This window comes from Cibotium barometz, chromosome 10 (assembly GCF_041138505.1).
Source record: "Cibotium barometz isolate CiBa-2024 chromosome 10, ASM4113850v1, whole genome shotgun sequence".
Classification (NCBI taxonomy): Eukaryota; Viridiplantae; Streptophyta; class Polypodiopsida; order Cyatheales; family Cibotiaceae; genus Cibotium; species Cibotium barometz.
The window spans coordinates 8,109,757-8,181,845 of NC_141055.1; the positions used below are offsets into that span (position 1 = coordinate 8,109,757).

General features: G+C 42.8%; 2 protein-coding genes across 2 annotated transcripts; both read right to left on the minus strand.

Moving 5' to 3' along the window:
* Window positions 1–331: 331 nt before the first annotated feature.
* On the minus strand, window positions 332–2,167 carry LOC147634514 (tetraspanin-19-like). Its single transcript, XM_086804466.1, has 5 exons — window positions 2,137–2,167; window positions 1,104–1,258; window positions 866–946; window positions 656–760; window positions 332–549 (listed from the first exon to the last, which is right to left on the minus strand). Exons 1-5 carry the CDS (start codon window positions 2,165–2,167, stop codon window positions 355–357), a joined length of 567 nt encoding a protein of 188 aa, XP_086660592.1. The 3' UTR covers window positions 332–354.
* Window positions 2,168–15,955: 13,788 nt separating this feature from the next.
* Window positions 15,956–24,643, minus strand: LOC147634515 (tetraspanin-19-like). Its single transcript, XM_086803579.1, has 6 exons — window positions 24,521–24,643; window positions 24,213–24,445; window positions 16,728–16,827; window positions 16,490–16,570; window positions 16,280–16,384; window positions 15,956–16,173 (listed from the first exon to the last, which is right to left on the minus strand). The coding sequence occupies exons 2-6, from the start codon at window positions 24,410–24,412 to the stop codon at window positions 15,979–15,981; spliced, it is 681 nt and encodes a 226-aa protein (XP_086659705.1). The 5' UTR covers window positions 24,413–24,445; window positions 24,521–24,643; the 3' UTR covers window positions 15,956–15,978.
* Window positions 24,644–72,089: the final 47,446 nt, after the last annotated feature.

Consider the following 72,089-nt stretch of genomic DNA (forward strand, 5'->3'; position numbering starts at 1 on the left):
CCCAAAAAAACCAAAAAGAAAAGGGAAAAAAACTAAATAGTGACATGCTTGAGTAAAAAGCTTGGAATGCTCGTCACAAAACCTCATAGAATTCAAATGACATGGTTCTACTCTTTAAGGGCCTTCTAGAAATACCCCAAGTTGTGTGTCTCACAAGGTAACAGGTTGAAACGAGGAGCCTGGACACAACGGGTTCCACTTACTCTTCCACTCACACACACACATACACATGGTGAGTGTGACATGCATGTGATGAATACACCTCGCCATATGCTTCGTGCACAACTTGCTACAGAAACGTGTATCACGAGAAAACCACCTTTTTTCCCCCCCCCCATCTGGGTACTGCACACATCATCGGTTGATCGGCCAACCCTCCACAGTGCCCGTATTTGTTGGTAATGTGCCGTCCATTGCATGTCTGGGAAACAGAAGAGGTTGATGAAGTCGTGTTCTTGCAAGCAAATACTCGTCATCACTATCATAGGATACCCGGCCAGGACTGTGCGTTACTGCCCGCACGCATGCTGCCAGCAACACAGCAAGAGCCTGTCAAGAAGAACATATTAATGAGTTAACCTTCATACGCAATCATTGTTATGAAAATGAATAGAGATGTGTGTTAAACGTGTATGAGCAGCTCACTGTGCTTTACCTCAGTAATCACAATGCTCAATCCTACCCATTTCAAAACGTCAATGTTCTCCTCCACAAAGTCCTTGATGGACTCAAACAGACCTGTCGGATCAGCCGGGATATCCTGCGATCAGCTGCGTGTATTAAACCCAAGCTACAAATATTTTATAATTGCAAGTTTAACTGACAAGGCATGTGATTGCATGTAATGCCCTGTAGGATGTCTTACCTCCTCCCAATGCTCATTGAGTAAGATATCTGCTACAAAAGCTCCTTGCAGGAGTACAAGCAAGATGAGAAAAAATATGTACTGTGATAGCTAAGGAAGGCTGTGTGGAAAAAATGTATCATAACATGCACATGTGCACATGCACGTCGCACACAAACCTAATACACACGTGCACACACGGTGTGCTCTTATTGCAGACAAATCTTCTATGTAGCATAAGTCAATTAGGTTAGGATACAGAAGAAAGGCAGCATCCATTTGATATCTCGGTGGCAATATGACCAAGTAAGGTTATCAAACATATGGCAACACCCAAACCCAATAGAAAATAAACAAACCTGCAAAAAAGGCACAAAAATAATGGAAAATGCTGTAAAGTAATACCCACATACCATTAATATGTATAGGACACGTTGATACCTATTAATACAGCCAGGCTCTCCATGTTGGAGAAAGGATTCACATTATGAGGGAACATATGCCCTAGTTTTCTAACACTTACACATCAATTTCAACAAAATATGATCATGGGGAGATGACCAATTATGAGGGCCCTACCCTACTTTTTAATTGGATACCCATACCCCATCTTTCATCAAATGATGGCCTCTCCCTGGCTAAGAAAAACACACATATAATCAAAGACTCTGTGTGCGCGCGCGCGCGCACGCGTGCATGTGGAGAGCTGATGCAATGATTTGCACATCAGGCTCTGTATGTAGAGATGCCAGGTTCCCCCCGTGGACTGACTCATGGATCATATATGGTCCGCTATCTAGTGCCATGACGTTAAAACCCCCATCATCATCATCTCTCTCTTTCTCTGTCTCTCTCTCTAAACCATGGCCTGTGTTACCTACTGCCGTAGGCCTTTAGCAATGGCATGAGGCTGCTGCTGCTGCTGCTCTCTCTCTCTCTCTCTCTCTCCCTCAACCATGGCCTACATTACCTACTGCCGCCGTAGGCCTTTGGCAATGGTATGCGGCTGCTGCTGCTCTCTCTCTCGTTCATGATCCACCCGAGTTCAAGTCCCACCGTTGGTCGTATATGCCCTCGCATTGCATTCTACTGACGTTAATACCTCTCTCTCTCTCTCTCTCTGGAAATTGACATGGTCATGCTGCTGCTGCACCCTGCCATGGCCTGAGCCGCCCGTCAATATTCTGCACACAAGCGGCTTCCCTTCCTAGCTTGTGCTGCGTGCTCTCTTGCCTGCAGTTCATGTCACTTGCTTGCGATGCGCGCCTTCTTGCCTGCAGTTCGCATGTTACCTGCTGCGGCACCCACGACCCACTCTGCCATTGCCGCTTGCACCACACCATTTTTCCCCCAAATTATTGATTTGCCCCCTTCTGTGCTCTCCCAACTTTGATTTCATTTCTCTTCTTGGATGACTGTCATCATCCCTTTGTATTTTCCCTTGACTCCCAAACGTGTCATCCTTCCCTTCTTGGGACCCTTTTCCAGATTTGCTCCTATTTGACTTTCTTCACAAGTGCAAGGCTCAGAGGAACTTCCACATATACCACAGTATTTTCAACAGGGAGTTCACTATGAGCTCTGTTTTGGAGCATCACAGAGATTTTCTTTCAGACCATTGGGATACCTTCAAACAACTGACAGAGGCAAGAAGAATTTTAGAAGGTGAAAAGGTTTTTGTGCATATAAATCATATTGTCTCCATTGACAGGCTGAGGTACCATGTGAATAGAAGATTTGACAGCCTGCCTGAGGAATATAAATTCAGCTATAACTTGCACACCAGAAAGTGTAGAGTGCTTGAGGAAACCATGGCATTCCTTATGTACATTGTCTTCCATCAGCAATCTCTAGAAGAGCAAGGGCAGGAGGCTGAAGAAGAAGATATATCTGTAGCAGAGGTAAAAGAGGATATTCCTGTGGCAACAGATATGGCAGAGCAGGAAGAAGATATCAACCTCGAGGATGAGGGGCTGCAAGTGGCTGCTCTTGACCTTATTCAACTGAGGACTGAAACTCTTAGGGCAGCACAGCCAGTTGAAGATTTTGATGTTCAGAGCAGCAACTATGCAGTGCCCATGCTTCCAGGTGTCTTGATTGGTGGTAAAGATTATGTTTTCCTCCATGATATAGAGTGTATGTTCAATTTGAGGGAGGACTATGCCATTTCCCTTATTGCCCAGGCTTCAAGGCTTGACAAGGAGGTTGGCATAGAGGATGACCATTCACTACTAGCTTTGGAAACAACTTTTGATCCTGCGGAGGCCCTTACTATTTGTTTCAAAGAGGCTGAAAATTTCCAAGAGCCAGATGAAGCTGCCTTCCAGCAGCTCACCCAGGAAGCTATGAATCTCTCAGCACTTCATAAGGAAAAGCTTAAAGAAGAGGCTGGACTGGAGGGGAGAGGAATAAATCTTTGGAAAGATGAACTTCTTGTTGCTTGATGAAAATGAGAAGGTATGATATTATTACTTCAAATCAAATACTTTATCTTGTGTTTAAATGTTTTGTAGTTATGTATTATTGTCTCACTCCAATCTTTTGATACGTGGCAACTACAAATTGAGGATGACACATTCCTCCAGAGAACAAGTGGAAGCAGGCCGGCTGGGTTTGGCAAAATGTCAAGCCTAGCTCATTATATTCATGATCTAGGCAGTGCTAAGATCTTGATTTACCATAGGCAGTTGAGCAACAATGGAAAAGCCATTGTTTACTTCTTTAAATAATTGTCTAGGGTTTTAGGTGGACATGATCTTCCATGGCAAAAGGAAAAGATCATTTTAATAGAGAGGTTGTCCGCCATAGATATATTTGGGGATTATGTGAATAAGCAGGCCTCTAGGGCCTCTTACTTTTTGTCTTACACTTCTTATGCATTAGCATGTGGTGTTAAGGAGCCCAAATGTCTGGAGGGCTATGGAAAGCACAAGCTCATAAGGTTTCGAGAGCCACCCATGATTGCATCAGGCCACACAATCTAAGAAGAAGAACACGTGGAGATAGCTGAAGACAAGGATACCCCTCTCAGACAAGCAACAGAGGCAAGCATTGATAAACAGACAGTCGACATCAAGCCAACAAAAGGAAGAAAAAGAGTCCAATCAAGTTCAAAAAGAGAGTTCCGACTGGCAGGCCTTGGGAGTAATAGGATTTAGTCATCAAATATAGCACAAACATTATGTTGAAGTTGAACTGATTTGTACAAAGTCTTTGATCCTCATCAGTTCCTTGTCCGTACGGACGATCAGTACCCTTTTGCATTTGTCCCATCACCATACGACACTTCAGTACTCTTCCCACACTCAGTAGCTTCTAAAAGCGTTTGACACTCGGTACCTTATTGGTAAGGATCAATAGTGTGTCTAGCATAATTAAGTAGTATTGATTGAATTTTTTGTGTAGCTCATGGATGTATTGATGCTTGTCAATATAGATCACATGTTTCACAAAAGAAATACTTTTGATGGAGTCTCAAAACATATAGGCATAACACCAAGAGTCACTTGTTCCACAGAATAAAAATCTATTGATTGAGTTTGAAAACATGTGGACATAACACCAATAAGTTACAAACTACTATTCATGTTTACTTGCCCATTTATGGTTTCTAAATATCTTCGAATCCCTCCATTGTCTATGTCTCTCTGCTACCATTGAATTGTCCAAAGTTTGTCTTCATCTTTGCTTTTGGGCTAGAATAAAAGCAAGCTTGACTTTGGAACTAGCAACTTTTCTTTTAGCATGCATTTGTAGAATGCCTCGGTAAAACCATTGGAAGACTTCCTTCAGACTATTTGCCTTTTGACTCCCTCCATAGTGTTGTGTGTGTCTGAAAAATGCATTACGTGCCATGTAGTGAGACGTCTCCATGCCTTGGGTAGACCAAATTGCTGGGCATCCATACTTTTTGACAAAATAGGGAAGGTGGTTGTAGATGATATGCTGTTTTCACAGAGACATAAGAATGCATAGTAAGTTATAAAAGAAAAGAGGATCACACTTAAGTAAAAGAAGAAGACATCACTTTACCATGTAGTATTGCAGGCTGTCCACGCGTCTTTCATTGACTTCCCAAAATGTTTAATTGCCTCTTCAAAGTTCTTGTAATCACTCTTTGTCCATGTTACATTGTCACAGAACATGAAGAGTTGATCAAGAGACCTCCACACCTCTGCCTTCACATTTCGTGCTTCCCCATCTGCCTCATGATCTTTCACGGCATTATGGACTTGCTTCCACAATCCATATAACTAATCCTTGAAACTGTTCTACCTTGCCTTACTTGCTTACTACTGTGTTTGGGTCGAGACAGATGGGACTGGTGGATGCAAGCGAAGAATTCAAGAAGCAAGGCTAGTTTGTAATTTTTCATTTTTTATACTAAAAAATGCTCTCAAATGACTATATCTATTTTGTCCATTAACGCAAAACAGGATTGAAAGTGTTGAATAATATAGGCATATTGTGTTGTTACTATAGGAAACTATTGGAGCCTGCAAAAGAAAATATGGATCCCAACCTTCTTCCATGAAAGGATTGCTTTCTTGTGGTGTAGCAAAAGGTTTGATTGAAGAAAAAAAATACAAAACAATCAAACGCAATGTTGTAGAGGACTTTATATCCAATAATCAAGTTGATGGTACTATAATCCAAGAGGCTCTTGATGTTAGTGAAGTTAGCAGGAAGGGATATAGTTCGATTTTCCATGCGATATCCTCAACTTTGAGAGATCAAAGGATTAAACGAGTTTTACTGCCAAATCCAGCAATCATGTGGAAGATAAGAGGTCATTTGAATGAAAGTATAGATGAGTTTATTGGACAATATATCCATATTGAAGAAATATTTCATGGTGGTAAAGGAACCACTGTGTATGACCCTTGGAACAATATATTTGTAGATCTACAACAACTTCAAAGAAGAATGGTCGAGTTTTATGGAATAACATTTGAAGAGTGCAAAGGCATTTGAAAATTTGTTATCAAACTGGATGAGTGTGAGGTTGTAAAGGAAAAGAAAATGGAAAGGATTACTATTACATTGATGAATGGAGCACTTGATACATCATTGAGACTGAAGCGAGTTCGAAGTATTTTAGTGTGCAGTCAGAGAAACACATATGGTGGTTAGGCTCGTTCCAGGTATGATCATTTTTTGTTTCGTACTTGATTTTAGTCAATGTTTTCAAATCTTTTATAGTAAGACTTTTGTTTTGTATAATCACATGTGAAGACAGAAGACCATGAAACACTAGATTGGGTGTTTCACCACACGAAAATACCAAGAATAATTAAAAGACAAGTGCAAGGAGAGAATCTCCATGTTGCAGGAAAAGGTGATTTTCAAGTAGAGTGGCACATGCAGGAAAAGGTGATTTTCAAGTAGAGTGGCGAGGGATCTTAAAACACTTAAGTGCATGTATAACGTTAGTAAAGGAGGTAACTCAAAGTCTCCTTGTCTTTACTGCAAAGAATCAGCTCAAGTAATGGATTCCAAATGGTGGAAGAGAGCACCTAATAGAGATAAAGTTGACCCTGACTTCAAGGCTATTCTTGACATTCCACTTTGTAATGTTCACATATGCACATTGCATGCTCTATGTCGAATTATTGAGAAATTGGTATTTTTGTATATTGGATTTGCTTGGAAACTCCGTCCCGAAAGAAATAGAAAGGATGCTCTTCATGCATTGGAAAAAGTGTTATCCGATATAGGTCTGCATGGAGGTGATGTTCATATCACAAAGGATTTTAAAAAGTCTACCAATGGCAAGGAGGTACCAATCAAGCCCTCTATTGGTGGTGTTAAGGCAAGATTAACTCTTTTTTACTCTTTGAATGCTCCTCAATTTCATTCTGCAACTGCTGCTCCAATTTTGCACGAATAGCTATCTCTTGAATCCTGGCCCCCTTTTCTTGTAGGTACATTGTTTTATATGTTTCTGCAAATGCAGACTGTGCTGAAATATAACCAAGAAGTCCATTTTGTCCATCACCCGCAAACCTCAGTAGTGTGGTTGGATTGACAAATGGAGGTGTAGAGTTTTTTACTAGACATTTTGGATATATGCTTCCATCACACCATAAGTCAATATGTTGGAGCCCTTCTCTTCTCATATTTTCCCGTTGTTGAGCATTCAGCACCATATCCTTTCGTCTTTTTTGTGCTGGAGCATATTGTTCTTCTAAGTCGATGTGAAGATGGTGTAATCGCTTCTTCTGAGATTGTGACTCACTAGTATCGGCCATTTTTTGTGCTTCTGAGGTTGCAAAGTTTGCTTGTCAATCTCATAGTCTTTTTGTAACATGAATCGTGGAAGTGTGGCGGTATCCATACAATCATTAAGTTCAGTGATGATGGATTCTTTATGAGAGGCCTGCACACGTCGTCAAGAGAGATGCGGAATCTTCGGGAAACAAAAAAAACTAAGGAGATATTTAATGCAAAATCGTGTTAGTTAGACAAAAGATTATCTTATTCTTTTCTGAACTGACAGTTCGGTAGTCCTTACTGACAGTTTTGGGCCCCAATTGTGAAATGGGTGGCCGGCCATTGTAAAAAGAGAGCTCGTGTATATAAGTGACTTATGAAATATGAAAAGGGATAATCCCATTCTCACAGTTGAGTTTTCCTTCTCTCTCACTCTCACTCTCTTGTGGCTATGGTGGTGGGGGTGTGTGTAGGTTTATGCTTGCTTACTTGATTTTGGTTGTGTGCATGTAGGTGATGGCTTCTTGTCGTACTTCTTATTATCCCTCTTCTTGTCTTCTCCCTCATATCTCTCTTGCACACATGAAGGCATAGAGTAGAGATTGAACTCTCCATAGCTCCCTTCCTCTTTTCTCACTACCTAGCTTATGGAGTGACACAAGTGGAGGTGGAGTGAGTCCCTAGCGGCCTCACATAGGGCAGTTAACTCTCATTAGGGTTGGCTAAGTGCTAGTTCCCAAACCGACCCTTACATGGTCTTCTTTCTCTTCTTCTCTCCTTTTCTTTGTGCAAGGTAGCATGTTCGATTAGGTAAACAAAGTGTAGCTAGGTTGCTAGATCTCATCATTGCTAGGGTACTAATCTAGGATTTATATATTCTTAGTTCATAATTAACCTTGGGGGAAGCAATGAGTTGTCACTTCTAATAGGATTAGGGTGCCATTAAATGTAGCTAGGTGCTAGATCTCATCAAATAATTGTATATAAGGAAATGATTGTGTATTACTTTTATACAAGTGACTAGTTTTCACACGAGTCACTTGTATATAAGGAAATGATTGTGTATTACTTAGCAAAAATGACTTATATACAAGTGGCTAGTTTTCACACTAAGTCAGCTAAACATAAAAATGGTTCAACTAGTATTATGTCTTATGCAAGTATGTACACAAAGTCCTTAGACTTTTATTATTTGACATTAAGCCTTAGGTAAGGACGCTTTATATATTCCAGCACCTTCTTATAAAAAGATAATAGCCCATTCGTGTGGGTACGATGGCAAAGCACCTTGATGTAGGTCAGATGAGTGAAGCTATGTTGACTAATAAAGTGGTTAACTTACCCCCTTCCTAATCATGGACACATCCTCGAGTCATCCAAGTCGTTGATGGTGAAGCTATTGTGCCGAGGTGGAAATGTGTGAGGAAATGCAATAAAGTTGGCATGTGAGGTTAATTAGTTTGGGACCAATCTATAGCCTGGATGTAAGCCATATTAGTGATAAGATTTGGGTAGCCTTGGTTGTAGGCAGTTTATTGAGGTAGTGTGAAAGGTGTAGGCATTGTAGAAGTGAGATGTGAAAAAAAATATGATGCCCTTAGTGAAATATTTAGGTGACATGCATGAGCAATGGGCGGAAGTGTGCCCTTGTGATTATAAAAAGTCTAGAGATCTCAAAACTTTTTACCCCAAAAAACATCTTCTCACATGTTACCATCAGAATCTTCACCTTTTGTTTGTTTGTTAGTGGCTTTACAGGTGTCCAACTCATTACAAGTGTGTCTATATGATCCCATCAAATGATCCCATCGAGATGGATCACTTTTATTACATCGCTAATACTTATTCCAACAACCTTTTTACTTGGTTACATCATTACATCGTCCTCTTGCAATAGGAGCCCAATACTATACCTTGGCTTGTTTATAAGTATTGGATTGGGATCTCAAGTTTAACATCAGACAATACATGATTCTTGTGATTGCTTTCACCAAAATCTATTAGTTTAGCAACGTCATCCATGTAATCATCATTTCCTTTCAGTGGCTTGCTTTCATATGCTCTTGTAATGTTAACTTTGTTCCATCCTTAAATGTAAGTTGATCCACACACCACTTTGTCAAGCATACCTCAACCTCATCATGACATTGATTATTTCTTGGTAGACCAAATCCCTCTTCCACTTTACCATTTGTGGATATTCTAATATGATCATCACCTAGTTCCTTAAATCCAATAGTATCAAAGGAATGCATTAGTAAGATTCGACCTTCATCAGCCTTTGTTTCCATGTTTGATGACCATAAAAAGACCTTTTTTCCAATCCAATCCTCTTTTTCCAGGCCCTAATGAGGAGAATATTTAAGCCTTCAAGGCCGAATTACATGTGTCATTTTAGATAATAGATTTGGGCTCATTGCATTATTATATGAACATACAATTTATGCAGCATGATGATGGTATTGTGATGTTGCAATCAAAGTATATACAAAGGCTACTTACATGGTTTGGTCTTGAATATTGTAAGCATGTTACTACACCAGTAGAGATAGGTGCTAGGCTTAGTCTCCAAGATATAGGTGAACCATTTAATGCATCACTTTATCAGCAGGCTATTGGGTGCCTTATCTACCTATGTAATACGAGGCTAAAAATTCATTTTGGAGTCTCCCAGATGAGCAGGTTTATGCACAGTCCCAAAAGTAAGCATTTGGCATGCTGCCGAATGAGTATTTAGATATTTATAGGGCACTCAGTCCCTTGGCTTATTCCATGCTAAGGGGGGTGATGTTCAACTGCATGCTTTTAGTGATCCTGGTTGCGCTGGATGTTATGACGTGCCAAGTGTAGTGGCTTTTGCTTTCACCTTGGTGATTCATATATATCATGGCTCCGCAAGAAGTACACAATGGTCACTTCGAGCTGTAAAGCTCATTACAAGGCATGTTTACAAACGATTATGGAGTGTGTATAGCTCAAACGCCTTTTGACTGATCTTGGTGTTGGATAATAGTCTCCTACCTCTATCTCAAAGTGGATTAGCCGTTGTGAGAAACTTAGTATTTCATGCTCACACAAAGCACATTGAGATGCATTATCACTATGTCAGCAGGAAGAGGCTCATTGCAAGAGAGATTAGCGTGGCTTATATCTCTACACATGACAATATGGCATATGTGGTCACACGAAGACTCATTTGAAACATAATTCAATCCTAAAATACACATAAAAAGTTTAGAAAATCAAGAAATCACAAAAAAAAAATACAAAGTAGGTCCAATGATGCATGATTCCTCATATCGAATTGTGTGTGCAATTCAAGACCTCCAAAAATAGTTGAATTTCTCATCATCGTTAGCTACTTCTCACAAGGATCATGAAAAATGGGTTGTTGAAATGCACGTGGTTCCTTCCTCCCCCACAAAAGCACACCATTCCTTCTCAAATCGTATGCCATTCCCACCTCGATTTCTGCTCATCGAATATAATATCATTGGCCAGTCAGTCAAGTTATGTGTCGAGTTACATAGTATTCCTCATGAAATAATGTGTTATTTCTCCTCGAATCATGTGTTCCCCTGACTGGTTCAAAACTACAAAATTTTAGAATTGGACATAACCTAATTCTCTGAGACTCAAACCTAGCCCAATTGGATTGAAGCCAGCTATCTTTTCATGTACACACGTCCAGGAGGTTTGTAAGATACAATCCCCTAGAGGAGGAGAGTGCCTTGATTGATGTAAAATCTAGAGTACCCTCTAGGAAGTATTGTTGAGAGGCTAAGAGAGCTCATCTACATAATTATCAGTCCTTACTACTACTACCCAACATCTTTCATTTTTAGCCAGTGACTCAGATGGCTAGGAGAATGTCTCTAGAGCCACCTATCCTAGGAGTTGATCCAAGTGCATCAGGATCAAGGGATGAAAGTGCTATGAAAATTCACAGCGGGCCGAGCCCCCAAGCATTGGACTATCTTGAAATCAAGCATTTTTTGATTTGGGATGTCTTACATTGCATTTTTTGATTTGGGATGTCTTACATTGTTCCATCTGAGCCCCCAAGCATTGGGATGTCTTGAAATCAAACAAAGCCCCCAAGCATTGGGGGTTTAAAATCAAACATTGTTCGATCTTAGCCCCCAAGAATTGGGATGTCTTGAAATCAAACATTGTCTAGCTTGAGTCCTCAACATTGGATGTCGTGAAATCAAACATTGTCTAGTTTGAGCCCTGAAGCATTGGGTTATCCTCAAAATTGAACATTGTTCGATTTAAGTCCTCAAATCAAACATTGTTCACTCACGATTCGAGCTCTCGAGTAGTGGGATGCCATTGGGGTGTCCCTACATCGTACATTGTTCAATTTTAGCATGCAAGCATTGGAATTTCATTAGGGTATCTAGAAATCGAATATTGTTGTCTTCAAGATTTTAAAAAATGTTCATTTTGATGATAGATTAGTTGTGTAATGATATGATGGATTAGTTGTGTAATGAGAGAGATATATAGAGAGAGAGATTTTAATGAGTTGAAACATTGAGAAATTGATGATGTTGCCAAACTTGTACGATTTGGATGTTTTTAGGAAGTTACATTACTTGCCAATGGGTTGTGTGCTAATGGCCGTGAGAGCTGGGTGTTGGAAGCATTCTTTGTACATATATCCAATGGAATTGTGCCAAGCAATTATGCTCTCGGAGAGGTGGTGGTTTTTGTTACAATTCATGAATGCTATGATCATGGTGTACAACTACCTTATCCCACCATGGGCTCCATAAACCTTGTAGAAACATGTGGAAGTACTACATGATGTCATTTATCTAGCATGAAGATTCGGTCTAATTTGAATTTAGAGTGCATTCACCAAAAAAAAAGAAAGATTCAGTCTAATTTGAATTTAAAGTGCATTCAAACAAAAAAGATACGTACCTAAACATCTTGGTTTAGCACATAAATTTTAAGTGATGTCTTCACATGATTTGTCATCCATCAACTTTTAGAATTTCGCAAATGAATTTGCTTAGAACTCAAAAACGATTCAAACACGAATCAATGTATCCCCTTGATATAGAGGAATGTGGTTCATCATGATACATATAAAACGGTGACCAAAAAGTAATATTTACTCCTCTTTTCATCGAGGGTACTCACAATTGGATTGTTGCAAAAACCATTTACAACCAAGTATGCATTTATCTCCTCATACCATACCCTAGGAGCCAACTTAAGGCCATATAAAGTTTTTCTTAACATGCATACTTTAGATTCTTGTCGCTTCTCAATGAAACCATGAGGCTGAGATACATAAACCTCCTCATGCAAGTCACATTTAAGAACGTAATCTTGATAGCTAACTGATGTACATTCTAACCATGATTCACTGCCAATGCAATAATACACCCGATTGTAGTCATACGAGATATGGGTGTAAAGGTCTCATCATAATCTATACCATTGTCTTGAGCATAACCTTGCAACAAGCCTTACCTTGTAGCGATCATCAACGTACCATTAGCTTTATGCTTAAGCTTATAAACCCACCTCGTACCAACGGTCTTTTACCTTAAGAAAAATCTGATAAATACCGTGTCATTTTTAAGGATGGAGTCGTGCTTATCCTACATTGCCTATATCTAATGATGATTTTTATGTGCTTCCTCAAAGAAAACAAGTTTCTCTTCATTGCATATACTGAAAATAATGAGAGCATGATCCACAAAAGATGTCCTACTAGGTAAAGGAGTAGCTAATTTGCTATCCTACAATGTCGCACCAACCATTTTGGCATACTCTTAGATGCATGTACGGCTGGGCTGAAGTTTGAGCTAATTTTCAACCAATATCGGATGATTTGCAGCTCCTTTTGAGCAATCATTTGCTCCACATATGGCTGCTTGGCATTGTACAAAGGTAGAAGCGAATCAAAGATATCTCATGAGCATACACTTTGCTATTTTTTTTTGCATAAAAACATGGAATGAACTGAGTTCTTAACGAAGACAATATCTCTACTCACTAAGATCTGCTTTGTGGCCGGATGGTAGAGTCTATATCCTTTGCTTTTTGAGTTGTATTCCACAAAAATGCATTTTGCTGCCTTATGATCTAGCTTATTGCGTTGTTACTCAGGCACAAGAGCATAAGTAAGACAACCAAAAACATGCAAATGAGCTACATAGAGATTCCTGCTACCATTCCAAGCTTCACCAAATGTTGCTTCTGCTATAAAGAATACCCAAATTTGAATAAGAACAATTTGAACTAACACTCCCTTGGGTTGCCTGCAAAAACCTTACAACATGTGAACGAGCCTTGAAACGCTCCGAAACATAATAACGGACTATATGGTATATCTTCTCCACCTAAGAGGATAGCTCAATCTAAGATAATCAAAAGAACAACTCGAGGAGAAGATGACAAGGGGGTGAGAGCCAAGAGAGAACCTATCTGGTACCAATTGTTGGACTGAAGATCAATGTAATAACATACACATAGATGCAACAAGCAAGAAGAGATAGATAGAAGCACAACACTCAAAGTGAATTGATGAGAATGAGTGAAGTATAAGTGAAGTGACATAATAAGATCACTTACACAATCATAAGAGTGCATACATATGCTCAGAAAAAAAAACCTCCTAAAGAGGAAAAAGTGTCCTAAGCCATTATTAGCCTATGTCCATACATCACTACTGTATAAATGGCTACAAATTCTTGGGGAGGAATAGCACGTGGTTTGGTGAGTGGAATGGCATGTAATTCGATAACGAATCATGCTTGATTCATCAATTGGGAAGGAATGGTGCATACTTCGATAATGACAAATGAAACGTGATTCAACTCTAACAAGTCAATGTCAGACCCGTTTTGCACACATTTTTTTGCAACTGTTTTTGGCATTTATTTAGAGAGTGTTGTGTTAGTTCTTTAATATCCTTAATTTCTCTTTAAGGTAAATATTCCCTCCAAGGTTTGATAAGGACAATAATGTAGGTGGATTTCAAGAATGATGCATCATTCGACGCGAGCCAACGCGAGCTTTCTCTCTAGGTAGATGGGTAAATAAAAAATCGACTAAATCTCTTAATTTTTTTATGTTTTGTATTTTTTAAACATTTTAATGCAAACATAAAAGTTGAAGAGTAAGCCCTATGGTATATAATGGACTACTCTATGTAGTTAATTACTAATAAACAAAGATTAATGATTTATTTAAGTTTTAATGTAAAACATCTTGAAAAACAAAATTGAACAAATCAAGCCCTATGGTATATAATGGACTACTCTATGTAGTTAATTACTAATAAACAAAGATTAATGATTTATTTAAGTTTTAATGTAAAAAATCTTGAAAAACAAAATTGAACAAATCAACACCAATGGAGATTTGACTACCTACTTGTAGCTTGAACCTTGATGCTCCAAGTGTGCTCAACACTTCTAATGCTCCAAAGAAAACAAAAAAAAAAACAACAAAAATAACAATGTTAGCTTTTAAGAAATCGAGGGATTTGCATTCCCACCAAATGCCAAGTATAACAAGGGAGTTCTAAGCTAGGACGTCTTTTTGATACCGGTACCAGAGATGTTGACCAAAATGGAAACTCTTGTGCCTTGCAAACAAGGGAGAAGAAATGAGAAATGCAAGGATAATAGCCAATTTGCACCCTTTGCCGTTCTTGGTTGAACAACCCTCTCTTGTGTGAAGAAGCTAGGATCCTCAAATCGTGCCTCCTTTGGTATCACAAAGGAGCTATGCACTTGGATAGAGAGCAAAGAGGAAGAAAGCTCTATCTCAACCGCAATACTAATGTGCGTGCACGAATGAGAGAGAGATGGAGATGGAGAAAGAGAGGGAGAAGAGAAGAGCAAGCATACGTTAAAGAGAGAGCATACAAACACACATCAACATAAGAACACAAAGCTAGACACAATTATTATGTCCTTTTTCATTAGTTGAGAATGACTTATATACAAGCCTCATATTTACAATGCTCAAGCACCCAAGGAATGTCCGAGGACTCAAAAAGCTAGAGTAAGCTTATTTCCTAGGCTAAGTAAATTCTACCAACATTACATAAATCGTAAGCTCAACATTTGACTATCGTACAACTTCATAGCTACAATACTTGAGGGTAAAAATGTTACAATGGTTGGTTTTATTCAATCATTGATATAACGGCATATCATAGTATCAAGTCATAAGCTCAAAGATTTTCCAAAATCTATTACATTTGTACGACACATAAAGATATGTCAAAAAAAGGTGGTGCCACGCATCCGTCCGAAGTAATGTTAACCAATGTAGTTAACAATGACTCAATGTAAAGGAACTCTAGTTTTACTAGTAAATTTAAACGAAAAGAAAAAATTACACAAAATTCTGCAAAACTATGCATATAGCTCTTGTTAGTAACAACCATCATTACGTGTAACATGCAAGAAAAGAACATTCTTATTTCCTAGCGCACCAGTTTTTTGCCTGGTTTGCAGGCCCCAATTGAATTGTCTGCAATCCCACGATGGAGTTTGCAACATTATCTTTTTTTCAAGAGGATATTCCACCCCCAAAAAAACCAAAAAGAAAAGGGAAAAAAACTAAATAGTGACATGCTTGAGTAAAAAGCTTGGAATGCTCGTCACAAAACCTCATAGAATTCAAATGACATGGTTCTACTCTTTAAGGGCCTTCTAGAAATACCCCAAGTTGTGTGTCTCACAAGGTAACAGGTTGAAACGAGGAGCCTGGACACAACGGGTTCCACTTACTCTTCCACTCACACACACACATACACATGGTGAGTGTGACATGCATGTGATGAATACACCTCGCCATATGCTTCGTGCACAACTTGCTACAGAAACGTGTATCACGAGAAAACCACCTTTTTTCCCCCCCCCATCTGGGTACTGCACACATCATCGGTTGATCGGCCAACCCTCCACAGTGCCCGTATTTGTTGGTAATGTGCCGTCCATTGCATGTCTGGGAAACAGAAGAGGTTGATGAAGTCGTGTTCTTGCAAGCAAATACTCGTCATCACTATCATAGGATACCCGGCCAGGACTGTGCGTTACTGCCCGCACGCATGCTGCCAGCAACACAGCAAGAGCCTGTCAAGAAGAACATATTAATGAGTTAACCTTCATACGCAATCATTGTTATGAAAATGAATAGAGATGTGTGTTAAACGTGTATGAGCAGCTCACTGTGCTTTACCTCAGTAATCACAATGCTCAATCCTACCCATTTCAAAACGTCAATGTTCTCCTCCACAAAGTCCTTGATGGACTCAAACAGACCTGTCGGATCAGCCGGGATATCCTGCGATCAGCTGCGTGTATTAAACCCAAGCTACAAATATTTTATAATTGCAAGTTTAACTGACAAGGCATGTGATTGCATGTAATGCCCTGTAGGATGTCTTACCTCCTCCCAATGCTCATTGAGTAAGATATCTGCTACAAAAGCTCCTTGCAGGAGTACAAGCAAGATGAGAAAAAATATGTACTGTGATAGCTAAGGAAGGCTGTGTGGAAAAAATGTATCATAACATGCACATGTGCACATGCACGTCGCACACAAACCTAATACACACGTGCACACACGGTGTGCTCTTATTGCAGACAAATCTTCTATGTAGCATAAGTCAATTAGGTTAGGATACAGAAGAAAGGCAGCATCCATTTGATATCTCGGTGGCAATATGACCAAGTAAGGTTATCAAACATATGGCAACACCCAAACCCAATAGAAAATAAACAAACCTGCAAAAAAGGCACAAAAATAATGGAAAATGCTGTAAAGTAATACCCACATACCATTAATATGTATAGGACACGTTGATACCTATTAATACAGCCAGGCTCTCCATGTTGGAGAAAGGATTCACATTATGAGGGAACATATGCCCTAGTTTTCTAACACTTACACATCAATTTCAACAAAATATGATCATGGGGAGATGACCAATTATGAGGGCCCTACCCTACTTTTTAATTGGATACCCATACCCCATCTTTCATCAAATGATGGCCTCTCCCTGGCTAAGAAAAACACACATATAATCAAAGACTCTGTGTGCGCGCGCGCGCGCGCACGCGTGCATGTGGAGAGCTGATGCAATGATTTGCACATCAGGCTCTGTATGTAGAGATGCCAGGTTCCCCCCGTGGACTGACTCATGGATCATATATGGTCCGCTATCTAGTGCCATGACGTTAAAACCCCCATCATCATCATCTCTCTCTTTCTCTGTCTCTCTCTCTAAACCATGGCCTGTGTTACCTACTGCCGTAGGCCTTTAGCAATGGCATGAGGCTGCTGCTGCTGCTGCTCTCTCTCTCTCTCTCTCTCTCCCTCAACCATGGCCTACATTACCTACTGCCGTAGGCCTTTGGCAATGGTATGCGGCTGCTGCTGCTCTCTCTCTCGTTCATGATCCACCCGAGTTCAAGTCCCACCATTGGTCGTATATGCCCTCGCATTGCATTCTACTGACGTTAATACCTCTCTCTCTCTCTCTCTCTGGAAATTGACATGGTCGTGCTGCTGCTGCACCCTGCCATGGCCTGAGCCGCCCGTCAATATTCTGCACACAAGCGGCTTCCCTTCCTAGCTTGTGCTGCGTGCTCTCTTGCCTGCAGTTCATGTCACTTGCTTGCGATGCGCGCCTTCTTGCCTGCAGTTCGCATGTTACCTGCTGCGGCACCCACGACCCACTCTGCCATTGCCGCTTGCACCACACCATTTTTCCCCCAAATTATTGATTTGCCCCCTTCTGTGCTCTCCCAACTTTGATTTCATTTCTCTTCTTGGATGACTGTCATCATCCCTTTGTATTTTCCCTTGACTCCCAAACCTGTCATCCTTCCCTTCTTGGGACCCTTTTCACTGAAAACCCTGCCCAGTCAACAGATCCACTCCAAACCTAAAGATCTATGCATATGTTCCATCTTGTCTCCTAGCCCTTCATGCCTGTCCCTAAACATTTTGTGGTCTTCTATTCTTGAGTATTGAGTCTAGCACTCTCACTCCACCCCTTCGAGGATCATCCTCCCTTGGAACCATTGCCTGAAAGCATTTCCTGGTATGCCCCAAGTGGCATCCAACTCACATGACTGCCATTCCCCTTGGGTCTTGTGGAACTGGAACACCACCAACCAACCTCCTAGGAACTTCTTCCATGTCTTGTGTTACTCTCCTTGAACAGGGCAGCCTTGAGCACGCATCTGGCTGTTCCATGTTCATGGCTTCAAACTCAGCCAAAGTACAAATCCACTGTCCAACTCTGTTTCCACCCTTCAAACTGCCATACCCCTCCTCTCACAAAGGGCCAGAAGAAACAACTCTGTAGCAGACATGAGCCAGTGGAAAGAAAGAGAGAAAGATATGTTCAGAGTATACCAACTGCTCTACCAATTGTTATGCACAAGTCGACTTGACAAGTCGACTTGACCGTACCAGACTGTACTTGCAACCGCCAACGTCAGCAAATCTGCAGCAACCACCTGTACCTGTCCGTACCAGTATGTACCTGCAACTGCCTACGTTAGCCAGTCTGCAGCAGTCGGACTGAACCTGTCTGTACCCGTATGCACCTGGCAACCGCCTTTGTGATGTGCCGCCTGTACCAGCTGGACTGGACTTAACAGTACTCGCCTGTACCTGCTGGACAGGACTGTCTGTACCCGCATGTACTTGTCCATACAGGTCTGCACCTGAAGCACACGTGTGTATGGTTTGCTGCAGGCGACCAATTCCAGTCCCCCTCCATGCAGCGCAGCCAGCCAGTACTCTCCACACAGCCAGCCGACTCCTCTTCAAAAAGCAAGAGAGAGAGAGAGACGGAGCGGGAGGTGTGTACTCCAAAAGTAGAGTAGCCCCCCCTCCATAAATATCCTAGTGGCCCTTTAAAGTTTATCAAACTTTCTAAGGGCCACCTAAGATTTATAAACCTTAGAAAGTTAAATACCTTGGTCCCCCTTCACACCTGGGGTTGTCCACACATATTACTTTTTGTCCAGACACCCAAGTATGCATCTTTTTAAAAAAAAAAATTATTTGCTCACCAACCACCATGCTCACACTTGTGCTGTTCCACTTTCACAGGGTCATGACAGATGCCTTGGACGGAGCACAACAAATGAAAGATGGGAGATCTTCTGGTGGAAGATGGACCAACGGGTTGTTCCAAGCTTGATTGTTTTGGAAGCCAGTGTTCCTGCCACAAAAAGAATGAAGTTTCGGAGGAGATTTAGACACTATTTTGAGTGTTGTGAATTTTTTGGTTTTCTCCTCGATATTTATGGGATTTCGTCTCATAAATTTTGATTATACATAAATATATTGGCGACAGGCTTTTTATCCAGATAAGTATTTATGTTTAATGCTTTTCTTTTGCCAATATTTGGAATTTTGTACATGTTGAACTCCCTTGCTGATGCAAGTGGAGAGTGTTTCTCATGTCTATTTTGAGATGTGTTTCAAGAAAGTTCTTTTCTGAAAGGCGTTTTCGTTGGAAAACATTCTGATTCTAGAAAGAGCTTCTCTTGTGTATTGGAGGCATGGTCACCATAAAACGAGTTTCGGTAGCCTTGAAACCTCGAAACTCTGAAACACATTTCGCATTTCGTGAAACTTTGAAACGCCATTCTTGAAATGTCGTTTCGTATTCTCAGTTTCAAGTCTCTCTCTCTCTCTCTCTCTCTCTCTCTCTCTCTCTCTCTCACGCTATATAAATGTGTATATATAGCTGTTTCGGTCCAGCGTTTCAGTAAGCACTTTTCAAGGGGTGAAACGTTTTGACGTTTCTTGCCCCGTTTCGAGGTAAAACGTTTCAAGATTGAAACGTTTTGCGGTGATGCTGATTGGAGACTCCTAGCAGAATGGGATGCTAGAATTGTCGCCTACACAAGGATCTCATATGGGGAGCATTCTAGTGATATGGGACACTAGAATATGTCGCATATGCGGTTACAAAACTATGAGTTATTTATCAGTATCATGGATTGGCTGATTCTAGTCTATGAGCTGTTTTAAAGCCAACATGGCAGGTATTCTGTGCTTATATAGTTGGTCAAAGATATGCAGGGCTGTCCTAGACAACAGTGTGCTGGTAGCCTGGTTGAGCTTCCCTAGCTTGTGTGAACATGTGCCTGTTTTGGCAGTTTTGTAGAGAAGGATTTCTCACATCAAGCATGCCATGGCACATCCCTTTTGCATACATGTGGATGGATCCCCAAGAAAGACTCTTGTGTGAGCCCACTAACATGTCAACAGGAGTTTATGTCTTTTGCAAGTATGTGGATGGATCCCCAAGAAGGACTCTGGTGTGAACCCACTGACATGGCAAAATAACATGTGTGGCTTGTGAAGCCTGACATGACAAAATATGTGTGGCTTATGAAGCTTGACATGACAGGACATGTGTGGCTTATGAAGCGTGACATGACAGAACATGTGTGGCTTATGAGGCTTGACATGAAAGAACATGTGTGGCTTATGCAACCTGACATGGTGTGCTTTTCTTACAGTACATGTATGGCACATGCAACCTGACATGTTGTGATTTTTCTCAGGACTAGCAACCCTGGTGCTCACTTTGTACCTATGTTTTGGGAAGTTTTCGGAAGGATTCAAGATCCCTGAACATTCAAAAAAAGCAGCAACTCTGCCAAGTATTCTATGGTTACAGTGGATATGGAATTATGGTTTTAATAATCAGATTATGGCAATCCATCTGCAATACTTGAAGGGTATTTTTCCACTCGTACCAGGTTTATACGGTTGCGGACAACTGTTTTATAAGACGGAGGGGATGTCACCAATTTGGTCCCTTCACTAGTCTTGACCAGTGTTTCACACACTGACTAGAACCAAGGTGTGAACGGGGATTCTCCATACAAGAAAGCTGGAGCATTTACTGGCAAAGTTTGGCCTGAAAGATGGCTTCTAAGCGAAAGCAACATGGTATTTTTGGCATATAAAGTGACTTATAACGTTTATAAGTTGGTGTGTTCACACATCATTAAAGACGGGCTGGACTTATTATTATTTTGGGCATGTATATGTGGACAGAAGGAGGCGCCTAAAGCAAACTTCGCCAACAAGCTTGGGAAAAGCATAAAATTGGTATTTTTGGCCCATCGGCTACTTTTGGCCAAAAAGGGCAAGAAAAGCACAACTATTCTTAGTTGGTCAATTCCTTTAAAAGCAAAGGAAGGATGAGCATGATGACACAAGTAGCAGGAAGCAGATCTATCTCCTTTGTGGCGGGCATCAGCACTCTTTTCCTCTCAGGTGCACTGGCCGTACAGCATCAGCATGCTCGTTTTCCCCTGAGCGCTGGCCGTACAGCAATGTTTTCAAGCGCTTCTTCTTTCTCTGATTCGCTGGCCGTACAGCAGGGCAGCAGTGAGCATTTTCCCTCTCTGAGAGGCTGGCCATACAGGTGGGCACCAGCCTCTTCACCCCCTTCTGTTCGCTGACCGTACAGGTGGACAGCAGCTTGTTCTTCTCTCCTCAGCACTGGCCGTACATAGCAGCAGCACGCGACTGGTGTTCTCCGTCTCCTGAGTGCTGACCGTACAGCAGCCCAACAGCGCACCCTCTCTCTCTTCTGATTTGCTAACCGTACAGCAGCTCTCCTGAGAGCTAGTCGTACAGCAGGACATCAGTTCTCCTTCTCCGAAGAGCTGGTCGTACAGCAAGTCTCTCTCTCTTCAACGCTCCCTCCTGGCCACTCTTTCTAGGGTTGCTTTTGGGAGGAATCTGGAACAGTTTTGAGAGCTTTTCTCGGGCTGTTTTTGGCAGAAATCTGGGACAGTTTTGAGAGCTTTTCTGGGGCTTTTTTTGAAGGAATCAGGGACTGATTTGAGAGCTCCTCGGGGGCAGATTTGAGGCTCCGTTCTGGGGGCTATTTTGGCACGGAATTCGGGGCTGGATTTGGCACCGTACCGGGCTCTTGTTCGAGGCTGATTTGCACTGGTTTACGGTGCTGATTGGTACCTAGGTCTTTGAGCAAGTGTTTGCTGAGTTTTTTGGAAAATCTAGTGCAGGACTGCACCCGCACCTTGGTCTGTTTGTATCAGTTTATTCATTGGAATAAAGCAGTTCCTAGGGGGGGCAGCCGTTCCGGCCTAGTGTTGTTTATGGTTCTTCCGTTGCATCCTAAGGATTGTTTCGGTGTTTGTATTATCTATCGGTGTCCCAAGTGTTCCGGGGTTTGTTTTCATAGGTTTGGATTGGTTTCAACGTACTGTTGCTGCGTGACTTTGACATGGTATCAAAGCTCGGCCTGTGTGGTCCTGGGCAGTCCTACTCTCTGTTGATCGAGGTGCTCGAATCAAAGGAGGGTGTTGGAGGTGGCAATTCTCGTAGCTACTCTCGGGTTATCGCATGACTGGACGTGGTGGTGGATTATCCCATATGCAAGAGCATGGGAAGTCGAAGAGCCATATATAGGGTGTGGTGGCACCTTGTATAGATATCTTCTCCGGCAGGGTTTTTGGGGAGAGCAATGGCTGGGAGATGGGAGCCCAGCCACCGACGTTGCTCAATGCCCTGGGGTGGTGTGCGTGCTGTTGCTATGTGAGTTTGACATGGTATCAGAGCTTAGCCTGGGTGGTCCTGGGCGGTCCTAACCTCTAGTGATTGAGGTGCTCGAATTGAATGAGGGTGTTGGAGGTGGCGATTCTCGTAGCTACTCTCAGGTTATCGCATGACTTGAAGTGGTGGATTATCCCATATGCAAGAGCATGGGAAGTCGAAGAGCCATATATAGGGTGTGGTGGCACCTCGTCATAGATATCTCCTCTAGCAGGGTTTTTGGGAGAAGCAACGAAACGGTTGGGAGATGGGAGCCCAGCCACCGACGTTGCTCAGTGCATTGGGGTGGTGTGTGTTGCTGCTACGTGACTTTGACACAAACAACACATAGGGAGTCACAGCCAGTGAGATGCCCAAGACATCCATTACAGACTTCTTCAAAAGCGAATGAGAGTACCATCTTGGCTACATGCTACGTGACTTTGACACAAACAACACCTAGGGAGTCACAGCCAATGAGATGCCTCTCAAGACATCCATTACAGACTTCTTCAAAAGTGAATGCGAGCACTTGCTCGAAGGATCTTTTGGCCCCACGCACCCATGGCGCCACTACTGAGAGAGCATGATCCCTCCCGAGAGACAAACATCCCACACCTGGGTATCTAGAACTACAGCCTATCAGCTGCAGATCCATGACTTAATCCGCCCCATCGAGAGGCCACTCCACGGGCAGGGGATGCCACTCGCAACTCTACAATTGCTTATGGAGGGCCATGGTACTATCATTGGATGAGGAGATCCAGGTATCTCTAGCCATCTTTCTCCAAGATTTTCAGTACCGTACATGGGAGGCTTGCATAGTACGCAGTTTCTCTTTTCATTTCATTTTCAATACTTTTGGTTTCCATGTTCACAATCTACACATGGAACTTTTGTAACACATGTTTGTCTCATCAACTCATTGGGTCTTTTGTAGATGTTCATAAAATCCCTCTCTCTCTCTCTCTCGTTTGTGTGGAGAGAGAGAGGGAGCAAGGGAAAGATACATACATGTGTACATGAATATATGTATGTATGTATGTATAAAAAACGGGCCAATCATTTACATCCATATCCAATCTTTCAACAAATGTGGATATCTTTTCTAAATACAAGAGTATATACTCCGATTTATGCTGCACATCCACATCCAAAATTTTATTTCCCCCAAATAGAGATCCTGCTAATCATTGACCATGCTCGCCCGTAGGCAAAGAAGGACCGGGTGTCCATCAGCTGAGGTGAGAAGGATTAGAACTCGAGACCCCCCCTCGAGTTTGAATCGCCTACGAAGACACTGACATCCACATCCAATATTTGACGACACATCCTTTCTAAAGCATGGGATTATAAATAGTATTACCATTTTTTCAACTGCACATGATAAGGGATTATACATCCAACTGAAACCATACTCTAGTTTTAAATTCCAATCAAGGTGTAAACAAGGCAGGCGGAAAGTCTCCGATAATTCCAGATGGGTGTCTATTGTCTTCTTCAGCTACAGTTGAAGAGAGAAAAATACACAGAGAGGGCAAAAAATTGTTATAGAGCGGCTTACCAGGCAGAGGGCAGCTGCCAGTCGCCCAAGATGATGTGTAGGTCATGCCGGCCAAGGTGAGGCTTATGCAGGTTGTAATCAGGAAGCTTGTAGAGGGACCAGAGAGAGTAAAGGACCAGGGCCAGCCCCACAAAGGCTAGCAGGAAATTGAAGAGCTTCAGCAGGCCCCTCAGACAGGTACTGCAGCCTTCCCTCCTCATTTTTACTAACCTTGTAATTGGAGATGCCAACACCTGATTTAGAGAGATTAACAGCCCATCTCAACATTGATTAGCATTGATTAAAGAGACCAAACAGCCTATCCTGACCTTGCTTGGATTAGAGGGATCGTAAATGCAGCCTTTCGCTTGTATTAGATACGGGGCATCACCTGCAGAGGAAATCGGGTAGGAAAGGAAAGCAAGCAAGGCCCAGCCAACGTTGAATAGTATATGTATATGTGTATATATACATCTTGGTATTTATAAACTCGGAGACCGCCCCTTTATTCGGACTTAAATTTGATTCGCCAAACCTTTCACAAAAACGCTGAACTTTTCAACTTAGTTGGGGAAAAAAATTTTGTATTTATATAGTTTATTGTGAAAAAAAATGTGTGTTGAACTTTAATTGGATGTTTTTTAAGGGTACATGCACGTGCTGTACAGGGGCTATGAGGGGAGAAGGTGTGCTTGTGTGTTCTTCTCTCCAAATGAAAGCTCCAACTCTTCGACTCTTAGTTTTGCTTTCATCCATAATTTTTTCACTTTTGGAAAAATGAAGGGCTTTTTCATGCCAAGGTTTGTCTTTTGAGGGTTGTCCAAAAGAATGGTATAACAACCACTTGTGCATGCACCATTCAAGGGAATTCAAGCAAGGTAGTGTACATGCATTCCTTGTGCAGGGGTTATGTCCTTAGTTTGAGGTGAGTGTTGTGTGAAAATACTTCAGCCCAAAAATTTTTTGGCATTTATTTGTCTATGTTGATGGCCGACAGCTCTCCCTGGCCGACCAGCAACCCTACAGCATATATATAAGAAACTCATCATAATTCATATCTGCTCTGCAGGTGCTTCTTCATCTATAGGCAGCGCATCACTCCATATCTGCTGCTACTGGTATTTCTTCATTTGCAAGTTGCACATCACTTAATACCTTCTATTGTTGCCGCGGTGCTCCATCCTCTACATGCTACGTTTCACTCCATACCTACAAACTTCTAACGGCCATACTTGTAGCTATTGTCTACCATACCTGCAGCTATTACCGGCCTCCCTCTCTAAATGAGTAGTGCTTGTGCTTCTTATCCTCAAGAGTTGTACTTCACCTCTGCAATAGCCTTCGTCTACAGTACATTAGCGTTTTATATCTACATCATATCATTGGGACAACAACCCTCTCTGCTACAGTCGTTTTTACCTCAGCTCCTACTACCTCGGGATCGCGGCCCTCTCTGCCCTCATCCCCTACCATCACTGGGACACCAGCTCTCTGCTCCTTTACCTCAACGTCAAGACACCAGCTCTCTGCTTCTACAGTCGTTTTTACCTCAGCTCCTACTACCTCGGGATCGCGGCCCTCTCTGCCCTCATCCCCCCCATCACTGGGACACCAGCTCTCTGCTCCTTTACCTCAACATCAAGACAACAACCCTCTCTGCTTACTTCTTCGGAACACAGCCTACCATCTGCTTTGGATTGTGGCCTTCTCTGCCCTCAGCATCAGCACGGGACATCAACCATCTTTCCTCCTTCAGAATCTCACACCGAGCTCTTATACGAGATTTCATCATATATACACTCATTCATTCGTGCTGTGTTGATTTGCTTTAATCTCTCATACATTTGGTCCTTTCGTCCTTTTGCCTTCACATGATATCAGAGCTATCGTGAGCAAAGGGATTGAAGACCTTGAGAGCACATAGCATGGATCGTCTACCCATGATCATCTACACAGCATGCAATACCTCGTGAGCTATCACACGGTATCATAGATATCGTGAGCAAAGGGATTGAAGACCTTGAGAGCACACAGCATGGATCGTCTACCCATGATTCTAGAGGAACAGCCTTTCTTACCAGATGTTGATTCTCCTTATTCAAATATAGACCACACGGAGGATGGGACTTCTTATTCACTGGAGAGCCCCGTTCGAGGTCTTTCATTGGGAGGCAACCAGCCCATTTACACCTACTCACCTTCTACACCCTTAGCATCTTGTCTTTCTTCTGTGAGCTTATTAGACTTCACTTCCAGAGGAGGATACATACTTATAGCCAGTGTGCCAGTACTGAACCCGGGTATCCAGCCTCATCTAGAGAGCCCTACTACTCAGTCTAGCAGACAGCCTAGACTTTAGTATAGGAACTTTTCTCAGGAAGGATAGGTACCTCCTCGGTCGACAGTAGGTTGCTTCTTGCTCAACCAAGATATGCATGAGCTACCAAGCATGAAACAAAAACCACTTGTGGACACTCTTGTGTCATAGCAACCAGCCCAATCTGAGTCTGAAAAAGCATGTAAATTTGGCCTTGATGGTACTCGCATGATTTGGCTATGTGCTTCATACAGTCCTAAATATGAGGGCAGTGTCTTGAAGGTGGGTTATACCACACTAAAAACTCCATAAGAGAGAGAGAGAATAGCACACTCAACACTCAATTCTATTGCATATTACAAATGAACCATACAATAATATATAGGCTTTCTAGACTTATCCCACTTTACACATCATCATCCATGTGCCACTCCCTTTTCCACTCTTTTGGTCAACACTCACACACCATACAATATTACATGTGGCATTCTTATCTTACCACAATATCTTGCACCTCTAGGATGGGTGCTTTCCCACATACACAACATCGCGATTATATCTCTCAACACACCCTCTTAATCGAGGTGCTGCATGACTCATCCATCACCCATCAATGTAACAATGCACAACTGCACTCAGTATCTCTCAACACTCCCCCGCAATGATACATTGGAGTGTCCATCATGTGTGCATGTCTACCATCTTAGACACACCAAGTCCATTTTGAGCCGACTCACTCACAGTGGAACCATTGAGTCCGATTTAAACATAAAAGTTTGGGTGGGAACCAACCCATGCACATGAACCTCACACGTGCATCATTCATGCACACATCATGAACAACCATTTTGAGCTTCTCGGTGAGCTTGCGCAAGGCAACCCTCATCCCAATGGGTGGTACCAAAAAATACATATCTCGTTTTGAGCTTTTAACTGCTCGGGTACGGTTGCCCATCATCAACTGTGGGTGAGAATCCAACTACATAACATTTTGGGCAAAGCCGATGGTGGTGGGCAGCAAACCTTGTGTGTGAACAACCTATTCATTTGAGATTTTTCAAAGGATCAACCTCTTATATGGAGTCTTTTACACCAAAAAATAAGATTTTTCAAAAGAAATTTATTGAGGCTTATCTCAATACTATCTACTAGCACCGACGACTCCATGCTTAGCTACTAATCTTTTGCCAAAAAATGTGTGGTCTGTTCCTTCTCTTATCCTTTCTCTACTGGCTTTGGAGGCTTCCGGTCTCTTTATCATCATTGTGTGAAGCATGCGATTGGATCCACCGCTTGCTCTGTTTGTTTGCACGGCTACTAACTGCCATTGTAGCATTTTCTCTTTTGTGTTGTGGGCAGTTGAGTCCGCCACCACAGCAACCCTCGCTGCCTTCTGCTCTTTCAATCTCTCCGCCATAGCCAAACCTTGTTGTCATGTGCAAGTTTCATATTATCTTTGTCTTCTCTCTGGCTAGTTCTCTCCAGGCATCCCCGTTTGCTACTGCCTATGCTTGTCAGACTTTTCATACTCTGGTTTTGCTTCTCTGCCTTGTGGGTGATGACCACAGTGGCATGTTGAGCCTGATCAACCTACATGTCCATGATTGTGTGGGTAGAAGCTCTTTTGCTACTCACTGCCTACTGCTCTCTTCTCTGGCTTCATCTCGCCTATGTATTTGCTTTAAAACTCCCACTACACTACTTTCGTTAGATCACTGCTGCGTGGTAGAAATTTCCTTGTTGCAACCATTAATTCCTTGGAATCCTTGATGCCTTGCTACACATATCGCTTCACAGGCTACTCTTATTGTCATCGCCTCCTCTCAACTTCTTTACATCATGCAACTTGTCTGAGCTTCTCTGACTGTAAGATTTGTGATTCTTCTTCCAACCATTTCTTAGACTACCATGAATTTGGTTCATTAATGGTACTTCATCTTGGGCTTCATGATCCCTCACAAGCATCTCCTCTTGAGATGTTTCCATAGCTCCTATCTTTACATGCTCACTTTCCTACACTCCCATTTGAGCCCATATCTCACTTGTCACTTTACAATACAACTTGCTTACTTGTTTTGCTAATTTCTTTGCCCCGTGAACCCCTTGTATGAGGTTCACATTGACCACCAACATGGCCACAATGAGCTCCAATATGCATGCCCTTCTTTGCATGCATCCATTTCTAAGGGTGCTTCAACACAGATTTCTCACAAGAAACCATAGGTGATATACCTTGTAAAAGCTTCCACCAAATATTTCTCATCTTTCATGAGCAAATCAGCACATCTTTCCATTTGATGCGCACATTCATGTGCTCCTTTTCTTGCCCACAATGCTTTCCCCTTGCTTGGACAAGCCTTTCACCTCCACACATGCTCTTTGCCAATATGCAAGAGCCATGGGATTCACTTGTCCCATAAATCAGCAACCCTTCTTTACATTGAGTATTCTCCAATACTCACCAATACTTTAATAAGGCAAAAGCCACAAAAACCAACCTTAAATGTTGCAAAAAATTGTAATTTGCACCTTCCTTGATGATGAGGCAGCTTCCAAGACTTCATCTTTGCTGAAGTGTCCATTTTCAGCTTCTTTGGGCAATGCCATAATCTCCAAATCTCCATGAGCACAATCTCCCTCGAAATGCAATACTAATGACAACGAGTGTGTTAATTTTTTTCATAATGAACTAAAAATAATGCTTAATCAAATGAACACATAACCAAGAAATCTATACATAAATATTCACCATGACCAAGAGCTCACCCAAGCTCTGATACCATGTTAACAATCCTAAAATGGGATTGATCATGGTGTTAGGCATAGATTAAGCAACATAAATAAGGTGGGTTATACCACACTACAAACTCCATAAGAGAGAGAGAATAGCACACTCAACACTCAATTCTATTGCATATTACAAATGAACCATACAATGATATTGCCTTTCTAGCCTTATCCCACTTTACACATCATCATCCATGTGGCACTCCCTTTTCCACTCTTTTGGTCAACACTCACATACCATACAATATTACATGTGGCATTCTTATCTTACCACAATATCTTGCACCTCTAGGGTGCTTTCCCACATACACACAACACCACGATTATATCTCTCAACACCCCCTCTTAATCGAGGTGTTCCACGACTCATCTATCACCCATCAATGTAGCATTGCACAACTGCAATCGCTATCTCTCAACAGGGACACAAAGAATCACAAAAACAAACTTAAATATAGAGGATTGGGACCCTTTCTAGTCAACCCAACAAGGCGCATTGTGCATAGAACCCCTCGATGGCATCAAGATGGTAGGTTATTTCAACGATAGCAAACTAAGATGCTACTATGGCCCCCTCACTCACAATACATTAACAACCATTCCCCTCAAAAAACAGCAAAAAGATTAGCACAAGGAAATGAAATAATCTACACAGCGCGAAGCCAAAGAATGACAAGAAAAACTTAGGAGCAAACACATCGTAGTAAAAATGGCCCAAGTAGTGGAACGCGAAGAAGAGGACTGGGGAGTGAAACTCGCACGGATGTGGTTAGGCAGCATGACCACACCAATGAGTTTCACACAAAAATTAGTGCTTGTTGATACATGAGCTAATCATAATCTGATGTCTTATGACACATGGCACTCCCTTAGGATGCCAACATTAATTTGCACTCCGACCATGGTCACTACTATTGCTTCACATTCGGCCCAATGTTTAGGCACGATTACAATTCTATTCCACGTTGGCAATAACCCCTTGGAAGGAAAGTTTTATGTTATGCTTGTTACAGGAACAATGCAAGAAGAGATCCTTCTAGGGCATGGATGGATGGGACACATTCGATGTTAGATTGATTGGGATGCAAGGATGGCAACCTTGCACAACTGGCCTCAGGGCAAGTTACAGTCCTGATGGCAATCAAAGAGCCCTTGTCATCCAAACACCCACCCCAAGTGGACCACTCTCTTCCACTAAACCTAATAACCTTGCTCCCTAACCAACATAAAACTATGCCACCCAAGAAGAGGCCTCTCTCCCTCCTGAGTACCCCATCACCTCTCACCAAACCTCATCTACACTAAAATTTGCAGCAACTCAAGCGCAGGATGCTACCATTGCTAACCTCACTAACAAAGCTAACAAATCGTAGGTAAACATTCGGTCCCATTGCACCCAACCCAATAATCCTTACTCTTGGGTGCCCAAGAAGATCCTTGTAGCCCAAGGTTATTATGAGGGTGCTACAACTCTGTAGATTCCCCAAACGACCCACTTCTCCCATTCACACCCCCACAAACCCAACTACTCATACCTTGTGCCGCCCTCCAAAAAGACAGCCACCACAAGCCCACAGGATACCGGAGAACATCAGGTGAAGACTTTCAATTGAGAAAAATGATCATTGGCCACCAACCTTGCTCTCACACTGTGACTAAGTGGATCCCTAAACCTCTCCTATAAGCTCAACAAATCTATGAATGTAATCGGAACATCTGGGTACCGCGACAACCAATGTGCACTGTTCCTACTCCCATGATCACGGAACTACAAAAATTCCAAGTGGCGGCCCCAAATGGCCTCCATTGTCACCACCAATACTATCGCACATGAAAAGGGAAAAGCAAAGATTCAGGAGGAAGCCACGACCATACAACCCTCGTCCTGTCTCCGATAGTGATGTGCCAACCTCGGTTACTCCACCGGCCCTTATCATCCGCCGACTCCCTTGGTGCAGCCCCCCCACTCAACCCTTCGCTTCTCCAATCTCCCTTTAGCTAGTTGCTCCCTCTGAGGAAGCCTCCAAGCTCCCAATGGAGCTACCAACCTCGCCAAAACCTCATTGGAGCTGCCTTCTCACTCTTGCAAATTCGGCAAGGAGTCAATAAAAAACCCACAATTGGGTACTAGCTATTCAGCCTTAGGGTACAAAATCTGTTTAAAGGGTTCCCTTTTAAAAAACAATCTAGGAAGCCACGGCCGTTCACTCCTCATCTGCTTACCAACGGCCATTCCCTTTCAAAATGCTAAGCCATGGTTGTTCACTCGTTAAGCCACCATCATTTACTCCTCATTAGCTAAGCCACGATCGTTCACTCATTAAGCCACGGCCGTTCACTCCTCATCTGCTTAGCCATAGCCGGTCCCTTTCAAAATGCTAAGCCATAGCCATTCACTCCTCATCTGCTTAGCCATGGCCATTAATTCATTAAGTTCCGACCATACCTTCATGGGAAATCTATAAAAAGGGCCCACCACCATCATTTCACCCATTTTCTCCCTTCCCCCTAGCCAAACTCTTGTAATTTTTTCTCCCTAGCTTTCACACTCTTAAGAAAGCTTTTTATCCTTATCATCATGGCAGCCACTGCCAACTACGACTCCTCCTATGAGGTCTTAATACCCCCCAGACGAAGAAGAGACCTACCGGTCATCATTTTGAGGAGTATGAGAAGAACCCTACTAAACTCTCCCACCTAGCTGAGCCCCTCATGAGGTAAGTCCGCCACACCATCCACAGTCTCATGAAGAACCTCCACAAGGTTGAGCACAAGCTGCTCTATTATATTGAAGCTTGTTATAGGGCCATCGTCGATCCTGCCATTGTGGCCCGTCTGGAGTTGATAGAGCTCGACGGTTTACCCACTCTTTATCCCTGGGGTCCAGATCTCCTTAATTGTTTCTACTTCATGGAGACTTACAACGCCAAACTAAGCAACAAGGTAGGGCAACGAGGGCCATTCCTAGATTCTCCACCCTAGTTTGGACCTTGTTTGAGAGGCACTGCACCTCCCCCGCATGGAATAGCCCTACGTCTGGATCACAAATGTCATGCACCGTGTACGGGATACTTACCAGGGGCCCACAATAAAGGATGATGTGGAGTGGTATAACATCTCTTTCCCGAAGCTTGTCATGTTGGCACGTGCCCTCTATTTCCTCCTCACCACCCACTCGACAGACAGGTTCAACTAGTGTAACCTATCCACCCTAGCCCACGGGGTCTAGGTGAATTGGGTGGAATACATCCACAAGGATCTCCATTCCATCTACACCAAACCCTAGGGCAAGCTCGTCACCTCCTTCGTTCTCACCAAGGTCATCTACCATGCCGTTGGCTGGCCAGAGCTGCCACAACCCATTTTCCTCTAGAGCACAGCCCCCATTCCCACTCCTCTCCCATAACCTAAACCCTGTCCAACCTCTCCACCCCCCAAACACCATCAGTTAAGACCTAGGAACAGGAGGCCGCTCACCACCAACAAGCTATTGCTATGGCTGAGGCTCAACTCAAAGAGGAATAGGAGGAAGAAGCCTAGAGAAAAGCGCAAGAAGAGGAGGATATCCGGCGCACCACCCAGTTTTTTTACGAGAAGCTTATCGAAACCCCCAACCCTCGCACTCATTATTTCCCATCTCCGCCCCCGACCTTTCCTAAAGAAGGCTCATCATCCCCATCCTCCTCTCAAAGGCACACCATGGATACACTGCACTGGGCCCATGTGGACTATTTCCATTCCCAAGCTACCTACTCTAAAGGCATCTGCTCGACACATTGCACGGTCCCAGATTTCACCCAAGGGTTCTCCAACCTCACCCCGAGCTGGTCTCATCCATGACAAATTACATGCAAAGACAACAAGAACAAGTCACATCAACTGAGCAAAATATGCTCCTCGCCAAGGCCGACCAGCACAGCAAACCCAAGAAAACCTCCATGAAGCTACCTCGCTAACCATCAGCTCCATGTAGCCTTACAAGGCCATAAGGCCAACCTTGCCACCACTCTTGTTGCCATTGTCAGCAAGCTCTAGAAAATAATCCAAGACGCCCACGAGTTTGAACATCAAGCAACCCAAGCCCTTGGCCTCGCTCACAATGATGCCCAAGAGCTCAAGTGGAGAGCTGCATGCCGAGGACAAAGGTAACCGCCTCCGACTCTCCTTCAGCAAAGCAGGTGGCAGAAGACACCCTTCAACAAAAGGACGAACAACTGCAAGCCGCAGAAGCTCGTGCCATTCACCCTCAACCCACACCCTCCAATCCAGTACCCCAACGCTGTCGAGCGTGCAAGGTTGATGCCTTGATGGACTATGCCATAGAGCTACCTTGCCTCGCCACCCCTCCGCAAAACCCCAACCAAATCCTTGACCTCCAACACTAAGCCTTCTGCCTCAATCTCCTCCAACATGACATCTTCCTCGAGAACGACCCCATCTCCCCAACTACCCTGTCTTATATCCTCACCAAACTTCCCTCTAACTCCATCTCCCTCCTCGTCGTCACCCTCTTTTTCCAATCCAAACTCTCCTTCTCTGAACCTGCCTCCCTCTTCATCCTCTTATTGCCAACTTCCTCAAGTGGGCTAACCTTATCCGATGCAAGCACCCCATGATCGATGACCCCATCGACCTCGCTGTTCCCCATGGTCTTTTCCCATACCCTTACTCTTCTTCCAAAACCGCAAAAGCCCTCCACCTTCTTGAGCACCAAGGTTGGGAGACGGTTTATTGGGGTTACGGATCCCTCCGTCTTGTTTGGAGATACCACCTTACTCCCCCTACGGGCTCCTAGTCCTCTACGATCGCTACTACCTCCAGTTTGCAGGTGATCCTCACTAGTGGGATCATCCAATTTGATTATTTCCATGAAACATTTCCCCTTGACATCTCCCCCAAAGAGGCCCAAGAAGCCCGCTCCTCCTTTTACTCCAAGCGCCCTAACCGCGGCTCCAAGGATGATGAGACAACTGTTTGGGGTAGACCTTAGGCGGATTATTTTTCAAGTTATATGTATGGATTTTTGGTATTTTTGGAAGTCAGTTAGCTTTGGGATCTTGGAAGGTAGAGAGTCGTGGGAAGTCTATATAGCTGGAGCCGTTTTGTTTAGTGGTACACGAATATGGTTCTTGGCGGATTTTATGTGTAGCTATGGCAGATTTTTTAATGGCAATATAGTTGACAGATTTTGTGCTTCACTTCTTCTAGTCATTTTCATTTTGTATTCCGTGTATTGAGAGTGGTGCAAGTGCAGCTGTGTTGTGTGAGACATGTGTGTAGAGTTGTAGTGAATTTTTGGAGTAAGATGAAACCGTGTTGGTTTGTCAGAGTGAGTGTCATTGTGAAGTGTCAAACCTAGAAATGGAGAAATACTGCTCTGCTCAGGCAACAATAGACACTGGCGATCACGGTGCTTATGATGGGTGTTCATGGTCGAGCTCTTTTTCTTCTGTTAGAAGGATGGGTGCCAAGAAGATGTAGAGCAGCAGTAGAAGTGATGGTTGTAGAGGTGGTTATGTTTTCTTGGAAGTCAAATGCTAGGCGGTAGTTCGGGCTGGAGAATTTGCAGTAGTTCCTTCATTCATATTTTACTAGGTGGTGGGCAGCGAGGCAGCGAGGTTTGCAGCAGCATGACCCGAATGCAGAAAGGCATGAAGGTGGTGAAGATAGTGGGATGCAATGTGATAGTTCAGAGTATGAGTTAGAGCCTGGTGCAGAGAATTTAGGAGAAATAGAGGAGTATGGAGGCATTTTCAATGAGCCAAGAGAGGAAAGGCAATGGGATCCGGTTGTGATAGGAGGAGTTTGTTACAACATTTGTTTCTAGTAAGGAGGCGATTGGATTTTGATCGACTGTGGATTGGGGGGGGCTTACCTGCACCACCTCCATTACCAGTATCGTCCTTATCAACTTCTGCAGGGCATTTGACCCCTAATACACTAAGGAATATGGCAGTAGCGGCTAGAGCTGATCTTCGTGTCAAATTCGGGACCTTTTCAGGGAAGTCTAAACAGGACCCCGATTGCCACATGTAGCTCAATTCGAGACAAGATGGCAGGCCAGAGGATTTGACGGAGTGTATGACGTGCAAGACAAGATGCGACAATTCCAAGCGACACTGGAGGGAAGAGCCATGCAGTGGTTGAGCAATTTCAATGCAAGTTATTTTGGAGATTATTTGGCATTAAAGAATACATTTTTGAACGGGTTTAGAAAGGAGAAAACTCCGAATGATGTTCTTGCAAAGATTAAAGCAATTAAGTAGAGGAAAACGTTTGTGGAGGATTACACTCAGAAGTTCAATCAGTATTTGAGAAGGCTTACAAATGTGGAGAGGCCCACGGATGAAATGTTGGCCGGATACTATATGAATGGTTTAAGGAAGGAACTGCGGAATGCAGTAGCAGGTGTGGATGTCGGAGCAGGTTTAGATGGTTTGATAGAAACTGCCAGAAGAGCAGAGAAGCACTTTGGAGTAATCAATCCGAGTCCTTCAAAGCGGAGTTCTCGGGAATCTAAGAAGAAAAAGAAGGGGAGGAAGAAGAAGAGATCTTCAGATGACAGTAGTGATGATGATTTTAATTCAGACACAGATTCAGATTCTGAGTCAGAGACAAGTAGTGGTTCCGATTCTGATTCTGATTCCGATTCAGATTCAAGTTCAGAAAAGGGGGATAAGAAACGGAAGCATAAGAAGAAGGATAAAGAAAAGTTCAAAGGAAGTTTGGTTGAAAAGATGGTGGAGAAAAAGTTGAAAGAAATGGGGGTTAAGCAAGAGTCAGAATCAAGTAGCAAGAAGCCTCATTGTGATATTTATGACATTGATGGTCATAAAACAACCAATTGTTGGTACAATCCTAATTTTGGGGGACCAATTCCGGAGCGCATTAAGCAAAGGATTCAGCAAAATTTGGCACAAGCAAGTGGAGTATTTTCGGATGCTGCAGGACAGCAGAGGACATTTAATAATTCGGGTTGGCATGGACAACAACAGCAGTGGAGGCCACCTTTTAATCAAAATAGGTCATACAGAGAAAATTTTAATCAGGGTTACCAACCACGATATGGCGGTTATCCAAATTTCAAGCCTTGGGGAGGAAATTGGCAGCAATAGCAGGGATGGCAGCAACCCTCAAGTCAGCCAAATTGGAATCCGCAGGCATGGGATCAACAGTCACCAAACACGCAGCTACCACAGTTACCTGCACCATCTGTACAGCAGGGGGAGGTAGAGAAAACACCTCAGAGTAATTTCATTGATGTTGACGTTTTGGAGGATCAAGGGACAAATCAAGTGTCAGCGGAGTGTTCTCCGGAGTGTGATTGTTCGCAATGTCAGTCCAGTGTGCCTAAGGCAATGGCAGCTACACGTTCAAAGGCAAGGCTTAAACCACCGTTGGATTGGGAAGCACAGAAGGAAGTTCGAGATGAGGTAGCGGATGAAGTGGAGCAGTCCAGAAAGGAAGAAATGACATCTGGACAGAAGCAAAAGCAGCTCAAGATAGTGGGGAGTTCAGAATTAGCATCAGGGGCATTGTTTGAGGAACTACTGAATACTCCTATGCAGTTTACATTGGATCAGTTTCTTTCATTGGTTTTGATTTTTAGGGACAAACTTTATTCAGTATAACAAGAAAGTCAACCATTCCTGATATTCCGAGTGCATTTAAGGAGAGTGTTGGGACTTATCAGATTAGTCTAGATGATGTGGATTTTACTATCCCAACTGTGAAGCTAGAATTTGATGGTCGTATATTTTTTGATGTTCTGTTAGATGGAGGATCATGTGTGAATATTTTGTCTGAAGCTGAATTTTCAAGGATGGCAGATGTTAAGCTTGAGCCTGCACCATTCCAAGTGCAGATGGCGGATCAGCGGAGAGTATAGCCAATTGGGATGTTGCGAGGTCAAATCCTCAAGGTGCATGGATTGCCATTTCAAGCAAATTTTGTTGTTTTGAAGATGCAAGATGTAGGGAATGCTTATTCAATGCTATTAGGGAAACCGTGGTTTAAGTCCGTAAAGCTTAAATAGGATTGGGAAAGGAATGAAGTATTTTGAAGAAAGGTAAACATTCTGTAAGGATTCCAATGACTGCAAAGAAGAAATTGTCAACGTCAATAAAGCCAATGATGGCTCAGACAATTAATTTGGCTGATGAAGTTGAAGATGATGAAGAAGCATGTTTTATGGAGGCAAATCCTACTATCGTTCCAGTATTTGAAGTTGATGTGGAAAGGATTGTGGAGAAGTATGTTTTTCATGAGGATTCTGCAAAGTCCGACAGGAAGTCATCTGTTAAGTTAGGTGAAGTGGATACAGGTCAGGGATCAATTCAAGAATCAGGAGTCAGTTCTGTCTCCAAGATGAAAGAGGATTTAGAGTATTTAGATGAGGGAATGCCACCCAAAGAGGCAATAACCAGAGCTGAGTTTCTATATGACAAGTTGATGGAAAAGGTTTCAAGAGTGAAAGAAGATGATTTGCAAGAGTTGAATCTGGGATCTGAAGTTAATCCAAAAGTGGTTAAAGTCAGTGTCAATTTGGATGAGAGGTTTAAGGAGGATCTTAAGAGGTTGCTGCAAGAGTTCATTGATGTGTTTGCCTGGGATTATTCGGATTTGAAGGGCATGGATCCGGAGGTGTATAAACACCAAATCAATCTGAAGGAAGATGCGATGCCGGTGATTCAGCAACGTTATAGAATGAATCCAAATTATGCAAAGCAGGTGAAGGAAGAGTTGGATAAGCTTTTGCAAGCAGGTTTCATTATACCAATAGATCAGGCAGAATGGTTGTCACCAATAGTTGTTGTACCAAAGAAGTCTGGCAAAATCCGGGTGTGTGTGGATTATAAAAAATTGAATGCAATAGCAACTGTTGCTTATCCATTTCCATTGCCGTTTATGGATTCAATCTTGGATGATGTCGCAGGCCATGAAATGTATAGTTTTCTTGATGGTTTTTCAGGATATAACAAAATCCGGATGGTGGAGGAAGATGTTGCTAAAATCGCATTTATAACAGCATGGGGTGCATTTGCATATACATACAGTGATGAGTTTTGGGCCACCATCGTTTTCCAAAGCAGCTTTCAAAACTTTTGAGCCGTATTTGACGGAATTCATGCGGATTTTCATGGATGATTTTTCTGTATTTGGCAAGAAGGCAAAACACTTGGAGTATCTTAGGAAATGTTTGGAAAGGTGTCGGCTATTTCGGATGTCTCTGAATCCATACAAATGTGCAATTGCAGTGCAAAGAAGGAAGCTGTTAGGTCACATCATCTTTGAAGAAGGTATGTCAATTGACTCTGACAAAATTAGTGCAATTCAAAAAGCAGTAGCACCTGACAATTTGAAGGCAGTATCAAGATTTATGGGGCAAATAAAGTGGCACAATAGGTACTTGAGGTATCTTGCAGATGTCAGTGCACCTTTGACTCATTTGACAAAGAAGGATGTTGAGTTTGTATGGGGAGATGCTCAGGAGAAGGCATTTCAAGTTATGAAGAAGATGCTTGTTGTTTCACCTATCATTCAACCAAATTGGCAGTTGCCATTTCATGTGTTTGTGGATGCATCGGATATGGTGGTCGGAGCTGTTTTGATGCAGGGGAGAAGATCCGCGGGTGGTTTCGACCAGTGTATTATGCAAGTCGGATGCTGAAACCGGCTGAAAAGAATTACACCTGTTACTGAGCGGGAAGCTTTAGGAATGATTTTTGCATTGGAGAAATTTCGGCATTACTTGCTTGGGAACAAATTAATTTTTCATGTTGATCACCAAGCGCTGATTTTCTTAGTGAAGAAGCCAAAGCTAGAAGGCAGATTGGCAAGGTGGATGCTTTTGCTACAGGAATTTGACTATACGGTGTTGCATACACCAGGGAACAAGATGCAGTAGCGGATTACCTTAGCAGATTGGAAAATATGCAGGAGATGCCTAGGGTGTCGGATCAGCTTCCGGATGCGGAATTGTTTCATGTACAGGGACAAGAGTTTGACAACTGGTATGATCAAATGTTCCAGTTTTTGACAGATGGAGTTTTGCCTTCTAGTATGTCAACAGATCAGAAGAAGAAATTTGCATTGAGAAGCAGACCATTTTTTATTATTGCTGGTGCACTATACCGGAAGGGACCAGATCAGATTATCAGGAGCAGAGAGCTGTTTTGCAGGAGGCACATTTTGGAGCAGTTGGAGGACATTTTTCAGGAGAGATTACAGGACGGAAAATAATGCAAGCAGGTTTGTGGTGGCCATTGTTGCTCAAGGATGCACATCAGTTTGACAGGGAGTGTCTGCAATGTCAGAAGATTGGGCAGCCAACCTCAATGGATAGGATGCAGGACCACCCTGTTTTGCCACTTGAACCATTTCAAAAATGAGGGCTGGATTTTGTTGGACCCATAAAGCCAAAGGCAAGGAGAACTAGTGCACGATATATTCTGGTGGCAACAGATTATGCCACAAAGTGGGTGGAAGCATATAATTACCTTTAAGAGATAATAAAGCGGCTAGTGTGGCCAGGTTTTTGTACAAGCACATTATGACAAGGTTTGGATGTCCCATAGAGCTAGTGTCAGATCAGGGTGTGCATTTCTTGAATTCAGTCATTGAAGAATTGACAACTAAGCATATGATTTTGCATAAGAAATCCACTCTGTATCATCCGCAAGCAAATGGGCTGGCAGAGAGTACAAACAAGGTGCTTGTGAGAATTTTGAAGAAGATTGTTGCAGAAAATCGATCCGATTGGGATGACAAGCTGGATTCTGCACTATGGTCATTCCGGACAGCATATAAAGTCGTCACTGGGATGACACCTTTCAAGCTGGTTTATGGTATAGAAGCTGTTGTTCCAATGGAATATGTGGTTCCAAGTTTGCGGCTAGCAGTTCAGCATAGGTTGAGCCCCAAGGATTCAGTTTTGCATCGGCAAAGGGAGTTGCTGAGACTAGAGGAGGATCGGATCCGGAGTGCTTATGTAGTGGAGATAGCTCAGAATAGAAGACAGGCATGGTTGTCAAGACAGGTGAAGTTTAAAATTTTCAAGAAATATGATTGGGTGATGTTATATAATTCCAAGTTGGGGCCGCATCCGGGTAAGTTAAAATTGAGATACTTTGGGCCTTATCAGATTGTTGATGAAGAGTTGGGGCAAGGCACCTTCAGGTTGAGAGATGTGTTTGGAACTCCGGTAGTGAAACCGGTAAATGGCTTCAGGCTGAAAAAGTTTTATGGGAAGGTTCCAGAGATTCCTCATTGGATGGTAAATAAGGCTGAGGAGATATCAGTCAAATGGATTGAGGTTGTTCCATATGTGTCAAGGGAAGTCCAGGCGGATTTCTTGGATTGTGAAGCAAGCAGTGGGGCTGGCTGGTCAGATAGTTGCAGCGGATTCCGGAAGGTGTGTGGTAGGCAGATTGTAGAGCGGAATGATTTTTTGCAGTTGGGCCGCCCAAAGCCATTCTGTCATTTGAAGATTCATCCAATTGCAGCATCGCGTGCGCTAAGGGAAAGTCTTAAACTGTGGGATCTTATCCATGTTAGTGTGAGTGGACTTGAGTTGGGGGTGTGTTTTTTGAGGAAGGTCATTATGGGGCGACTCACCTAACCGGCCACTTCACCATGATAAAATTGCATGCGGTCAGTTCGCCCTTCTTGCTCAAGCATGCAAAACATCCTCGCAAGCAGTCTCACTATTACTTAGCGCCCTCGCCGAAATGTTTTTTGATAGTTTAAGGCTTAAGCAGGCCGAGAGTGCCTTGGAGCTCACTAGCAAGTCTATGATGTAGACATGCTCCGTGCGGATTGCTATGGACGGGCTATTACGTCCTAGAAGGGAAGGTTTGCAGAGTGTCGAAGAGAGTGAGGAAGCTGAGTCTGGCGACGAGGATGATGCAGTAGAGGAAGTAGAGGTGGAAGGCAAGTTGGATGTGCATGATAAGGACACAGAATCATGGCTCCGCCGGGTTGGCCTTTATGAATATGCTTGTTTGCCATGGGAGCAATGGGAAAAGAATAAATTTGCAGAGCGGCAGCTTGGGCATCTGCGGGAAAACGTAGGCTATATTGTGGATGATAAAGAGGTTTTCAAGGTGCTGCATAATCCGAGCCGGCGGCGGCGACGGGTGAAGAAGATTACAGACTCTAGTATGTGCTCGGAGTTCGGTGCACCAGAGGGATCTAGGTCGTACTACATGGTCAAAAATTGTGATAAGCTCCACAGTACTCACCTCTTTTGGTACCTTGATAGAGTTTGTCTATTGGCCAAATCTGCTTACATGTCAAAGGAGGCCTTTGCGCCCGTCTTTCATGCAGAGCGTGGGTCTAAGATAGACTGGGTATCTTTTATTTTCGACCGATTGCAGTTGTTAGAGCCCAAGGATAAGCGCAGATCTCCCTCAGTGACAAAACTCTCACCCTCGGGGGGTGCACTATATGGAAGCCCCTCCTACGACGTGCGTTCGAGGGGTATTTAAAAAACCCCTTATCTGTGAATTTTGAGCTGATAAAACTACCCCTTTTTCTTTATAGACTTACGGGTTTTTTTCCAAAGTACAATTAAAATACCCCTCTTGTAATTGTATTTCTGTAAATTTACCCAATATTTTGGATTAAAAAAATCCCACCTAATGATCGCACGTGGTAGACTTACATTTTTTGAGGTCCCCCCGAGCTCTCACCCTATTTGTCAGCTCTCTTTTCCTATGTTTTAAATGTGCCTTTGGCATCATCAGTGCCAAAAGTGAGTTTGTTTAAAGGGTTGGAACAAGGGCAAGTGAGTGCTGTCAAGAAGTGAAAATTGGTCTGGGAAACAGTGTCTTTTGATAAAGGAAAGAGTGGTATGCGTTTGGGATCACAGGAGCATGATGGAAGTCCTGGTTTGCCGCAAGGTATAGGCAAGTTGTCCTTGTTTCCTCAACCGCCGATGGCATCTAAGTTGGAGGCACGGAGGAGGTCTATTACATTCTTTCCAAAGAAAGTGGTGGGGGAGAGTTTAGTGGAGATGACCCCAGGTATGCAGGCTGTTAATATCACTCCATTAGCACAGGGGCCTAGTCAGAGGTCATCTGGAATTTTTTCTGTCTAAGACGCATTGCAGAGTTTGTCAAACTTGAATTGTTTCATCAATAATTAGGAGGCTATGATTGTCGATGGGGAATCTAAAAAGGTGGATGGCCAAAGGTTGGAAATGTTGGAGAGAGAGGTTAAGACATTGAGGATCAAGGTAGAAGAGGGGCTGAATGAAAGGAAAGTGTTGCAGGAGGAAATGGTTCGTGTGGAGACAGAAATGCAGGGTCGGTATCTAGAGTTTCTTGGGGCTGCACATGACTTTGGAGGTTGGGCATATGGTTTGAAAGCAGCGATAGAGTGTCAATTTCATGAGACAAAGGACAAGATAACTCAGCTTCTTGCAGAGAATAATTTTATGCGGAACACCATTGGTGGAGTTGGAGAAGGCTACTCTGGGTGACCAGGGAGTCACTAGGGTTTTGGTGTCGGATGCTGATGTGGATTCACTGCGCTCAGAGGTTTTTGAGTATGTAAAGGAGCTTTGGACTCAAACCTCTCAGTTGTTTCAAGAACATCTAGCATTACCTATTGATAAGTTTAAAGTCTGGTTTGAAGCTGCGGGGGAGCAGGCTGTTCGGATGGAGAATATGGAGCTAAAGACCAATTGATAAGTTTAAAGTCTGGTTTGAAGCTGCGGGGGAGCAGGCTGTTCGGATGGAGAATATGGAGCTAAAGACCAAAATTGCTGAGTTGGAATTGCAGATGGAGACAGTAAAGAAGGAAGGAATGCTGAAGAGGGTCAGTTTGTCTTTGGAAACTGTGGATGAGCAGGGAGATGGTAACAAGGAGTCCGAAATGGTTGGTGTTGAGAGGGCCGCGGAGTTCAGTAGTGATAAGGCGGTGGAATTGATTACAGTGGAAGCATAAGAGGAAAGTAGAAAGGCAAGTGCAGAAGCGAAAGTGGTGGATTTGGTGGATCAAGCAAGTGGCTGACTGGATCAAGGGACTGTGGGTCCGAGGTCAACCATTGGCTCAAGCCACCGAGGTGCCAGGTGTTTGGGGTAGACCTTAGGCGGATTATTTTTCAAGTTATATGTATGGATTTTTGGTATTTTTGGAAGTTAGTTAGCTTTGGGATCTTGGAAGGTAGAGAGTCGTGGGAAGTCTATATAGCTGGAGCCGTTTTGTTTAGTGGTACACGAACATGGTTCTTGGCGGATTTTATATGTAGCTATGGCAGATTTTGTAAAGTTGACAGATTTTGTGCTTCACTTCTTCTAGTCATTTTCATTTTGTATTCTGTGTATTGAGAGTGGTGCAAGTGCAGCTGTGTTGTGTGAGACATGTGTGTAGAGTTGTAGTGAATTTTGAGAGTAAGATGAAACTGTGTTGGTTTGTCAGAGTGAGTGTCATTGTGAAGTGTCAAACCTAGAAATGGAGAAATAATGCTCTGCTCAGGCAACAATAAACAACAACAATGACAATGACAATGATGGTAGAGCCGGCCCTAGAAATCCCCCTCCTCACCAACCTTCACCCCCTCACCAATCCCAACCCAAACCAAGTTCCCAACCCCTACCCACCTTGCCACCCCCACGTACACATTATCGTACCTCGACACTCGCACCACTTCCACTGCAACTCTTCCCCTTTTCCCCTCACCATCCTCTACACCCCCTCCCATTCCCTCTCCTCCTTCATCACCCACACCTCCTTCACCACCTTCCACCCTCAATCTTCACCTGGGCCTCCCCAAGCACTCCATGAATATACCTTCTACATCAGCAAGGCCCCCACCTTTGCTCAACGCCACCCTTTGTAGATGGCTCCTCCACCCCTGTCGCAAATCACCTACTGACCTCCCTTCCCCACACCCTTGGAGGAAGGTGAGATTCCCCCACCACCCTCGTGCAGGAGCACAAAGAGGTGGACCCGCCTCTCAACTAGCGTGACCCACTGGATCCAAGAGAGTTTGAGCTGGCCATCAGTATCCTACTTGGTCGACAACTCCAACACGCCCCTATCAGCAAGCTTACAGAACGACTGGACATACATGTCCTCCGGCCTTATCTAGATGCCAAACACGATGCCTAGAAGCACCAACATCCACATCAAAAAAACGAGGGGGTTACCAGCGGCCCCCCTCCAATGCTCACCCCATCACCTTTAAGCTCATGGGAGAGCAACCCATTTGGCATCGGCCATTTCTACTGAAGCCCTAAAATTTGGGAGAAATACTGCAAGGCACCCTGCAACCTGTAGATCAATCTCACGTACCTGATTATCTGCAGACTCTGGGCTTGGGACTTATTTAGGAAGGAGTAGACAACGAGCCCCAAATTACAGTACAAATTCCCTTGGTTCACCCCACCGACGTCCCAGATCCCATGCAGAGAGACCAGCATGATGACACAGATGCATGCTTTCATCAGTTGCTCTCTATAAGCAGGTCTTGACCTCGCCATTGAGGCAACAATCCGCTTCTTCAACTTGATCATCATGCTCTAAAAGGCTTTTCCGGATTGGGACCACTACTACAAGGGCATTCAAGGCCTTGCCTTCGATCTCAACAAAGACTCGACCTTGAAGCCTTTGTTTGGCTATTACGAGTGCATCCAATGGATTCCTGCTTGGCAACTGTAGACTTTTGATGACATTATAGAGATTACATTCTGGACCATCTACAAAGTCTTCCACCATTGATCCTCCCCGTAGTCCAAATCGTGGTTCGACTTCATCAGAACGTACTCCATCTACTACCACTAAGTCCAGCTCTGAGGATGGATCTGAATTAGGAAAAGGGGTATGTTAACCACACTGGTTAACATCATTTCTAAGCGTGGTTACACTTTCTCTAACTCATTTATATGTAATAGCCACTAGGTGCTTCATGTAAACGATATATAGGATGACCGTGCTTATGACTTGTGTAATGATGGCCACATGAATAAGCCTAGGTGTACATAGAGCTAAGAAATCAGTTTTGGGCACCCAATTGTGAAATGGGTGGCCGACCATTGTAAAAAGAGAGCACGTGTATATAAGTAACTTATGAAATATGAAAAGGGACAATCCCATTATCACAATTAAGTTTTCCTTCTCTCTCTCTCACTCTCTTGTGGGGCTATGGTGGTAGGCGTGTGTAGGTTTATGCTTGCTTACTTGATTGTTGTTGTGTGCATGTAGGTGATGGCTTCTTTTGCTTCTTCTTCTCCCTCTTCTTGTCTTCTCCCTCATATCACTCTTGCACACATGCAGGCATATAGTAGAGATTGAGCTATCCATAGCTTCCTTCTTCTTTGCTCACTACCTAGCTTATGGAAGCTCCATTTTAGTGACACAAGTGGAGGTGGAGTGAGCCCCTAGCGGCCTCACATAGGGGACTTAACCCTCATTAGGGTTGGCTAAGTGCTAGTCCCCGAACCGACTCTTGCATGGTCTTCTTCTCTCCCTCTCTTTGTGCAAGGTAGCATGTTCAATTAGGTAAACAAGGTGTAGCTAGGTTGCTAGATCTCATCATTGCTAGGGTACTAATCTAGGATTTCTACATTCTTAGTTCATAATTTACCTTGGGGGAAGAAATTAATTGTCACTTCTTCTAATAGGATTAGGGTGTCATTTAAAGTAGCTAGGTGCTAGATCTCGTCACTCCTCATCAACTTAGCCACGGCCATTCACTCATTAAGAAACGATCGTTCACTCATCGAAGCCACAGCTGTTCACTCATTAAGCCACGGTCGTACCTTCCTGGGAAATCTATAAAAAGGGCCCACCACCATCATTTCACCCATTTTTCTCCCTTCCCCCTAGCCAAACTCTTGCAATTTTTCGCTCGAGCTTTCACACTCTCTGGCAAGATTTTTATCCTAAGCATCATGGCAGCCCCCGCCCACTCTAACTCCTCCTATGATGAGGTCTTAATACCTCCCCAGACAAAGAAGAGACCTACTACTGGTCACCATTTCAAGGAGCACGGGAAGCACCCTACTGAACTCTCCCACCTAGCTGAGCCCCTCACGAGGGAAATCAACGGCCACACCGTCCACAGTCTCATGTAGAACACCCACAAGGTTGAGCACAAGCTCCTCTATTATACTGAAGCTTGTTATAGGGCCATCATCGATCCTGCCAGTGTGGCCCACCTTGGAGCTAATAGGGCTCGATGGTTTACCCACTCTTCATCCCTGGGGCCCATATCTCCTTAATTGTTTCTACTTCATGGAGACTTACGACTCCAACCAAGCAATAGGGTAGGACAACGAGGGCTACCCCCAGACTCTCCACCTTAGTATGGACCTCATTCGAGAGGAACTACACCTCCCCTGCACGAAATAGCCCTACGTTTGGCTCGCAAATTTCATGTGCCATGTACGGGATACTTACTAGGGGCCCACAATAAAGGACTATGTGGAGTGGTAGAACATCTCTTGCCCGGAGCTTGTTATGTGCCAGCTCGTGCCCTTTCTTTCCTCCTCACTACCCATTGGATAAACAGGTTCAACTAGTGTAACCTATCCATCCTAGCACACGTCCACCAAGGGGTCCAGGTGAATTGGGTGGAATACATCCACAAGAAGCTCCATTCCATCTGACCAACCCTTAGGGAAAGCTCGTTGCCTCCTTCCTTCTCTCCAAGGTCATCTACCATGCCATTGGCTGGTCATAGTTGCCACAACCCATTTGCCTCTAGAGCACAGCCCCCATTCCCACTCCTTTCCCATAATCTAAACCATGTCCAACCTCTCCACCCCCCAAATTGCATCAGTCATCGAGACCCAAGAATAAGAGGCCGCCTACCACCAAGCTATGGCTGAGCTCAGCCAAGCTACTGCTATGGCTGAGCTCAGCTCAAAGAGGAACAGGAGGAACAAGACTAGAGAAAAGCGCAAGAAGAGAAGAATATCTGGCGCACCACCCAATTTTTGGACGAGAACCTTATCGAAACCCCTAGCTCCCGCACTCATTATTTCCCATCTCCACCCCCGACCTTTCGTAAAGAAGGTTCATCATCCCCATCCTCCTCTCAAAGGCACACCATGGAGACATTGCATTGGGCCCATGCGGACCATTTCCATTCCCAGGCCGCCTACTCCGAAGGCATCTGCTCAACACATGGAGCGGTACCAGATTTCGCCCAAGGGTTCTCCAACCTCACCCCGAGCTGGTCTCATCCATGACGGATTACATGCAAAGACATCAAGAACAAGTCACAACAGCCCAACATTAGATGCTCCTCCGCCAAGGCCGACCAATAGCAAACCCAAGAAAACCTCCATGAAGCTACCTCGCCAACATCAGCACCATGTAGCCCTGGAGGACCGTAAGGCCACCCTCACCACCACTCTCACCATTGTCAGAGTGAGCGCTAGCAAAGACTCCAAGCCGCCCCCATGAGGTTGAACAGCAAGCAACCCAAGCCCTTGACCTTGCCCATAACAAATCCCAAGAGCTCAAACAAAGAGTTGCACACATCGCGAGGACGAAGGCAACCACCTCCGACGCTCCTTTAACAAAGCAGGTGGGTGGAAGACACCCTTTGCTAGAAGCACGCACAATTGCAAGATGCATAAGCCCACGCCATTCACCCTCAACTCACACCCTTGTACCCAGCACTATCGAGCGCACAAGGTTGATGCCTTGATGGGCTTTGCCATAGAGCTGCCTTGCCTCTCCACCCCTCCACAAAACCCCTACCAAATCCTCGACCTCCAACACTGAGCCCTCTGCCTCAATCTCCTCCAACATGACATCTTCCTCGAGAGGACCCCATCTCCCCCACCACCCTTTCTCATATCCTCACCAAACTTCCCTCCCAATTCCATCTCCCTCCTCATCACCCTCTTTTTCCAATCCCAAATCTCCTTCAACGAACATGCCTCCCTCTTCACCTTCCCCGTCTGCCCTCTTACCGCCAACTTTCTCAACGTGGCTAACCTTATCCGATGCGAGCAGCCCATAATCGATGACCCCATAGACCTCGTCATTCCCCATGGTCTTTGCCCATACCCTTACTTCTCCTCCAAAACTGCAAAAGCCCTCCACCTCCTTGAGCGCCAGGGGTGGGAGATGGTTTATTGGGCTTACGAATCCCTCCTTCTCGTCCCTAGGAGTTCCCATCCTACTCCCCCTCTACGGGCTCCTAGTCCTCTACCACCACTGCTACCTCCAATTGCTGGTGATCCTCGCCCACCGCCCCACTAGGATCATCCACTTTGATGATTCTCATGTGGGATTTCCCCTTGACATCTCCCTCAAAGAGGTTGAAGAAGCCTGCTCTTTCTTCTACTCCAAGTGCCCCAACCATGGCTTTGAGGATGATGACAATGACGAGACGATGATAATGATTGGCGGAGCTAGCCCCATTAAGCCCCCTACTACGGATCCCCCCGCTCCCACTTCCCTCCTCACCAACCTCCATCCCCTCAGACCAAGCTCCCAACCCCCACCCACCCCACCAACCCTAGGTACACATTATGGTACCTCGACTCCCCCCACCCCCACCCCACCACCCCTAGGTACACATTATTATACCACGACACTCCCCATCAATCTTGCTCCCAACCCCCACCCCACTACCCCTAGTAGATACACATTATCGTACCTCGACACCTCCCACCACTTCCGCTGCAACTCTTCCCCTTTTCCCCTCACCATCCTCTTCATTCCCTCCCATTCCCTCTCCTCCTCCAGCACGCACACCTCCTTCACCACCTCCCACCCTCAATATTCACATGTGGGCCTCCCCAAGCACTTCATGAATATACCTTCTACATCAGCAAGGCCCCCACCTTTCCTCGACACCACCCTTTCCAGGCAGCTCCTCCACCCCTTGTCGTAATCACCGACTAACCTCCCTTCCCCACACTCTTGGAGGAAGGTGAGATTCCTCCATCACCCTCGTGTAGGAGCACAAATAAGTGGACCCATCCCTCAACTGGGATCGCACCAAGTTTGAGCTAGCGATTAGTATCCTCCTTGGTCGACAACTCCAACATGCCCCTATCAGCAAGCTTACAAAACGATTAGACATACACGTCCTCCGGACTTATCTAGACGCTAAACACGATGCTTGGAAGCGCCAACGTCCACATTGACAACAAGGCAGTTACCAATAGCCTCACTCTAATTCTCGCCCCATCGCCTTCAAGCTCATGCGCGAGCAACCCATTTGGCATTGGCCCTTTTTATTGAAGCCCTACATTTGGGAGAAATACTGCAAGGCACCCTACAACCTGCTGCGAATCAATATCGCGTACTTGCCTATCCGCAAAAGCTATGCTTGGGACTTATTTAGGAAGAAGCAGACAACGAGCCCCAAATCATAGTCCAAGTTCCCTTGGTTCACCCCACCGACATCCCAGAGCCCATGCATAGAGGCCAACATGATGACTGAGATGCATGCTTTCATCGGTCGCTATAAGCAAGTCTCGACCCTGCCATTGTGGCAACAATCCACTTCTTCAACTTGATTATCATGCTCTTGGAAGCCTTTCTAGATTCAAACCAGTACAACAAGGGCATTCAGGGCCTTGCCTTCAATCTCAACAAAAGTCTCAACCTTAATGTAATTGTTTGGCTATTATGCGTGCATCCAATGGATGCCTGCTTGGCAGCAGCAAGATTGCAGACTTTTGACGAACTGATAGAGACTACATTCTGGACCAGCTACAAAGTCTTCCACCATCAATCCCCCCCGCATCCCAAATCATGGCTCAACTTTATATCAGAACATACTCCATCTACTACTGCTAAGGATTCATGCCAGCTTTGAGGACATATCTAAATTAGGGAAAGGGGTATGTTAACCACACTAGTTAACATCATTTCTAAGCATGATTATGCTTTCTCTAACTCATTTTTATGTAACCGCGCTAGGCGTTTCATGCAGCAGATATATGGGATGACCGAGCTTATGACTTGTGTAATGTTAGCCACATGAATAAGCACAGGTGTACATAGAGCTAGGAAATCAGTTTTGCCCTCCCCCCCCCACCAATTGTGAAATGGGGGACCGGTCATTGTAAAATGACTTATGAGATATGAAAAGGAACAATCCCATCACAATTGAGTTTTCCTTCTCTCTCTCTCACTCTCTTGTGGCTATGGTGGTAGGCATGTGTAGGTTTATGCTTGCTTACTTGATTGTTGTTGTGTGCATGTAGGTGATGGCTTCTTGTCTTGCTTCTTCCTCTCCCTCTTCTTGTCTTCTCCCTCATATCACTCATGCACACATGAAGGCATAGAGTAGAGATTAAGCTCTCCATAGCTCCCTTCCTCTGCTCACTACCTAGCTTGTGGAAGCTCCATTTGTGTGACACAAGTCGAGGTGGAGTGAGCCCCTAGCGACCCCACATAGAGGAGTTAACCCTCATTAGGGTTGGCTAAGTGCTAGTCCGCGATTAGGTAAACAAATTGTAGCTAGGTTGCTAGATCTCATCATTGCTAGGGTACTAATCTAGGAATTCTACATTCTTAGTTCATAATTTACCTTGGGGGAAGCAATTAGTTGGCACTTCTAATAGGATTAGGGTGTCATTAAGTGTAGTTAGGTGCTAGATCTCATCACTCCTCATCTTCTTAGCCACAGCCGTTCACTCATTAAGCCACGGCCATTCACTCATCGAAGCCATGGCCGTTCCCTCATTCATCCACGGCCGTACCTTCCTGGGAAATCTATAAAAAGGGCCTACCATCATCATTTCACCCACTTTTCTTCCTTCCCCCTAAACAAACTCTTGTAATTTTCTCTCTCGAGCTTTCACCCTCTCAGGAAAGCTTTTTATCCTTAGCATCATGGCATCCCCCGCCCACTCCGACTCCTTCTATGAGGCCTTAATACCTTCCTAGAAGACGAAGAAGAAACCTACCGCGGTCACCGTTTCGAGGAGTACAGGAAGCACCCTAGTCAACTCTCCCACCTAGCCGAGCCCCTCAACGGCCATTGTCTCATGAAGAACACCCACAAGGTTGAGCACAAGCTGCTCTATTATACTGAAGCTTGTTACAGGGCCATCACGGATCCTGCCATTGTGGCCCGCCGCGCCTGGAGCAAATAGGGCTTGTCGGTTTACCCACTCTTCATCCCTAGGACCCAGATCTCTTTTTTTTTAACTTCATGGAGACTTACGACACCAACCAAGTGACAGGGTAGGACAACGAGGGCCACCCCCAGACTCTCCACCTTAGTGTGGACCTTGTTCGAGAGGCAGTGCACCTCCCCCGCATGGAATAGCCCTACGTCCGACACAAAAATGTCACTCTTCATCCCTGTGGCCGTGTACGAGATACTTACCAAGGGCCCATAATAAAGGAAGATGTGGAGTGGTAGAACAATTCTCGCCCAGAGCTTGTCATGCCAGCCCGTGCCCTCTCTTTCCTCCTCACCACCCACCACCACTGGACACAGGTTCAACTAGTGTAACATGTCCGCTGTAGCCCACGTCCACCAAGGGGTCCAAGTGAATTGGGCAAAATACATCGAGGAGCTCCATTCCATCTGTGCCAATCCGTAGGGCAACTCGACTCAACAGCAGGAGAAGAAAAAGCACTTCTCACCAAGGTTATCTACCATGTCGCTGCCACAACCCATTTGCTTCTAGAGCATAATCCCCATTCCCACTCCTCTCCTAGAATCTAAACCTTGTTCAACCTCTCCACCCCCCAAACGTTAGCAGCAGTCGAGACCCAAGAAGAGGAGGCTTCTTGCCACCAAGCTACTGCTATATGGCTGAGGCTCAACTCAAAGAGGAATAGGAGGAAGAAGCCCAGAGAAAAGCGTAAGAAGAGGAGGACATCCGGTGCACCGCCCAATTTTTTGACAAGAACCTTATCGAAAGCCCCAGCCCCCGCACTCATTATTTCCCATCTCTGCCCCGGACCTTTCCTAAAGAATGCTCATCATCCCCATCCTCCTCTCAAAGACACACCATGGATACACTGCACTGGGCCCATGCGGACCATTTCCATTCCCAGGCCGCCTACTCTGAAGGCATCCACACACATTACATGGCGCGGTCCCAGGTTTCACCCAAGGGTTCTCCAACCTCACCCCGAGCTGGTCTCATCCATGACAAATTACATGCAAAGACAACAAGAACAAGTCACAGTATCCCAACAATAGATACTCTCGCCAAGGCCGACCACCAGCAAACAAACCCAAGAAAACCTCCACGAAGCTAGCTCGCCAACCATCAGCTCCATGCAGCCCTGGAGGACCGTAATAAGGCCACCCTCGCCAACCCTCTCGCCACTATCAACAACGAGCTCTAACAAAGACTCCAAGCCACCCGTGAGGTTGAACAGCAAGCAACCCAAGCCCTTGCTCTTTCCCACAACGAAGCCCCAGAGCTCAAATGGAGAGCTACACGCGTTGAGGACGAAGGCAACCGCCTCTGAGTTTCCTTTAGCAAAGGAGGCCGCAGAAAACACCCTTCGCAACAAGAAGGAAGCACAATTACAAGTTGCAGAAGCTCGTGCCATTCACCCTCAACCCACACCCTCCATGCCGGTACCCAGCGCTGTCAAGTGCGCAAGGTTGATGGCTTGATGGACTATGCCGCAGAGCTGCCTTGCCTCACCAACCCTCCGCAAATCCTCAACCTCCAACACCGAGCCCTCTGCCTCAATCTCCTCCAACATATCTTCCTCGAGAGACGACCCCATCTCCCCCACCACCCTTTCTTATATCCTCACCAAACTTCACTCCAACTCCATGTCCCTCCTCATCACCCTCTTTTTCCAATCCCAAATCTCCTTCTCCAAACCTCCGTCTACCCTCTTATTGCCAACTTCCTCAACTAGGCTAACCTTATCCGATGTGTGCACCCCATGATCGATGACCCCATCGACCTTGCCGTTCCCCATGGTCTTTGTCCATACCCTTACCCCTCTTCCAAAACCACAAAAGCCCTCCACCTCCTTGAGTGCCAGGGGTGGGAGATGGTTTATTGGCTTACGAATCTCTTCGTCTTGTTAGGAGCTCCCACCCTACTCCCCCTACAGGATCCTAGTCCTCTATCACCGCTACTACCTCCATTTGGAGGAGATACTCGCCATTGGGATCATCCAATTTTATCATTCCCATGTGGCATTCCCCCTTGACATCTCCCCTAAAGACGTTGAACAAGCCTGCTCTTTCTTTTACTCTAAGTGCCCAACTACGGCTCTGAGGACGATGCCAATGATGGTGGAGCTGGACCCAGCAAGCCCCCCTACGGATGCCCCCGCCCCCCACTTCCTTCCTCACCAACCTCCAACCCCTCACCAATCCCAACCCCGACCAAAAACCCCACCCACCCCACCATCCCCCGGTACACATTATCATACCTGGACACCCCCCACCACTTCCACTTCAACTCTTTCCCTTTTCCCCTCACCATCCTCTACACCCCTTCCCATTATCTTTCCTCCTCCATCACCCACACCTCCTTCACCACCTCCCACCCTCAATCTTCACATGGGCCTCCCCAAGCACTTCATGAATATACCTTCTACATCAGCAAGGCCCCCAACTTTCCTCGATGCCACCCTTTCCAGACAGCTCCTCAACCCCTGCCGCAATCACTGACTGACCTCCCTTCCCCACACTCTTGGAGGAAGGTGAGATTCCCCCGCCACCGTCACGTAGGAGAACGAAGAGGTGGACCCACCCCTCAACTGGCATGACCCACTGGATTGTAACACGGAGTTTGAGCTGGCCAACAATATCTTGCTTGGGGTCGACAACTCCAACATGCCTCTATCAGCAAGCTTACAGAACGACTGGACATACATGTCCTCTGGACATAGGAAAAACAGGTCACTTATGGAGATGGCACGATGTATGGTCAAGAGCCAAGCTTTGCCACATGCGTTTTGGCTTGAGGCTGTCATGTGTGCTGCATATGTACTCAACTCCCACTAAGGCCTTGCAGTCTATTACTCCATACGAAGCTTGGCATGGCAAGAAGCCTTCTATTAGTCACTTGCGTGTCTTTGGTTGCTTGGCCTATGCTTTAGTGCCTATGCAACAACGCAGAAAATTGGATGATAAGGCTGTCAAATGCATTTTTGTTGGTTACAGTGCTGAGAGCAAGGGTTACAGATTGTATCATCCACAGTCAAAGCGTATCTTGATTAGTTGAGATGTTGTTTTTGTAGAAGATGCTGTGCAACCTTTGTTATCATGTACCAAAGAGATAGGTGTGAGCTCACGGGATGTATTTGATACGTTGTTGCCTCTCTTTACAGGTGGGAATTCAAATGTAAGTCCTAATGAGGCAAATATTCAGCCTATGCAGATTTCAAACGACATCATAGATCAGCCTATTTCTGATGCAGATTTACAGGATGTAATTCATGAGGATAGGGCTAAAAATGAGCAGGCTAGAGGTATGCCAAAATGGCTGGTGCAAACCTTGCGTGATAGTAAGATTGATGCACCTATGACTAGTCGTACTCGTTCAGGTTTTCAGCATGCCTCTTATACATCAGATTGTTATGCTTTGGCTGTGTCTAGTATGTGTGAAGAGGAAGAACCTCTTTCATTTGATGAGGCACAAATAGCCTCGTGGTTTTGTTCAAAGAGGGTAGGAAAACAAAGTGTGCAAGTTGAAAAAGGCTTTATATGGTTTAAAGCAAGCTCCATGAGCTTGGTATGAAAAGATACATGCATATTTGACTGCACATGGGTTTCAGAATAGTCCAACAGAAAGCACTTTGTATGTTAAACGTGTGGATGGTGTACATCTAATCATTGCTCTCTATGTTGATGACATGCTGCTCACAGGACCAAATGAGAGTCATATTGCTGATTTTAAGGCTAATTTGAATGCCTCTTTTGAGATGTCAGATTTGGGGCATTTGCATCATTATTTGGGGATACAATTTAAGCAATGTAATGGAGGTATTGCTTTGTGTCAGACAAAGTATATTGAGACATTGTTGCGGAGATTTGGCCTTGAAGACTGCAAGCCTATTGCTACTCCCCAATGGAGACAGGTTTGAAGTTGAGTCTTTATGATGCTGGAGATCACTTTGATGTCACACTCTATCAGACAGCTGTTGGTTGCCTCATTCATGTATGCATTACGAGGTCGGACATTCAGTTTGCAGTCTCATGAGCAAGTTTATGCATAGCCCAAGGTCTCAGCATTGGAAGGCAGTTAAACACATCTTTCGCTACTTGAGTGGCACCATACATCTTGGGTTGTTTTATCCCAAGGGGGGATCGTTGCCGTAATTATGTTGCTTAATCTATGTCTAGCACCATGATCAATCCCATTTTAGGATTGTTAACATGGTATCAGAGCTTGGGTGGGCTCTTGATCATGGTGAATATTTATGTATAGATTTCTTGGTTATGTGTTCATTTGATTAAGTATTATTTTCAGTTTATTATGAAAAAAATTAGCACACTCATTGTCATTAGTATTGCAATTCGAGAGAGATTATGCTCATGGAGATTTGGAGATTATGGTGTTGCGCAAAGAAGCTGAAAATGGGCATTTCAGCAAAGATGAAGTCTTGGAAGTTGCCTATCATCAAGGAAGGTGCAAATTGCAATTTTTTGCAACATTGAAGGTTGGTTTTTTGTGGATTTTGCCTCATTAAAGTATTGGTGAGTATTGGAGAATGCTCAATGTAAAGAAGGGTTGTTGATTTATGGAGGATGAGTGAATCCCATGGCTCTTGCATGTTGGCAAAGAGCATGTGTGGAGGTGAAAGGCTTGTCCAAGCAAGGGGCAAGCATTGTGGGCAAGAAAAGGAGCCCATGAATGTGCACATCAAATGGAAGGATGTGCTGATTTGCTCATGAAAGATGAGCAATATTCAATGGAAGCAAGAGGAAGCTTTCGCAAGGTATCACCTATGGTTTCTTGTGAGAAATCTGTGTTGAAGCACCCTTGGAAATGGATGCATGCAAAGAAGGGCATGCATATTGGAGCTCGATGGTGAGCTCATTGTGGCCATGTTGGTTGGTCAATGTGAACCTCATGCAAGGGTTCACGAGGCAAAGAAATTAGCAACAAGTAAGCAAGTTTTATTGTAAAGTGACAAGTGAGATATGGGCTCAAATGGGAGTGTAGGAAAGTGAGCATGTGAAGATAGGAGCTATGGAAACATCTCAAGAGGAGATGCTTGTGAGGGATCATGAAGCCCAAGATGAAGTACCATTAATGAACCAAAGTCGTGGTAGTCTAAGAAATGGCTGGAAGAAGAATGACAAATCTTAAAGTCAGAGAAGCTCAAACAAGCTGCATGATGTGAAGCAGTTGAGAGGAGGCGATGACAATAAGAGTAGCCTATGAAGCGATAAGCATAGCAAGGCATCAAGGATTCCAAGGAATTAACGCTTGCAACAACAAGGAAATTTCTCACCCATTTCCTTGTCTTTAAGTTGGTTCATCAAACCGTTGTTTATTCCTCAGCTTTTCTACAATCATGCTATACACAGCTATGAGGCATGTTTCATCAAGTTTTTCAAGTTTCAAAAGCCAACAACTCAGGAGATTGCCTGTGAGTTTTTCCCATACTGCTACTCTTAAAGTACTAAGAATTCCATAGGCATGACAGCATCAATGCCATAGGCTAAACTCAAGGTTGTTGTGTTTGTGGCTACTTTGTACGTTGTGTGATATGCCCAAAGTGCTGATGGGTAACTTTTTTCCCAATCGTTTTGACTGGCCTCTAGTGTCTTGGTCAAGATAGCACATAGGGTTTTATTCGTGCTGTCGACTTGGCCATTGATTTGGGAGTAGTAGGGGGAGGATTTCTTGTGTGGATGACTAAGAATTCCTAAAACAATTATTGTATCAATTCATTAATACAGTGTGTGCCATTGTCACTTATTAGCTCAAGAGGGCATCCAAAAAAAACGAGTGATTACGCACTTGTAAAAAGGAATTTTGCAGTGGATCATGCATCAACTTTATGGGTGGCTCTAGCTTTGACGCACTTCGTGCAATAGTCCATGGCCACTATGATGTATTGCGCTTGTGTGTGTCAAGCTACCGGACTAATGGATCCTACAAAGTCGATGCCCCACTTCTCAAATGGTAATAAGGACACAATTGGGTTTAGGGGAATTTTATCTTTAGTTCGAGGAATTTCCACTTGTTGGCATTCATCGCATCATTTGATATATTACGCAACGTCTTCAAATAAAGTGGGCCACCACAAGGCTTGCCACCAGTAGGATTTCTCAAGTAGTGATGTCTGTTGCAAAGTGTCCTCTTGCACTTCCGGAGTGGGCCTTCTCTAGAAGAAAGACATACTCTACCTCTCGGACACAACGTCTCATGATTTTGTCCTTTCCTTACTTCTAAAGTTGTTTTGCAAAAATCAACTAATAGGCGGCATACTTTTTAATGAGGCATCTTGGTTGGTCTTTGTTGAGAGGAGTGGTTCGGTGGGGGTAGGCCATTAGCAAGGAAGTGTGCAATTTCTTCTTCCCATTGAGGAATTAAGCAGCTGGAACAAGGGGGCATCTGGTAGGTCATCATCAACACCCACCGGGGTGGCTCACCATTGGGGATGCATGACATATGGTCAGCCAAGACATGCTGTGAGCCTTTTCTCACCGCAACAATAAAGCCAAATTCTAGCAGAACTTGCAGCCATCTGGTGATTCTGCCCCAGTGGTTCAAGGTTTATTTACAAGGTAAAGGAGAGCTTGATGGTCCACAAAGAAAATGAACTTAGTCGCCCAAAAAATAATGGCGAAACTTTTTAACTCTGTAGACCATGGCTAACCCTTCCCTTTCTATGGCGGTATAGTTTGATTGTGCCTTGTTTAGTTGGAACCTGGCAAAGCTAATAGGGAAATCCCTATTCTATTTGTAGGGTTGAGCCAGTATGCACCCAATTGCGAAGGCAGAGGCATCAATGTGAACGTGAAATATGATATTCCAATTTGGAGACCTCATGATGGGAGCACCTGCCAAGGCTTTCTTCAAAGTATCATACGCCTTTTGGCACTCCTCCTTCCATTCAAAGATTATTAGGAGCCCATAGAGAGGACAATTGATGTCGGCTTACATGAAGATGAAACATTGATAATACCCGACATGTCCCATAAAGCGCTAGACTCCTTTGAAATTGGTTGGTGGTGGCAGCTCAAGAATGAGCCGTCCTTTGATGTCGTTTGTGGAGATTCCATTTCTTGAGACAATGTGTCCTAAGATTACTCCATGCTGAACCTGAAATTGGCACTTGAGAGGATTGAGAGAGATTTGATAGAGTCAGCATCTCTCTAGCACTTTTCATAAACACACTAAATGTGCTTTTCACGTAGAGTTTATGTAGAGATCATCCATGAAGATTACAAGGACTTTTTGAAGATATTCCTTATAAGCCATGCACATTAGGTATTGGAAGGTTCCTGGGGTGTTGGTCAACCCAAACGGCATGACTCGGTATGCATACGTGCCCCATTTAGTAACAAAAGTTGTTTTACGTCAATCGTTTGGATTGATCAACACTTGATTGTACCCAAAAAAACTATCAAGGAAGCTATAGGCTTCCTTTCCCACGGCTCTCTCAAGCACATGCTTTGTGAAAGGCAGTGGATAGTGATCCCATATTGTGGCAACAATGAACTTTCCACACACACTTGCACTTTACCATTATTTTTGGACACTATCACATGGGTGAAACCCATTCTATGTGCTCTATCTAGCACCTGTAAGTCGTTTGATTCCCTCTCGAACCATCTTGGAATATTTGGGGTTCATTGTCAAGCCCTTTGTTTTACTAGTCTTACTCCCTCTACCATAGGGATGGTATGTTTGACTACTTCCAGAGGTACACCAACACACCATATACAAAGATAAGAGTACACACCATATGAAAAGGTACTCAACCAAATACATACTAGGGTTCTCTATAGTGTGAACCCAACTAAATGAGCTGGCGCTATAACTATGCCAGTCTCTAGAATGGCTGTCACACAACCTGTCATTCCACTGGCCACATATCACCTATGATCTCACCAACCATGCCAGTGGTGTAATTGTGGGGCCTATCCCGTAGTAGGCGGGTCATCAGTGTCCACCACCTCACTAGATGAGCTCGATATCTCAACACTCCCCCTCGAGCTCAACATGCTCATTGCTCTCATTTAAGAGGTAAATTTGGAAATATTTGTCTAGGAGGAGTGAACGGCCATGGCTAAGAAGCATATGACTGTGGCTTTGAGAAGTGAACAGCCGTTCACTTCTTAGAGAGACTGGTAGAAGCAAAAATGCACCTAGCCTGAGATCTTAGTGATTTTGGGTTTTCCTTGATGTTTTTTGTGATTTTCTTTTTGTGGATGGTTTGAGCTAACCCCAAGCTATCCAATGATATCTAAAATGCTTAACAAAACCTATTGACCTAAGATTAATTACAATACTAAGCTACTTATGCAAATTTTATCTAATTTTGAAGGAAACAAAAATTAATGAACTTCAAGAGCACGATTAGGCACTTGTAGCTCCTACTTTTGATGAAGAATCCCAAGCTCCTCATGCTCCATTGAACTCCATTTTTTGAAGGGAAAAAAGATCATATCAAACAAACACGCATACAAAAACATACTCCTACCGATGGCTTTGCATTCCAACTAGGCAAATCATCAAGACTCTAGTAAAGTGATAGAATGTGGAGGACCCTAAGCTAAATGCATTCCTTAGCCTCCATATTATTATGGGCTCAACTAGATATTGGTGTGCTAGATCATGACGGTTGAGTTTGGGTGTTTCTCAAGATATGCACAATATCCTACTTTTGAAAAAAAAACTTACCACTTTCCATGCCTATTTTCTACCCATGATTTTTTCACTTTCCACCTAAAAAAATCTACCCTTTTTTCACTACCCTTAATTTTTCACTATACCATGGTTTTGGAACCTTAGTCCATTTAACCTCTGAACATTTTACTAATTAATATTCACACTTCTTGCCTAAGGTGCATCTTTTATTATTTTCTTGGGGATAACCATAATATTTTATGCTGAGATATTTACACTAGGGTAATTACCATGTATTGAACTCATTTTCAGGGTCTATTTCTTTAAAGTCCCTTATTGTCATATATTTTCCACTACTGCAAGGCTGTACACACATGCACATAGGCCCTAAGGCTCTCATTCAAGTTTTTTGAGCTCAAAAATTTTGGAATATCCACTAAACAACTAATTTTTCTTGTACACACACATGTGCACATAGGCCCTAAGACTCTCATTCAATTTTTCTAAGCTCAAAATCTTGGGTGCATCCACTACAACTAATTTTTATAAGCTAAATTTAGTATTTCAAATATTGAGAAGAAAATGTACCTTAATTACTTATATAAATTTCCAATGATTTTTGGGGCTTGTTAAAGAATCTTCTCAAAACACCAACATCAAAACTGGTGAGACTGGTTTAGTATTACATAAGGAGATAAGGCTACCCAACAACAACTAGTTTCCTATATAATTTCTCATCTACAAGGTCTAAGGTGTCTTTGATCGATAGCTTCAGATCAACCTCCACCATTGGGGTACCAACTGCCTTGCATTTAGTTATGCTAAATGCCTTGATTATCTCACCTGAATATTTTTGTTCAGAATATAAATGTTATCTGGCTTGTTCCGAAATAATAATGCATAAGACCAAGATCTATCATCTCAAACTCTTCACTGAGCATATGTTGGTATTTTGGGAGATTTTTTTCTAGTGATCCCATGTTAAGATGAGGTCATCTACATAGAGAACAATGACCATATACTTCCCCTGCTCATAAAAGACATACAAATTTACATTTGAAGGGCTACGTAAGAGACTAATACTCCCAAAGTAAGTGTCAATCCTCTAGTACCATGTTTGCGGGGCCTGTTTCAACCTATAGAGTGCCTTCCATAACTTGCAAGCTTTACTTTCAAAATTGGGAACCATGAACCAAGGTGGCTATTCCACATATACCTCCGGAGTCCTTTAGGTTTCCATTAAGGAAAATATATTTTACATCCATTTGGAGAACAAGCCATCCCCCTTGTACTCCTAATACAAGAACGGTGTGGATTGTGGTTAACTTGGCTATAGGAGCAAAAGTTTCTTGAAAGTAAAAACCTTTAACTTGTGCAATACCTTTGTTGACCAGCCATTCCTTGTACTTTTCCAAAGTACCATCAAATCTCTATTTTGCTTTATAAATCCCTTAGTGCCAATGTCCTTATGCTCTTGGAGGGTGATCTATAAGGTTCTAAGTGTGGTTTTTTAGGATGAAGCCAAATTTTGCTTACATGGCTACCATCCACTTTGGATCCCCTTGGGCTTTAGCAAAGGTGGTTTGTTCCTAAATCTTGAGTACCTTTATCATAACAGTAAAATTCACAAGATTCTCTTGAGCCATATTTTTCTCCTCGAACTTCTAGATTTGAGATGCATCCTCGATGGTTGGAGGTGCTGCTCCATCCAAAAGTTGCATGTACCACTTAGGGAATGGCTTGCCTTTTTGTGGCATATCGTGCTCTTGTTCTTTATCTTCAAATCCAAATGGGATTTGAAGATAAAGAACAAGAGCACGATATGCCACAAAAAGGCACAAAAAGGCAAGCCATTCCCTAAGTGGTACATGCAACTTTTGGATGGAGTAGCACCTTGAACCACCATCGAGGATAAAGAACAAGAGCACGATATGCCACAAATAGGAATGGCTTGCCTTTTTGTGGCATATCATGCTCTTGTTCTTTATCTTCAAAATCCATGTCCATAGGAAATGGGGCAGGTTACCCTCCATCACAATGCGAGGAAGCCCATGCTGCATGTAGAGGTTATGTTACTTTTGTGATTTCCTTTTTCATGTGATGAAGAAGGAAGATCCTCCTTCCTCCGACATGGTTTTTCTTGTAATACCACATCACAGCTCAATATGATTTTCTTTGTCTAAGGGAAATAGAGCCGATATCCCTTGAACTCCATATTATAACCCAAGAAGATGCATTTTTGGCATTTGGCATTCCCAATTTGGTTCTTTGTGGAGAAAAAATGTTAACCTAATTTTATTTATACACTTGTTTAGGCCTAGATAGAAAAAGATGAGAGCCAAGTGCCTCCTCACAATATTGTTCTCATGATGTTGATATGTTGATTCCAGAAATCCCCAAGAAATCCATATTCCACTTGCATAAGAGATTAGCTAATCAAAGGTGAAAGAGTTTTAAAAAATCCCTAAAGACCTCCATCTAGAATAAATTTGGAAGAATGATGAAGGGTAAAGAGTGAAAAAGAAATCCTGCCATGATCAATCCTAGTATAAAAATGAAGAAGACTCTTCTACTTAACAAGATATAGCTTCGTATAGCCCTTATGCTCTCTCTCTCTCTCTCTCTCTCTCTCTCTCTCTCTCTCTCTCTCTCTATATATATATATATATATATATATATATATATATATATATGTATATATATATATATATACATATATATACATATACATATATATACATATATATGCATACATATATATACATACATATATATACATATATATATGTATGTATATACATACATATATATACATATATATATATATATATATATATCCCCTTTATACCCAGCTCACCTTATCTCCTCAATGCTATTTGGGATAATCGGGCGCCTACGTGGTGATCTCTGATGAACCCGTGAGAGAAGAAGAAGAAGGAGAGAAAAAGAGAAGAAGAAGAAAGAGAAGAGAAGAAGAAGGAGAGAGAAGAAAAAGGAAAGAGAAGATGAAGAAGAAGAAGAAGGTTTTTTTTTAAGAAAATATATATATTTATATATCTTTCATCTTTTTGAAGGGGTCTTTATTTTTAAAGATCTTTCAAATCTCTGTTCTTCGATTTCTTCAAAGCATCTATAGCCATGGATTCCAATGATGGTACTCAACGTCCAACGATTTCGAATGTGTCACCTCTTCCCGCTCCTACTTTGGAGGAGCGCATTCTTCTACTCAAGATGCAACTTGAAGAACAATGTAAACTCCAGCGCATTCACGAAGAATCTCCTGATGTATCTCAAATCCATTTTTGACTCGCAACACGGACTCACAAGATCAGCCGTCGTGCATTCATGTTCTCCAAATTTGACGGTAAAAAAGATGGTCATTTAGTTCTTTCTTGGTTGACTGAATTTGATAATTATTTTGCTACCACTCCAAGCAATATACACCCCAAACCCAATTCTAGTCACAAATATAGTAATGCACCCACTCCTTGCTCTACCCAATCTCGTCAAGGCAAAAATGTACCTACATGCTTCGAGTGTCATCGAGTGGGACATCGAGCCGACAAGTGTACTTTTCATCCTACTCAAGTGGCACAACTTCACAATATCAAGACGACACATACTACCATGGTGATGGTGATACAGCTTTCTCATTGCACCTTTACATTCTAGAGACATCATACTTGGTATGCCATTTGGACATGAATTCAATCCACATATTGATTATTCCATGCATACTATGGATTTGACATATAATGGTACTTTCATGCAATTAGTCGGTGATAATTCTCTTAAGATGTATCCATTATTATCACATACACAAGCTAAATGTGCACTTCGGAAGCAATCACGTGCATATATGATTTTAGTTAATGAAGTGCAAGCATATGAAAATAATCTCACTCCTTCTCAGCAAAGCATTCATTCATAGCTAGGTTTCAAGATTATTTTGTAAACGATTTACCTCCTACCTTACCTCTTTTTTACGTCTTGTGAAGACTATAATATAGAGATTATTCTGAGTAGCCAACCACCTCATAGAGCTCCTTATCATAGAAATCCTCTTCAACAAAAAGAAATAGAATGCCAAATTAGAGAATAATTAGACAAGAAACTTATTTGATCTAGTGGTTCTCCTTTTGGTGCACCTGTTCTTCTTGTTAAAAAGAAAAATAAGACTTACCCAATGTGTATTAATCATAGAGCTCTAAATAAGGTCACAGTTAAGAATAGATATCCCCCCATCCCTCGTGTTGATGATTTGCTAGACATGCTTAAAGGTGCATCTGTCTTTAGTAAAATTGATTTTAAATCTAGATATCATCAAGTTTGAATGACTAGTTCTGATTGCTTTTCGTACATAAACTGGTCATTATGAATTTTTTGTTATGCCTTTCGGTCTAACCAATGCACCTGCTACTTTTGCACGCATGATGAATCATATATTTCTTGACCATCAGAATTGTGTCATTGTTTTCTTTGATGATTTGCTTGTCTTTAGTAAGAATCATGCAGAACACGAAGAACATCTTGCATTAGTGTTTAATCTACTTAAAGAAAATCAATTTTATGCTTATCTGGATAAAAGTCTCTTTTTCCAAGATGAAATTGAGTACTTAGGACATTGTTTCAGATAAGGGTATCAAAGTTGATCCAAAAAAGATAAAAGTCATTGAGACTTGGCCTACTCCAAACATGTGTTAAAGAAGTTAGATCTTTTCTTGGTATTGGCTGGTTTTTATAGGAAGTTTGTTCATAATTTCTCATTGATAACACTTCCTTTGACAATGTTGCTTAAGAAAGGTCTAGTTTTTTGATGGGGTGAAAACCAACAAAAATCATTTGATAGACTAAAATATTTGTTGACTCATGCCCCTATCCTCCAACTTCTAGACTTTACTCGACTATCCTTCCTTGTAGTCATCATTGATGCTACTAGTGGCTCAAGAATTGGTGATGTCCACATGCAGGATGGACATCCTTTGGCTTATGAGAGTAGAAAATTGACACCTTCTAAACTTTCATATTGTATATATAACAAGGAGTTATTAGCAGTTATCCATGCCTTACGCATATGGAAACATTATCTTATGGATTTTGAGTTTATGTGATTAAGACCGACCAACAAAGTATTAGATATCTTCTTAATCAACCTCTTATCTCAAACAACCATATTAAATGGGCATCTTTTATTCAGAGCTTTCATCCTCTTATCTAATATCAACCTGGTAAAGAGAATGTAGTGGTGGCTGATGCACTTAGTCGACAACCTTCTATTTCTAACATTTGAGTGCTTAACATTCATTCTTTGCATGATATGCATGACTCATATGTTACATATCCTGATTTTTTTTATGTTTAGCACAATTTAGAAACTAATAATTGGCTACCTCTTCGTGATTATGCATATAATGATGGTTTCCTTTTCTTTCAAAAGTGTTTATGCATTACACTTCCTTATATATCTTTCATTCTTGAAGAGATGGATCGTCCCCCATATGTTGGTCATTGTGGCATTCTCACCACTCTTTGCCACAATTAAAACATGATGTTTCTTCTTTTATATTGGAATGTGTGACATGTTAACAAGTTAAAAGACGCTAAGGAAAATAGTATGGGCTACTCATGCCTTTACCTATTCCGGTGGTGGCACCATGGGAAGAAATTTCTATGCACTTTATAACTGGTTTACCTACCAATCTTCTCGAAATGATATGATATGGACAAATGTTCATAGATTTAGTAAGCAATCTTATTTCATTGCATGTCGCAAAACATTGAGTGCTTCACATGCTGCACAAATTTTTATCAAAACTGTCTTCACAAATCATGGTTTACCTAAAGTCATTATTTCAGATCGTGATTCTCATTTTTGTAATTGTTTTTGGATGACATCATTTTCAAACTTAGGCACTAAGATTGAGTTTAGTTCTACATATCATCTAGAAAGTAATGGACAAACTAAGGCCACTAATAACAGCACTATTTTAGATCTTTTAAGTTCTTACACTATCTCATCTCCTGCAAATTAGGATCCGTATTTGCATCTTTTATAATTTTCATATAATAACACACCTCATACAACCACTGGCAAAGCTCCTTTTGAGATTGTCTATGGTAAGAAACTTCCAACTCCAATTACTAGACTTTGTCACATGAAGCTCCAGTGGTGGCCAATGATTTTGTTGTGACTCATAACCATATTTTGACCGAAGCTCGAGAGTCTATTCTTAAGGCTCAACAAGCTTACACTAGACAGGCTAACAAGCATAGAAGACCAAAGACTTTTGAAGAAAATGATTTAGTTTGGCTTTGCATAGAAAAGCACAAATTGAAATCTGTTGAGAAGCATCCAACCATTAAATTATCTCCCACGATTTTATGGGCCTTTTAGAATTATTGCTAAGATCAATGACAATGCGTATCATTTGTCCCTTCCTCACCATTGAAATATTCATAATTCCTTTCACATTAGTCTACTTAGACCCTTTAAAGGTACACCACCTTCTACCCCCGTTTATGATTACCCACCTCTCCTAGAGGCTGATACAGAAACTTTAGTTCCTTAAGCAATTCTTAATAGTGAGCAAACTACAACTTGCAATGGCAATGTTTATGTCAGATATTTGGTTAAGTACAAGAATCATCCTGTGGATTAATCTCAGTGGATTCCAGACCATGCCCTTGCTACACACTCTACCCTGATCGACTCCTTTCATAGACAGTTGTTGCAGTGAATTTTACACTTGGTATTGAGATCGGTGTAGTTGTATGAAGGTCACCGATTTAAGGTATCACATGATTGGCAATTTATTTTGGTATTTGGCATTGATATGTGTGAAGGTCACCGATTTGAGGTATCACACATGGTTATTTTCCATGCAAAGGAGGTCACCGAATTAAGGTATTGCACGAGATTTTAAAATTGTGAAATTAGATTTTTTGTGATGGATTTTTTGTACTTGATATTTTCTTTCGTGCAAAAGTCACCAAATTGAGGTATTTCATGTAGTTGTTTAAATATGCAAAGGTATCGACTTTGAGGTATTGCATGTTTAGCAACTAAGGACAGTTGCTTTTCACTAGGGAGGAATGTTGGAATTATTCAAATTATTTGGCATTTATGGATTTATTTGATGGATATTTATTTTATGTGCAAGCAAGACTGATCACCTCTAACTTGTCACATATTTTGAGCTTATATTGTGAATGTCAATGCAGATCAATGGTGGGCAAGGTTAGTGTGCAGATGTGCATGGATCCATTGGGCTTGCTTCGATGGAAATTTTTTGATGCATGGCACGTGGTGATTATTTATGATCGACAATGGCAGTGATATTTTATATGCACATTAGTGTGCAACATTTTGATATACATTAGTTCTATTTCATGAGTGAACCTTAGCGTGTTCACACTTTTGTATTTAGGCTTATGCAAGACTAAAGTGGAGATACATATTTTTGGCTACATGTATTTTTGGCTCTTACTTTTTGTACAAGGAAATATATTTAAATACACTATGAAGAGGACGTGAGCCACTCTTATGGTGGGAGAGATTTAACCCATTCTTGTGTCGCATGCATAAGCTTTTCATCTATTTTGAGCTTTGAGTATTCCTTTCAAGTTTATTTTTATGGAGGGCCAACCATGAGCTTTCAGCAACAACCGCCTTAGACTCTCATGATTGCCATAATGTTGAAAACCTGTCAAACTTTCTCCTTTGGTAAATGAAAGCTACACTACTGGGATATACTATTTGGAAACGTCCAAGGTAAGAATCTTGGGTGCCCATACACAAGCTAGCTAATTGCAATATATTCACCTCCTTGGATAGAAAATTCATTCTCGAGAAAACATACATTGGAGTTGTGCTTTTGATGTATTACAGCTCCTAGACCAACTTGCTTTTTGTGTATCATTGTGTAAGACGTCATATCCCCTGAGCGACGGGCTTTATCTTTTCCACAGGATTAAGATGTCATATCCCCTAAGGGATAGGTTTCATCTTTCCAACTCAATGAGATGGAGTTTGGGTATGCACTACAGGCCCACATGATGGCAAACAATCCAAACACAATTACAACCCTTCCAGAATGTCGTACTAGACCCTGGTCAAGATGATAGACTCGAAGAGTATACATTTTTGTGAAATTTCCTTTTGCACATATCAAAACAAGGATCTACCAATTGATTATACCACCACCTTGGTTTTTGGAGCATGGAAATATGCTATGTAATATGAATAAGACATTGATATGGTGGAAAAAAATCAAAGGCTATGGAGGAGAAGCAAGTTAACTCTCAAACAGAGAGTCTTCTTTTGGTGATGTATTATAGGATTACTTCCTATTTGGTAGCATTTTGGCAAAAAGAAAGATTGCTTTTGCTCATTATCCAAGATGTTCTTACTTGAATAAGACCATCCATTCCTTGTTGTGGCACTACCTTGACACACAAGCTACATCATTTGTCTAGATACTTGAATGTCCGATTTCCAAGTGCACATTTCTCTTGGCATTTTTTGTTTATTTGATAGATATGAGCACAGATTTGCACATACGGCTCCATTTTTCCATGGACGTAATTTTGGGCTCTCTAGATAGTTTGGATTGCTTGTAATCGACTAGTTTTCCAACCAACCCCATTTGACAAGTATTAATATTTTCATCAATCGTTGTTTTACGATAATCTCTACATGATTGCTATCAACTATAGTAATTAGATTAATCTCATTAAAAAAATTCACTATTTTTAGTTCTCAACATCTGTGAGAGCTCTATTGCTTTCTCTCTGTACATTTGACCTAATAGAAATAGTGGTTTTTACACCCCCCCCAAAAAAAAAGTGTGTGCACATCACATGCTATAAATATTAAACATAGATAAAGAGAAATAAAATTATCAAGAGAAATAAAATATTAAATATAGATAAAGAGAAATAAAATTATCAAGAGGGATATAACAAGCAAGGAAGTGATTTTGTTTAGCTCAAATGGTCCTATGCGCTTTTGTTGTATCGAGAGAGAGAGAGAGAGAGAGAGAGAGAGAGAGAGAGAGAGAGAGAGAGAAGGGGGGGTGGAGGAGATTTGACACATGCAAAAAAAAGGTAGTAAATCATTCTCATAGATTTAGGTTCCTTAAAAAAATTTGAGTTTTCAAGAGCCAAGACAAGCAGCATGTGCACTCTCTTTTTAAATTGTGTCTATACATGAGGTCACAAGACCCTGCATTGCACAAGTTATTACTTCCCTACTACACTTCATAATGCCCAATAGGAACATCCCGAGGTGAACCCAATAGTTAACCAACATCTATTATCATTTTAAATCCACCCATGTCCACATTTGGTGCTTGACCCCTGGACTCGACTAAGAGGGCAAAACACACAATGTAGATGTCCCAATGAGTGGTGCACCATTTGGAGGGCATGGACACCTTGACCTTGTACACATGTATAGACCTCCAATGATAGGTCCATTTCCATAACTAACACATATACCTCCTCCCCTTAAGCATATAGATATTGTGAGGGTATCATAAGCTGTAGGAAGGGGAGTGGCCCACATACTTTAACCCATATGAGAGACCCAAACCATCACCTTAAGGTGTTTAAGCAAATATTTAATTCTTTTTGAGATTTAGATGACCCTACAAAAGTCCATGCCTAGTTAGCAATTCCAATCAATGGTTTTGATCATTGAATCTTGAAGGGAAGGAAATATTCTAAGGATATAAAAGAGGCCTTCACCATTGGATTCACACTAAGGATTTTCACAATTCACATCAAGGATTTTCACACAAGTAGTTTGAGATGTGTCCATGTTCTTTGATTATATCAAAACTAGAACAAAAAGTCAAGGAAACTTTACAAGATACATTGCACGCATCAAGTACCTTGATTTGTGTGTTGAGAGGAGAGAAATTTTTTGAACAACAAATAAATCATGGATCGTTTCCTCAAAGGGTTGAGCAATCCAAGATTGCATGACCTTTTACTAGTAAAGGACTAGGCCTTGCTCAATCAATGTTGTAAACAAGCCAAATACTTGCACCTTAGTGGGACAATCAGGATTTCCAAAAGACTTGCCCAATCAATGTTGTAAATAGGCCAAAGACTTACACCTTAGCGGGACAATCAGGATTTCCAAAGCCTCACAAATTGTATCAAAATTTGGAGATACTGAAAAGGATCTCCACTCCCATCAATCTTATCCATAGGCTTGGAAATTTGTGCTAAAGTATTTCCAAGTGGCTTAGAAAGGTTCAATGTGTGTGCATAGAGCATTTATACTCTCTATGCATGCTGTAAGGCTCTATGCATACTGTTTATACATACTCTTTTTGCATGTTCTAAGGCTCTATGCATACTCTATACTCTATGCATGTATAAAGTATGCATGCTCTAAGGCTCTATGCATCCTCTATACTCTATTCATGTATAAAGTATGCATTCTCTTTATGTATGCATAGAGAATGCATACTATGTATGCATAAAGCGTGCATACTCTTTCCGTGCATAGAGCATAGAGTATGAATGCATAGAGCATCGACGAGTATAGAGTCAATATAGAGCATAAGTATGCATGTATAAAGTATGCATGCTATTCATAGAGTATAGAGCATGCATACTTTATAGATCATAGAGCATACATAGAGTATGTACAGAGTACGTATAGAGTATACATGACTCATATGCATATTTTCCTTAAAATTGCTCTCTTTGACTACCTCATTTTCTTGTATTGTATGTCTCTCACCTTTTTTGAGCCATTAGCTCTTCTTGACCCCTCAAGGTAAGCTCTCACACACACAAGCCCTTTTGATATTTATGCTTTTCTATGCATGAGTATATTTTGTTGTGAGGAACAGAGAACATATTAAGCAAGGGTTCCTAGCTTTCACATCAACTCTATTTCGTCTCCCTGCATGATATATTGGCTCTTCTTGACCCCTCAAGGTAAGCTCTCACACACACAAGCCCTTTTGATATTTATGCTTTTCTATGCATGAGTATGTTTTGTTGTGAGGAACAGAGAACATATTAAGCAAGGGTTCCTAGCTTTCACACCAACTCTATTTCGTCTCCCTGCATGATATATTGGCTTATTGGCCAATTGAATACTACTCATGTTGTCACAATGTATGATGACTCCTTCATCATGATGTTGTCCCAAATCATCAAGTAGCTTCCTTTAGCCAAACTACTTCATATAAACCCATAGCTACAATTATGGGTTGCTTCTTGGTGCTCCAACTCACTACAGCACTTCCCATGCTAAATGCATACCCAATAGTAGACCTTCTATCATAAGCACTTCCTGCCCAATCTACATATGTGTAACCACACACCATCACATCCTTTACATGCTCATAAAATAGACCATAGTGGTCAATCTAACATAAATCCAATCTAGTGATAGTCAAGTAAATCAAGCTACCAACCAGCTTTTTGTACATGGTAACATCATCCAACTCATCATCAAAATCAGCCCTTAGCTTTATGTTTTTCTCTAATGGTATCACCATAGGCTTGCATCCACTCATGCCATACTTTGCCAACATATCCAAGGCATATTGCCTTTGCATCAACCATATACCATGTGATGTTCTGATAACCTCAATGCTAAAAAAGAATCTCAATTCTCCAAAGTCTTTCATGTCAAACTAGTTACTCAATGATACCTTCATATTAGCTATATCATTCTCACAATCACATGTGAGACTATCACGTCATCCATATAAATCGCAGTCTCACATATATGTCTTCTCCACATATAGTGAAGAATCTGAGTTCCCAACATGAAAGCCAATGCTAATGAGACACTTGCTAATCCGATCAATACATACATGTGGTGCTTACTTCAACACATATAATTATTTCTTCAATCTACATACATGTGTGGGGAGAGCATGCTTAAAGCATAGTTTCTATCCATGCATAGTTTTTATGCATGGAGTTAGAGCATGTTCCAAAAACGAATAAAATGCTATCAACTAGGGCCATGATCTAACCTGTAAGGATGCCACATGTGAAGGAAAGTTGATTATTTCTGGACTAACACCA

Bases quoted from the DNA above. Each gene is read 5' to 3' on its own strand.
- LOC147634514 (XM_086804466.1), bottom strand. From the start codon at position 2,167: ATGGCAGAGTGGGTCGTGGGTGCCGCAGCAG. The intron at 1,259-2,136 runs GTAACATGCGAA...ATACATATTAAT, and splicing joins GGTCGTGGGTGCCGCAGCAG to GGTATGTGGGTATTACTTTA. The intron at 550-655 runs GTAAAGCACAGT...TCTTCTTGACAG, and splicing joins TGAGCATTGTGATTACTGAG to GCTCTTGCTGTGTTGCTGGC.
- LOC147634515 (XM_086803579.1), bottom strand. From the start codon at position 24,412: ATGAGGAGGGAAGGCTGCAGTACCTGTCTGAGGGGCCTGCTGAAGCTC. The intron at 16,571-16,727 runs GTATCCTAACCT...TAGCTATCACAG, and splicing joins ATGGATGCTGCCTTTCTTCT to TACATATTTTTTCTCATCTT. The intron at 16,385-16,489 runs GTAAGACATCCT...AGCTGATCGCAG, and splicing joins TCAATGAGCATTGGGAGGAG to GATATCCCGGCTGATCCGAC.